The sequence below is a fragment of the Medicago truncatula genome, chromosome 8 (assembly GCF_003473485.1).
Source record: "Medicago truncatula cultivar Jemalong A17 chromosome 8, MtrunA17r5.0-ANR, whole genome shotgun sequence".
Classification (NCBI taxonomy): Eukaryota; Viridiplantae; Streptophyta; class Magnoliopsida; order Fabales; family Fabaceae; genus Medicago; species Medicago truncatula.
In genome coordinates, this window is record NC_053049.1 from 17,743,537 (window position 1) to 17,815,000 (window position 71,464).

General features: G+C 33.3%; 7 protein-coding genes and 1 long non-coding RNA gene across 8 annotated transcripts; 6 read left to right on the top strand and 2 right to left on the bottom strand.

Moving 5' to 3' along the window:
• Positions 1-3,037: 3,037 nt before the first annotated feature.
• Positions 3,038-4,254, bottom strand: LOC120577315 (uncharacterized). The gene is made up of 2 exons (XM_039828480.1): positions 4,015-4,254; positions 3,038-3,888 (listed from the first exon to the last, which is right to left on the bottom strand). Exons 1-2 carry the CDS (start codon positions 4,063-4,065, stop codon positions 3,136-3,138), a joined length of 804 nt encoding a protein of 267 aa, XP_039684414.1. The 5' UTR covers positions 4,066-4,254; the 3' UTR covers positions 3,038-3,135.
• A 15,891-nt stretch (positions 4,255-20,145) lies between these two features.
• On the top strand, positions 20,146-21,386 carry LOC25502420 (uncharacterized). Its single transcript, XR_003007561.2, has 2 exons — positions 20,146-20,637; positions 20,818-21,386. It is a non-coding gene; the product is annotated as an uncharacterized lncRNA (long non-coding RNA).
• A 476-nt stretch (positions 21,387-21,862) lies between these two features.
• On the top strand, positions 21,863-23,243 carry LOC25502421 (F-box/LRR-repeat protein 20). Its single transcript, XM_024772935.1, has 3 exons — positions 21,863-21,979; positions 22,507-23,085; positions 23,145-23,243. Exons 1-3 carry the CDS (start codon positions 21,863-21,865, stop codon positions 23,241-23,243), a joined length of 795 nt encoding a protein of 264 aa, XP_024628703.1.
• A 3,632-nt stretch (positions 23,244-26,875) lies between these two features.
• Positions 26,876-27,575, bottom strand: LOC25502423 (uncharacterized). Its single transcript, XM_013589830.3, has one exon. It carries the CDS (start codon positions 27,474-27,476, stop codon positions 27,051-27,053), a length of 426 nt encoding a protein of 141 aa, XP_013445284.1. The 5' UTR covers positions 27,477-27,575; the 3' UTR covers positions 26,876-27,050.
• Positions 27,576-31,045: 3,470 nt separating this feature from the next.
• LOC25502425 (non-specific lipid transfer protein GPI-anchored 14) lies at positions 31,046-33,364 on the top strand. The gene is made up of 3 exons (XM_013589832.3): positions 31,046-31,618; positions 32,075-32,176; positions 33,076-33,364. The coding sequence occupies exons 1-3, from the start codon at positions 31,279-31,281 to the stop codon at positions 33,219-33,221; spliced, it is 588 nt and encodes a 195-aa protein (XP_013445286.1). The 5' UTR covers positions 31,046-31,278; the 3' UTR covers positions 33,222-33,364.
• Positions 33,365-36,512: 3,148 nt separating this feature from the next.
• On the top strand, positions 36,513-43,895 carry LOC25502427 (UDP-N-acetylglucosamine--dolichyl-phosphate N-acetylglucosaminephosphotransferase). Its single transcript, XM_024771725.2, has 12 exons — positions 36,513-36,818; positions 38,503-39,005; positions 40,427-40,514; positions 40,799-40,890; positions 40,987-41,105; positions 41,197-41,312; positions 41,388-41,515; positions 41,610-41,696; positions 43,104-43,164; positions 43,252-43,292; positions 43,375-43,495; positions 43,593-43,895. The coding sequence occupies exons 2-12, from the start codon at positions 38,650-38,652 to the stop codon at positions 43,650-43,652; spliced, it is 1,269 nt and encodes a 422-aa protein (XP_024627493.1). The 5' UTR covers positions 36,513-36,818; positions 38,503-38,649; the 3' UTR covers positions 43,653-43,895.
• Positions 43,896-46,271: 2,376 nt separating this feature from the next.
• On the top strand, positions 46,272-60,321 carry LOC25502429 (auxin response factor 23). The gene is made up of 12 exons (XM_013589836.2): positions 46,272-46,433; positions 46,557-46,657; positions 56,492-56,590; positions 56,680-56,736; positions 57,058-57,207; positions 57,730-57,814; positions 58,523-58,613; positions 58,795-58,965; positions 59,098-59,214; positions 59,522-59,594; positions 59,707-59,872; positions 59,992-60,321. Exons 1-12 carry the CDS (start codon positions 46,391-46,393, stop codon positions 60,159-60,161), a joined length of 1,323 nt encoding a protein of 440 aa, XP_013445290.2. The 5' UTR covers positions 46,272-46,390; the 3' UTR covers positions 60,162-60,321.
• A 2,569-nt stretch (positions 60,322-62,890) lies between these two features.
• LOC25502430 (CTP synthase) lies at positions 62,891-70,961 on the top strand. The gene is made up of 22 exons (XM_013589837.3): positions 62,891-63,121; positions 64,202-64,366; positions 65,128-65,207; positions 65,493-65,579; positions 65,692-65,742; positions 65,839-65,956; positions 66,321-66,377; positions 66,489-66,553; positions 66,644-66,727; positions 66,816-66,866; positions 66,964-67,026; positions 67,168-67,214; positions 67,383-67,452; positions 67,564-67,626; positions 68,227-68,316; positions 68,407-68,445; positions 68,589-68,816; positions 68,939-69,024; positions 69,267-69,315; positions 69,399-69,479; positions 69,594-69,687; positions 70,523-70,961. Exons 2-22 carry the CDS (start codon positions 64,249-64,251, stop codon positions 70,696-70,698), a joined length of 1,797 nt encoding a protein of 598 aa, XP_013445291.1. The 5' UTR covers positions 62,891-63,121; positions 64,202-64,248; the 3' UTR covers positions 70,699-70,961.
• The last annotated feature ends 503 nt before the right edge of the window (positions 70,962-71,464 follow it).

Consider the following 71,464-nt stretch of genomic DNA (forward strand, 5'->3'; position numbering starts at 1 on the left):
AAAAAGGTGACGAGAAGATATAGGCTTAGCCCTCTAAAACATTCCCCTCCAAAATCAATAATAGACCGTTAGTATCAAGAAAATGGCAGGTATTTCGGTTAGTTAGTTTTCCTTTAGCCCTATAGCAAATGTGCAAATTTTTCTTTCGCTTTCGATCCTTCTCCAGACACAAGATTTTCAATACATCCACCCTGCTCTTAGGGATGTAACAATATTCAAACAGGACTGGAAGTCTGGAACTATAGTGTAGTAGGGTTCAGTGAAACTCATTCTTTTCAATGCATCTTCTGAATCAGTTCAATCAACAACCACAACATAAAAACAGAAATTAGTAGTTGATTGTTCTGAAGGCCAGAAAGTATATTTCTTATGGTTTCTAAAGACACGGGGAAAGTAATTGCTGAATTATCTGAATGCGGGGGGATTTGAGCGTGATAGTTCTAACTTTTACGTGGGGTATGTTAGAAGATTTTCACATTCAAGAGTTGTTTATCTGAATGTGTGTTCAAAGTTGTGTTCCAAACGTGTAACGGTGAATGAACGAAAAATTATTTTTAAGTTCAAAGCCCCGAGGCGTGAATCACCCATCGCGAGCTGGGGTTCTTCCGGACAGTGATGTCGCAGTTGCGAGCTGGTAGGGTCCTTACCAGTTGGCAGTGAGTTTCCCTTCTTCAGAGTCTTTCTGATTCCTTCATAGGACGAGGTCACCAACCTCAAATTCTCGTCGGATGACTTTTTTGTTGTGTTGGGTGGCTATTTTTTGTTTTAGCGTGGATGGTGACGGTTACTGTGGTTACCGAGTTGTAGCTGAAAATCTTGGCCTTGGTTCTGATAGTTACAGACTAGTCTGCCTTGCTCTCATTAAGGAACTGACAGGTAAGAGGAATGATTATCTGGGAATATTTGGGGGTAAAGATCGACTACAAGTTCTTATTGACTCGTTGTACCCTTCAAAGGTAAAGACTTCAATTTTGCCGGAAGAAAAATGGTTGACAGTGCCAGATATGGGACACATCATTGCAACATTATATGGTAAAGTTGTAGTTGTTTTGAAATATGGAAACGGTTTTTCAGAAACATGTTTTCCTCTTCGTGGTTGTCCTCCAGCTAATCCATCTTCGCGAATTATGTGCCTAGGATTGATTCCTAACCACTTTGTTCATGTGTTTCTGAGACCTGGATGCCCAATACCTCCAACAACACCGCAGTGGAAAAGTTACAGAAGACCAGAGACTCAAGTTTGGGAGGATCACTTTGTTGCGAGGCAGTGTATGTTTAATGAATTAAAGAATATTGAAAAAGGCGACCAACGACCGAAAGAAACAAATAAAAATGATCCAATTGTGTGTGATGACGATGGAGATGATATGTTGAAGACAAACTAATTTTGATTGTATTCTTTTGGTTATGTGTTTTGCTTTTTGTTGTTTGTTTTAATGGATTTTGTATTGGTTATAACAACGTTGAGTTACTTATTTTAAATATTTAATGACATACACTATTTAGGAGCTTAAAGTTGTGATTCATATTGTTTATGACGTTGTCGACCTAGTTGGTGCTGCAATTGCAAGTCTGGTGTTAGAAAATAGTGATCAGAATGGTGAAGAGAAGGTTAAACCTGTTCTACATGCAGTGTTGACTCATCTTATGTCAACTAGTAAAGAGATAGTAATCAATGCTGTGAAGTGTGATCATATTGATCAATTGACTGCATGAGGAAAGTGAGAATGGGATTAGTTAATTACTTAATCTGTTTGGTATTAAGAGTTTGGCTTAGAAGCCGAATCTGTTCTTGTAAATGTATTCCCTCTTGTCTGTAAAATTAGTTTGATGTTTCACACTCTATCTGAAATGGCTTAGAATCCGAATCTGTTCTTGTAAATATATTCACAACAGATTCTTTTCATTAATCAAACAATTTCTATTTTAAATATTTAATGGATTTTGTATTGGTTATAACAACGTTGAATTTTTAGACTTCAAAATAATTCATGTTACAATTTCTAATCATACAACTTAACAATGTACCATTGGTACGACAATCATCACATTCCAGACTCTATAAAAATCTACTCAAACATAATGGAATAATACTCTAAACTTAATTTGGAAAGCGGGTAATGACCATATGTTCAATGATGTGATTAAAGGGTTGGAGGAGTTAGTTGAAGAGATACAGGTTTTATCTTGGCGGTGGATGATGGGAACGAGGGATACTCCGGTGTGTTTGTTCTATGAGTGGAAGTGGTGCCTGGAGGAGTGTTTGCAGAGGTAGAGGGGGAGGGCAGGGACTGGTGGTCTGTGGTGTGATATTTTCTGGTGCTGATGCGTGTTTTTCTGCTAAACTGTGCAGCTGTTCCTGCTGTTTTTCTGCTGCTAATTGGCCGCTGTTGTGTGCAGAGAGCAGCACTGCCTGCTGCGTTCTTGCTTCTCTTGGGTATGGCAGTGTTTGGGTTTGTTATATCCCCCTTTGCTGTTTTGTGTTGGCTTTCGGGGAGGAGTTATGGAATTGAATTCCAGTGTATTTAGCTAGATTTCAATGTCGTATCTTTGCTTTTGGTGGGGTTTTCTCGTTTTTGTATTTGGTGTTTTCTTGGTGTTTTGGTGGATGTTACACCTATATGCGGCATCTTTGTATTTTTTCTCCGCCTCTAAGCGTCTTGCTAACCTGTTATAGTTGGCAACTTTAAATCAAAAGAATAACAAAGCTGCAGCAACCAATTCATCCACCAATTTGAATAAACTAGCACGGCAGTGTTGGATTAATTAGCCACGCAACGTTCACAATGGTTCAAGGCACCAACAGTAGCACAATAATGAATCAGAATTGGAATTAACTTAAAACAGGAACAAGTAGCACGCATAGCAACAGAGTAATTAATTGAGATCTTTTTTTGAATTAATTGAATGGCAGTAAATAGGAGAATAGCAGCACTCGGAATTTATATGGAATAGTAGTAGTAGTAATATTGATTTAAATCAGCAACAAAAGTATGAAAGCTGAGAATTGAAATTACAAAATTTCATAAATCCATTCAAATGTCATAACGACCAAGTACATAGGTTCATAAGGACCAACTACATAGGTTCATATCCAACTTCTTCAAACATAAAACTCAAAACAATATACAGACATCACTCAGGCTGTGAACTATATTGCCTGACCTTTCTCCGCTTACGCCTCAATGACTTGTACTGAGTCGCAGGCGTGGCCTGAGCTACAATCTGTTTCATAGCCATGTATAAAGGAGTGTCTGCGTACTCCTGATTCTGTTCAATGGAATTAATTGCCAGGGCCCTGATCCTGCAGATGACAGACAATGGCTCAACACCATGTTCCTCCTCCTCTAAGAGAACCTCTAGATTAGCGGGCCTCGGCGGATTATTAGGAACATTAGGTATCAATAAAGGGCACGAGACCTTGTAGAACCACAGAAAGTATCCATTCTCAGAATCCCAATCATTGTCCACAAGTAGTCCACGGTCTTCTTCAGAAATCAGATGCAGATTATAATCCTGGAAAGCCTCTGCCTTCTGATGAATGCTCAATGAGTGCGGTGCGGCAATAGCAGGATTTCTAGGAATAGTTTGAACATATCCAAATTGCCTCAGCACACGCTCTGGCAAGTGTGTTCGAAAACATGACATGCCGCACATTATCCACCCTGAAAACCAAATGATGTCCTCCAACGGATGACTCTCTCGATGACAATCATATGGATAGAAAATGATGTCATCAACCAAAATACGATCCAATGCCGCCCTGTAAGAATACTCCACAGCAATGCCCTTTTTATGCATGAACCGACAAGCGCGTGGACGATCCTCTCTATAACTCATATCAATATCCCTCGGACAAATTCTTGGAAAGTGTTCATATATCCATGCCTAAAAAAATAAAAAAAATTATATCATTAAACATGATGTGTGAAAATCAAAATTATATCATTAAACATGATGTGCGAAAATCTGATAAATATTATAAATTTAACAATTTAAGATATAAAATTTTACCTGCGTCAAACAAGTGTAGCCAGACAAGGACGCACATTTGGGTTTAGTCATCTTACATAGATAATCGTATAGGAAAGCAAGAGCAGAGGCACCCCATGACCATTGATTAACTGTAGTCAGATCGTCAAAGTATTTCAAGTAAACAACACAACAACCACTACCAGTCTTATCACTAAACAATGTGCAGCCAACTAGATAGAGCAAGAAAGCTCTAATGCACCGAGTCTGGTACCATTCCAATGTTACTTCCTCCTCAGGCTGATTCGATACGTATTTGCTTTGTTCAAATATTTCGTGTAAATATTCAGAAGCCAGCCATAGGTGATACGAGCTGAATTCATACTTTTGGTCTCCGCGACACTCCGCTCGATCCAATCCTAAGTAGTCAACCAAGTACGCTGTCCCCTGACTAGTAGTCAAGGTCTTATGGAATAGCGGATTACCTCCAATAGGTATATGCAGCAAGCAAGAGACGTCATCCAAGGTGATAGTCATTTCACCTACAGGAAGGTGAAAACTGCTCGTCTCTGAGTGCCACCTCTCTGAGAAAGCAATCAAGAGGCCATGGTCCACCTGGCCATAGTTTGTCTTCAAGAGCGGGTAAAGACTAGATGCCCTGATTACATTCCAAAACCACCCCATATCATCAACCTCCGGAGGTAGTGATTCTTTCAAGTCTATTATTCGCTTGGCATTGTTAAGCACCCTAGGGGTTTTACCACAGTCCTGTGAAAAAAAAATGGACAGAAGAAAAAAAATCAATTTCCAAAAATGAACACACAAATCCAGTCAATACATACAATTTACGTAAAATATGAAAGCTATCAATATAAATGCGCTAAACTAATATGCTACCAAAACAAATAATTATAATAATGATGCAGGAGTGCTTAATTAGCAAATTGGAATTGTTCTATATGAAGGTATAGTTTTGGAGCTGAATCAGTAAAGAATCACCATGACAAGAGAAATCACAAAACAAGCACCATAGTATTAAATGTATTATAGCACACCAAGAGTACCCGTTACACTACTTGAAATAATAGCAGATCAGTGTGTATTTTCTTCCATTAAAGATCAATTTAGAAATACCAAAATAATTTTGTTCACAAAAAATCGTATAAGACCAAAAATTATTCAAATACCATAAAATTTTGTTCTTGTATTGTTTTATCTTATATAGTGTTGTTCAGTCTAGTACTTAGCAGATCAAACGTACCCTAAGTATTCGTTTATGAGTGTGGGATTGGATTACGTAGTATAATTCACCTCACTAGTTCGGTTGACGAGTTAAGGAAAATCGATGTAATTTTAAACATAATGTCGAAGCTTGGAACCTTCAAAAGTTTTGTATATGGATTATAAAGATACATACATGCTTTTAAACTGCATTATTGTTATATCGTAAATATTTATATTGTGGCTGCAATTACGGTTAATTGCAATTTAAACCACCTGCATCTTAATATCAACTTCTAGGTGTGTTTGTTTCAAGTTTATCAAATTTATTTCTAGGAATAACATTCCTTGGAATATAAAGATGGGAATTTTATTCCAAGGAATTTAGGAAAAATATGTTTGGTTAGCTTTATAATATTTCTAGGAACCATAAAAATAGGGATTATAATAGGTAAACTATTTATGAATTTATTCTCATTTCCATGGGAACTTTATTCCCACCCTTTTCCTTGGGAAATTTTTTCTATTCCCAGGAACATTTTATACCCGGGAATAAAATTTAGTAAACTTGTAACAAACATAGGTATATACATTCCTATCATTTTATTCCCGAGAATCAAAAATTATAACTTGAAACAAACAAACCCCTAGAAATAGCAAATTATTAGAACATGATTTCAATCAAAAAGAGTTCATTACAATTCAATCAAAAAAAGTTCATTACAACCTAGTAGAATGTGCTTCTGATTTTAGTTGTTTTTGTGGTCCCTTTGTTTTGGGTTATTTTCTTTGTCCTTTGTTGTCCTCTCTAATCTTTATCTGTAGGTCCCACCTTTCATTGCTGCTACTTTTATTTATAAATGGGTCAGAGACCTCCTATTTCACACATACATATGAATCATAACAGTTACTAATAATATTTGTCACTATTTAATCATAATACCTATGATTAAAATGATACTAATAAATAAAGTTAGAGGACTCACATAACACAAACTCTAACGTTTATTTGAATAAAACTAACAGAAATGACTAAATGTAGTAATTGTGAGAAACTTAGAGGACCAAAATAAATAGGACCAATCCAATATCAATTAAATAGTTAGAGGATCAAAAGGTAATTTAGCCTATATTTTTTCAGTAAACAAATTTTGTTATGAATTGGAGTAAAAGGGATGCTTCTCTTTTTATGAAAAAAAAAAAAAGAGGTACACTAGCAATAAGTACATATTAGACACAAATCACACGGTTGAAAACAAAATAATTATTCAAGAAATTTATGAAATAAATATCATTTGGTGATTTACTAGAGTTAGGGACCAGTTTAAATTATTGATAATAAAAAGACCTATTTGAAGGTGTTATACGTTAGGGGTTAAAAATTTATTTGAATTTGAAATAATAACATTCACCACATGTTAATTTTTCCATACAATCTTATAGCATTTCACTTTATCAATTATTTAATTTAATCAATCAATCATATAATCACATGTCTAATAGATTTAATAAAAAAAATGTCAAACAAATTCCTAAAAATGTCAACTTAAATTCTTCATATTTAAATACAAATATACTAAGAATCAAAAGATAAATTTTATCATAAAGTTAGCTATATTTGCATTTATCCTCTTGTCAAAAGAAAATATGCATGCAACATTGCTTCTTCACTTTTTCGAACATATCATAACAGAATCAAGTGTGTGCAGTGATTGATTTAGCACTTCAATTAAGATTGTTTTTCATACAAAAGTGTAAAGATTAATATCTACTATATATGTAGTTGAGACTCATTTAAAAGGTTAATGTATTCTAATAAATGTTTTTCATACAAACTCGTTAAAAAACTAACTTTCGATTAATTTTTTAAGCGACATTGATATTTTTTTACGATAGATATACGAAATGACAATAATCAATGTATGTATTTGATAATCCTTTTTAAGGTGGGACGCATTCTCAAATTCTACGTATGCGAGAACTTTAGTACATCGGACTACCATTTTATACGAAATGACAATAGTAAATGAAAATTCACACACAAAAAGATGAATTAGTATTAGAACCTCAATCACAATATCTCTTTCTTAACAATTTAGAATTTTTTTTTTGTTGATTCAATTAATGCTTGTGAACTACTTGTTACCTATTATAATCCAATTAATTGATTTGACTTTTTGTTTTTTTGATAGTTTTGTTGGCATCAAGCAAGTAGTGTTTGGTGGAGAAGAATTTGAGAATTGGAAAGAGGATTTAACATCAGAGGATTCAGGTTATGGTGTTCATAAGATCTAGCCAATTTTCTAGGGATATGGACAAATGAAGAGTAAATCATGGTTACAATTGTTATCAAACTTTATACAAGTTTTTTACTAACAACAAAAATAAATGAGAAAAATATGTATTGGAATTTGGATGTATGTTTTGCGCAAGAGAGGGAGATTTGGTCGTGGACAATTAAGATAAAATAATAATGTGATAAAAAAGTTAACAATCGACGTTATTCAATTTTACTAATCATAATTATAATTATATTGTCAAAAACTAAATATTTGACATAACTTATAGCGTTGATAATAAGTTAAAATCTTTAAATTCAAAGATTTTTTTTTAATCTTAGTGAAATTTATAATTGCTTTTGTTCCTTTAGTTTTATCTACGCAATTTGAAAGTATAGAAATCAAAGGACTTTCAAGGAAAAAAACAAAATAACAGTGATTGTGATTTGATAAACAGAGATTCAATTCTGCATAACACTGTTCAGTGACTTGATTCAGTGACTTAGAGTCTCCTAATTACAATTATTACCCATAACCCTTTTCAATTCCGCTAATTCTTCATAAAAGCTTGAATATTCCTTCTGAACCTCATTCTTGAGAAGTGCCTCACACTTCTCCATCATATCCACCATATTAGCCCTTTTAAGATCTCCCAAAACCATATGCACTTGATTTATTGGTGGTTTGGAATGGATAAAGGCAGTAAAGAATATGAAATAATGACCTGATTTGAGTAGTTGTTCTCTCATTATCACAAGAAGCCAGTTAAACTCATGAATTTTTAACCCCAATACGGTTGATAAACCGTATATTTGAAGGAGTTGTTTTTCTAGACCTCTTACACCAAAAGAGTTTACAACGGGAAATAAAAGTTTTTCATTTGGCATAATATCAACTTTTAACATAGTGCTCAATAAAAAATTTATCTTTGTAAAATCAAAATATTTATCTTCGCATTGATAAGAGATGGCAAAGCTGAAGTTAGATAAATAGTCTTGGGTTTTTCTGTTTTAGTGTGAAAGAAATAGCCAAAGAAGGTAGTGATTCACGATATAAGCAAGTAACCAGAAAATCAAGTGCAGCGTTGTGCCAACAAACCATTAATCCGCGGTATCGGATGAGGAAGGAAAACATCTTCAGAACGTGCGATGCATCTCCCATATGCATAAAAATCCGAATATATGAACCATTTACCTTAGGTTGAAGACGCGATTTGGTTCTGGAGAAGCTGATTCCAAAGCCCCAGCTACCTTTTCAGCATCTTCGAGGATCGTTTTGAGCTTTACCCATAAACTCGACCATGTCAAAGTAGCATTCATCAGTATTTGAAACATCGCTGAGGCGTTGCTTGGCCTTGGAAGCATATCTAGTTACGTTTCGTTCCGTCCGCCGCCGCAGTGGAAAAAAAATTGTTTCCGGCGGCCACGGAAACCCAAGTAGTGATTGGGTGTGCCGGAATGTGGTGGTTGATGGTGTTGCGGATGATCAGAAAACTGAGGCGGCTCTTGAGGTTGTTTTTTCTGGTGGTGAGAGGAACGGTGAAGGAACTAGCGTGTTCAATCAGGCGGCTCATAAAGTTGTTTTTTCTGGTGATGGGATTGAGAAAGAGTGAAGAAAGTAGGTTACCCTATCTATCCTGTAGGGTATATATATAGAGTGGTGATACACAAACCATCCCATGTGGCATACCACTTTGTACACCCTTCATGTGGCATTTTTTTAATAGTTAAATTGAGGGCAATTTTGTCCAACAACAAAAAGTAAGGGGCAATTTTGTAATACAGAAAGCCCTCACTTTTCTTTCCCATTCTCCTTCCCTTCTCCCTCTCACCGCCTTCTCTCTGTCCCGACCCTTTCCGGATGAAGACAACCACCGCGACGACGAAGGTTCCACGAGGACAGGACAGTCCAATAACCAGTTCCAAAGTTCGTCCTCCCATCCCAACACCACCACCCACTGCCGGCGCCAAAAAATCTGCGAGAAGATTGTCTATAACCATCGATGTCCTTAAATCAATCTCTCCACTTCCTCTCAATCAGTATTGCTTCACCATTGAAGGTGAGTTATTTCTTGTTTTTGTCTCTTCAACATCTGGTGTGGTTGTTTGCATTTAAGGTTATTTGCCACATGATTGTTTACATCAAGTTTTTCTTGAGAAGTTCCTCACACTTCTCCATCATATCCAGCATATTAGCCCTTTTAAGATCTTCCAAAACCATATGCTCTTGATTTATTGGTGGTTTGGAATGGACAAAGGCAGTAAAGAATATGAAATAATGACCTGATTTGAGTAGCAGTTTTCTCATTACCACAAGAAGCCAGTTAAACTCATGAATTTTTAACCACAATACGGTTGATAAACCGTATATTTGAAGGAGCTGTTTTTCTAGACCTCTTACACCAAAAGAGTTTCCAATGGGGAATAAAAGTTTTTCATTTGGCATAATACCAACTTTTAACATAGTGCTCAATAAAAAATTTATCTTTGTAAAATCAAAATATCTATCTTCGCATTGATAAGAGATGGCAAAGCTGAAGTTAGATAGATAGTCTTGGGTTTTTCTGTTTTAGTATGAAAGAAATACCTAAAGAAGGTAATGATTCACGATATAAGCAAGTAAACAGAAATCTCTCATATGCATCAAAATTCGAATAATATGAACCATTTCCCTTAGGTTGAAGACGCGATTTGGTTCAGGAGAAGCTGATTTCAAAGCCCCAACTACCTTTTCAGCATCTTCGAGGATCGTTTTGAGCTTACCCATAAACTCGACCATGTCAAAGTAGTATTCATCCGTATTTGAAACATCTCTGAGGCGTTGCTTGGCCTTGGAAGCATATCTAGTTATGTTTCGTTTCGTTCCGTCTAGTTAAGATATTTATATAATGTGTTGAAAATGTATGATATATAAATTATTATTGTTTATATCATTCAAGTTGTTATTGTTTATTCATTAACGTTGCTATGTTGTGAGCTGTTTATGTGTTGTCTCTGTTGTTGTTGAATATTAATCAAGTTGCAAGTGTTGGTCTAAGTTACAAAGTTGTAAGATGTTGTTCCAAAGTATTGGAGTCATATAAGTTGTTGATGTTGTCCAAGTTGTAGGTTGCTGAGTCCATGCATACTCATTATGTTGAGGGCTCGATGCCCTGGTTGGTACCACATGCATGATTAAGAAGTTGAAGTTGCATATGTTGAGTTTAAGTTGTAGAAGTCGCATTGTCGTCGTCGTTAAGTTGTCATTTATCAATGAGTGATAAAAAAGAACTATTGTGAAGTATTAATGTTTATCAATCGTTGTTGTTTATGTTATTATATGATGATGTTTATGATGTGAAGTATATGATGTTTATCAATCGTTGTTGTTTATGTGGTTATATGGTGATGTTTATAATGTGTAGTATATGATATTATAAGATGATGTTTATGATTTGATTATTATGTGTTGTATGATGTTGTATATAATGTGATGAATATGAAGTTAATGATGATTAGAAGTTGATTGAATTATTAATGAAGTCTTATATGAAGAGTTAATGTTATTAATTGATGAAGTCTAAGTTGTTAAATGCATTTGATGAATTATATGCTTATTATTATTGAATGTGAAATCTCACCCATTCTGCTTGGAAATGTTGTCTTTACAATTGGGTAACTTGCAGGTAATCAAAGTTAGTTGTTGAAGTGAGTTGACTCTCTCACGTGTCTTCGTCTTAGGGTCGCTCTGATACGTAACGGGATGAGAATTTTGTTGTTGCTTTCTGTTCCTTACGTATTATTTTATGAAGTTTTATGAACATGTTGTTTGAATAATTGTATGAGATTTTTACATTGAGGCCTTTGTGCCAAGGTTGTTTTAAACGTTGAAATAATTTCCGCTGCGAAGTAATAAATAGTGAATCTATTCCGTTTATGATTTTATGAAAAGAAGTGTGACATTCCGTTTATGTTGAATTACTCTGATTTTTATGTGAAATTTTCAAGTTCGAAAACGGGGTGTTACAACTTACACCAAAAGAATTTACAACGGGGAATTAAAGTTTTTCTTTTGGCATAATACCAACTTTTAACATAGTGCTCAATAAAAAATTTATCTTTGTAAAATCAAAATATCTATCTTTGAATTGATAAGAGATGGCAAAGCTGAAGTTAGATAGTCTTGGGTTTTTCTGTTTTAGTATGAAAGAAATAGCCAAAGAAGGTAATGATTCACGGTATAAGCAAGTAACGGAAAATCAAGTGTAGAGTTGTGCCAACAAACCATTAATCCGCGGTACCGGATGAGGAAGGAAAACATCTTCAGAATGTACGATGCATCTCCCATATGCATCAAAATCCGAATAATATGAACCACTTCCCTTAGGTTGAAGACGCGATTTGGTTCAGGAGAAGCTGATTCCAAAGCCCCAACTACCTTTTCAGCATCTTCGAGGATCGTTTTGAGCTTACCCATAAACTCGACCATGTCAAAGTAGTATTCATCCGTATTTGAAACATCGCCGAGGCGTTGCTTGGCCTTGGAAGCATATCTAGTTACGTCGTCTTTCTCTTGTCTTGAAAGAGATTTTTGGATTTTTGTTCCGTCAGCCGCCGCAGTGGAAAAAAAAATTGGTTTTCCGGCGGCGACGGAAACCCAAGTAGTGATTGGGTGTGCCGGAATGTGGTGGCTGATGCTGTTGCGGCTGATCAGAAAACTGAGGCGGCTCATGAGGTTGAAAGAGCGAAGAAAGTAGGTTACCTTATCTATCCTGTAGACTATATATATATATATATTCAAGGATTAAAACTAGGTTACCCTATCCTTACAAAAAAAAACTATTTCTAATATTAGTCCCTCTTACAACAAAGTTTGATTAATTATCCTTAAACTCTTAAATTTTTGAATGATTTTTTTTTAAGACATGTTTAGAACACTATGAAAGGTTCATTTTCCAAAATTTAGATTTTTGTAACTTCAAACGAATTAAATATGAATTTTTTAAAACGACAAAATTTAAAGATAAAATCAACAAAATTTGGACGTAGAAATCAAATTTTGCGACAATTTTTTGCAGAGGAACTTTTAGTAATGTTCTTAAACAAATTTAAATTGAAGAGAGACTAATACTGAGTGCATAATTTTTTTTAAGGATTAAAAAACTATTAAATTTAAGTAAGGATTAAACTTAAAAGATCCCAATTTTATTTAAGAACAAAGTCACATGAGTGGGGATGTCGTTGTGATGGTGGTGCTGCTCATAGGCATGTGAAATTAAAGGGGGGTGTATTGGATTAGGATTTTAAAAGACAATTTTAATAAAAAAAGTCTTTAAGATTTTAAAAGACTGTGTGAGATTGTATTGATTCTGTGAGATTTTAAAAGACTTTTTATGTAAAAGACTTTATACACTCAAGATTTTAAAGGATTTATCACACTAACTTTTAAGGATTTCAAAGGATTTTATGTGATTTTAAAATTTCAAAGGATTCAATGAATTTTAGGAAAAAAAGAACAAACTTACAAGCGTGAATGATAAAAATAATGAACAAATAAATTCTAGCGTTTGAATAAAGAAAAATAAAACCAATAAAAAATTCTTTTACTATTGATTTTCAAATTTTAAGAATTTTATGGATTTTATAAGATTTTAAGGTTCTAAAAAACACTCTAACACATTATTCTCAATACACATTTTTTATTTGTTAAAAATGTTATTCCCACAAAATTCAATTGTACATATTTAAAATTATGTCAGCACTTACAAATCTTTCAAAAAAAGAAAAAATATTGTGTCAGCCATTACAAATCGGTCGAGTTACACGAGTTTACCGAGTGTTAACTCAGTCAAACTCTTTAAACCTTCCAATTTTACCAGAAACCGATTTTACCTCAGAGTTAACACGATTTTTGTACCTAAAAACGTAAGCTCGGTAATCTCGGAGAGTTAACACTCGATTTGCGAAACATTGATTACGACATACTCTCTATCATAATATTCTCAGTACAATTTTTTATTTTTTTATGAGATAGAGAGAGGGAGCGAGGGGGGATGAGAGAGAGAGAGAGAGAGAGAGAGAGAGAGAATGGAGAGATAGAGAAACGAAGAGAGAAAGGAGGGAATAGGGAGCGGGAGGGATGAGAAGAAAGAGATAGTAACTTTTAAAAGAATAACAATCTCAAGAAATCTCATCTTTTCATGAAAGACTTTTTCTTGTTAAAATTACACTACAAAATCCCACAAAATCCAATTTATTAAACAATCTTTCGAAATTTGAATGATTTTGAATACCACAAGACTTTTTTTAAATGATGAAAAGTCTTGATTGAATACCTCAAGACTTTTTTAAAATAACAAAGAGTCTTGATTGAATACCACAAGACTTTTTTTAAGTTGCAAAAAGTCTTGATTGAATACCACAAGACTTTTTCATAATTAAAAAATCTTCTAAAATTCCATAGAATCCTAATTCAATACATCCCCTAATTTGATAATAAAATTCATCGTATGAGAAAGATTTTTGGGAAACAATTTAACTTCATTAAATTCCTTCGCCCGCAAGTCATAACATTGTTTTTTTTTATGATTAGTACTTGATTTTTATAATTTACTGGTACAACATATTTCAAGCCACTTCTCCAAATCAACATATTTTTATAATTTACACCAACAATCCATACTTAGTGGAGTTAAAGAGTTTTCTTTAATTTTCTTTTCATCGTGTGTCAATTGTGTTGCACCATATAACAAAATAACCTCGTGCTTGGAATTAATAGAAGGAGCCAAATGTTTGGTGTATTCAATTAGGATTTTAAAGGACAATATTTGTTTAAAAATGTCTTCAAGAATTTTACTAAAAGTGACAAAATGAATTCTTACTCATAAACTTCTCAAAATACACTTGCTTCACTCAAATTAGTCTCCTACTAAAATATAGTTTTAAAAGTATCTACTACTCAATTTGATCCCAATCATAAGAAGAAGAAGAAAAAAAACATTAAAATCAAGTAGTAACATAGCAATGAGTCCTCTTCACTATACGATGTGTGAGTCTTTTCTTTACATTCATTTCAAGCAAAAGAGGTTGAACTTCAAGGATTAAGGGTAATTAATTAATCTTCTCTTACACTATTTAGCTTTAAAACATTCTTGCCTCAGCTTCTCGATTTCATCTTTTGCTTCTCCAACATGGCAGCCTCCTTTACCAAACCCATTTCCAACATCCAACAAACAACAAAACAAATTGAAACCCTCGACCATTTGACAATAAATAATTAATGACACGTATAGCAAACAAAAGGGCTCCACCCATACTACAAAGTTTCAAGTTTCATTGTTAATTTCAAGTAGTGTATTTACCCGGCGTTGCCCGGGTTAGACATATTCAAGAAGATCAAAAAATTCTATGTATTATATCCGCAAATAAAATTTATTACGGATTGGTATGTCACAAATATCTTAATAAATACACACGAATATAATAAAGTAAACCTTATTACAAATACTCGTAAATTTATAGATGCACATACAGATAAAATTAATGGAATTTAGTAAAAATATTAACACATATAGAATAAAATTAACTTTTTTTAAGTTTTTCAGACTCACATAAATCCGTATTCGTTATTAAATTAATAAAATTATACAATTGTTGTGTTACATGAAATAATATATAACTGGATCTCCTAATTAAAGATTTTTATTTGATTAGTAATTTGTGAATACCTGATTTGGAGTTACTAAACTTCAGGAACAACATCGTTAATTATTAGTTTTGAATTATTATAGAGTGTGTTTGATACCCCCATTTTTTTCTAAAAGTCCAAAATATAAAAATAAAAAATAAACATTTGCAAACAATTTTTAATATACAAAGTAAACTTTAATTTGAACCACGTAAGAATTTCTTAAGAAAAATAGCTCTGTACAATTTAAACTTAGCCAATTGCAATATCAACATAATGGGTACATCGGGATTTTCAGACATAAAGTCAATAAGTTGATTTGCATATTCTTCTGATAGTGTGCACGTGAGTTTCTCCCCTCCTCTGCGTATAATTGGTTGGTTGGACACCATTTTTGTATTCTGTAAGTTCTCCCTTTGCAACTAATACTCCAATAATATCTTTAAAAAATAAAAAAAAATATTGCGAATAAACGTGGAAGTGACACGTGGCATAAAAAACCTTACTTTATATATATACTATTGATTGATTGATTGATGATTTATAATGGAAGGGTATCGTATGTAATTTGTTGAGATATTTCTGTTACGTAAAATATTAGGAATTCAATAAAAAAGTTAAGTAAAATATTTAATAGATAAGATCAAAAGTTTGTTGAGATATTTATGCCAAATTAAATATTGGTTTTAAAAAATAGAAAAATAATAAAAATATTGCGAATAAACGTGGAAGTGTGACGTGGCATAAAAAACCTTACTTTATATATATACTATTGATTTGTTAGGTTAAATAATTGCGAACCTAATAAAGCAAATGAGTGGGAAAAAATTAGGTTAAGTTATTGCAGATGTAACAAAATTACATATATAGATGATGCATATAGTGATATGATCATTGAAGTGACTCAACTGAGAATTTCTAATGGTCAATATTATCACAAAAATGTCAATAGAAAAATTCTCAGTTAATTTTAATATCTCAGTTAATTTTGTTTTCGTATATAGTTTGTTTTTTTTTTCTTGAAAGAAATGTATGTAGTTTGTTGAAATATATTATCGCCGATTTTGTTTTTAAAAACAGAAAATTAAAACAAATTCTCTTAAAAAATTATTGGATATGACGAGTATTTATTTATAGACGTGGTACTTTGAGAAATTTACGATACATATAAAAAAAAGTTTTTTTTGAGTAAAGTTTTTTAAAAAAGTTGTTATTGTATTATTAGTAGATATGCATAATAAACAACCTCAAAGAAGACCTCTCAAAATAATATAAACAAAAAAATTAAAAAAATAAATAAAATTAAAAAATATACTGAGAGAGTGAAGTGTTAGTTTATTAAACTACTACCGACACACGCACACTTTTTAATGATTCTCTCTCTTGTTTGTTACCATCTTGAATTAATCAACAACAACTCTTTGGAATTTTAGCCTTGGTGTATGATATGAGATTAATATGTGGTTTAGGTTGTAAGATCATAGAGGATTTCTCATATCATGATTATTAAATCATGATAGGAATATTCATTTTACAATTGTGATAGGAATGAAATTTGATTATTAAATCAATGGGGTTGATTTAGCGGAAGATTTTAGATTTATATATTGTGGTAAACTAAGATTTTCATTGTAGTCATTTGTTTCTCTCGTGTCCTTGCTTTGGGGAGCTGTGGTCTCTGGTGCGGTTTTAGATTGGTTTTGATGGTGTTGATAGTCAACAAATCTCTGATCATTTTTTTCAGTTTATTCACTATACAGGTGGTGTGAGATCAAGACGGTCTTTTCTTCAGCTTATTTGGCTTTTGACAGTTTGGACTATATGGAATGAAAGAAACGCTAGATTGTTTAAGCAAAAGGAATCATCTTTAGATCAGTTATTAGATAAAGTAAAGTTTTATTCCTTGTGGTGGTTGAAAGCCAAAAAGGCTTGTTTTGTTTTTGGTGACCATATGTGGTGGTCTAGTCCTATGTCGTGTTTAGGCATTGGATAGATCCTTTGTATTTATTGTAAACTGGTGTGTGCGGTGGTATCTTGGCACACCTTGTGCTTTTGATATCATCTTGCATTGTTATTATAATCATTTTTGATTGTTCAAAAAAAAAGATTTTCATTGCACAAAATTTTTAGCAAATGGACAAAAAACTTCATCACAAAAATTGCATTCATAATTAACAAGTATGAAGTATCATTCATTCTTTTTTTTTTAATTGAAAATAAGTGAGTGTAATTAATGAATGTGACGAAAAAATGAATGAAGTATAATTTTCTTAACAAATCAATGAACCAAAGAAATAATTTCACATTTGTGCAACTCTGAAAAGAAAGAAAGAAAAAAACACAAACTGCACAAGCATTAAATGCTCTGAAAAAAATAAAATCAATGATGAAAATGAAGATGAAAATTGAGAATTGCTTTCACACTTTCACTAACCGATTGTATAGTTCTTCACATAAATTATATGACAATGCTGGTATAAATATAATATTAGGAATTCGGAATAATTTTTCATATCATCTTGTTTCTCCCCAAAAAATTTGATTATTAGCAATACCGTTGAGGGAAGAAAAAAAAAATGGTGTTTAAATTTACCTGAGAAAATGAAAAAAGATGTGTGAAAAAATTGATGTACGATTACGACTATTTTCTTCTCTCTCGTGTTTCAAAGTTGGTCGTAGAAACATGCAAACTTCATCAAATTGCCTCACTCACAAGTCACAGCAACATACATAAATAACTAATAAAATTGTGACACGTAGAATGAACTTTTAAATGCACCATTGTTACATGACAAGGTTACTTCTTTTACATATATATATATCTAAGATGTAAAACTTTTGTACATCTTAATATATTAAACTCGAAAAAAAAAAGAAAAAAAAAAGAAAGTAATAAATTAAACTCATAAATCATTGATATTATGAATATTTTAGAAAAGATTATAACTCTAATAAATTGTTAAATTATATTGAGTCTTGCTAACTAATGCCATAAGGACACAAAATAAGAAATTAAATGTAAAAATTTAATCTTAGAAATTGTACATTCATAACTTTAAAAGATTAAAAACTTATCTTTTCAATACAATATTATTTATTGTCTAATTCTATTTTAAGATCTTTATCTTGTTCCTTAAGAGAACAAGTTAACATTTCCCTTCTATATTTAACAACATACCGTCAATTCTGAATTTATATGTCAACCATTTACGATCAATTTAATCCAAAAACATATATTTAAAAATCTATTATTATCAATTTAATCCTTAACAACATCTTCAACTAAGAACTCTTAAAGATGAGTTTTTCATTGAGTTTTATGTATATACATGTCCATCTATTTCTAATTTTTAAATATCAATTCATAATAAGTTTTTTTTTTTTTTTGACAAAGTTCATAAGAATTGAACTCTCCAATGCAACACATCTGCAAATTTGTTAATTGGATCTCATCAATAACTAAACATCATTACTTTCAACAATAATCAATATTTTTTCTTCCAATAATTGTAACTTGTTTTAACAAAAATTTATTTGAGGGAGTCACACATTGAAGGAGATAGAGTATATATGCCTATGTAAGCATTTTCTCTCACTTAATTCCAATTAAGTATGCTTTGTAATTAGAGGTGGGAGTAGGCCAAACCGTCCGTCAGGGGCCTATGATTTGGCCTACTAAAAGTCTGTCTCAGCCTAACTCGTTTAATAAATGACTCATGCTTGAACTTTTTAAAAAGTTTATTAATTTAGGTCGGACTTAGACTTATAAAAAAGCCTATCAAACATATCGGTCCGGCCCGTATATAAATATATTACATTTTTCCATATATATATATAAATTATTGATCCTTCAAACCACAATTATTTTTATTTCAGGTTTTTTATTGAGGTAGCTACTATATTAAGCAACACTTGCTAATTAATAGGAAAAGAAGCTCTCATTGGAGATGTTCCAACATTACTATCAGATTTCGTCCTTTGCTATGAGAAGAATTAATATGATAAACCTTTTACAAAATCAGTAACCCTTTTTAAAGTAATTATTTATAATCTTATAGACCTATTAATCTACACTGAATGGGGTTCACATTTACAAATATACAATATGACGTGATTTTAGGAAAAATGTACTAGAAAGTAATAGTAATAGTGGCTTTGGAGTCAAAATGAGTCAAAAACATATCAATAAGTGAAATTAGACTTTATTTTGACATTTATGGATTAGTTTAAATAATACATGGATTAGTTTTTATATAATTAAATAATACAACTAATAATTTATTGAAAAAGTTGAGGTACCAAAATTATTATTAGTGAACAAAATAAAAATAGAAAATTGAAGTGTTAAATAATATCTTTTACGTGAAACGGTGGAGATTAATCTCTTCAATATAGCTGAGACTCATTTAAAAGGTTAACATTACAATAAATGTTTTTTTCATACGCACTAACTAGAAAACGAACTTTCAATCAAACAATTAAGTGACATAAGTATCTAACCTTGTGTCAAACTATGTTTTTTTTTTTACAAACATGTGTCAAATAATGTTGATTTCTTCCTTTCTTGTATTTGGTTATCTTTTTTATATGGTAGATATACAAAATGATAATAATTGATGTATATATTTGATTATTTTTTTATGATAAATATACAAAATTAATTTGATTATAATTCATCTTAAGAGAATGGTTCTGGAAAACAAATTAACTTTGGTGTTATAGGCAATGCGTAATTATATTAGTTTGCACTATTTATACACTCTTGGTGCTTAGCACGTAAGCCACTTCAATTCTCAATGCAGAACGAAAATCTCAAAATCAAACTTTGGTACCAAATTATGATGTCATAATTATTTTATTTTCAACGTATTTCCTTTATAGGAGTTAATCATATTCGAGATATTTTGGGACATTAAATATAGATATATTTTTCGGTTGAAATATGAGCTTTAATTCATTTGTAAAAGACTACCAACAATTATACTCATACCCCTATGGCTATAAATAATTGAGGCCCCATAAATTGAAGGCCCGACTCCGTAGAGCACTTTGCACTTGCCCAAGAACGGGCCTGGTCATATACTAAATATCTTAATGTTTTGGATAGAGATGTAATATCCCCGATTTTGCCAGATCGTGCTCCGATTTTGCCAGATCGTACTCCGATTTTTTAATCTTGCTGCATCTTGTTTTATATGACTGCTTGATTTGAGAAAAACTTAAATCCTAACACAATTTGTGTTTTCTCAATGGCAAACAGAATTATTATAGTAGATCATACATAAACTTGCGGTTCTAAATTAGATCTTAGTTAATGTGATTCACCAATTATGAAAGTCTAAAATGGCATAAGACACACTATGGTTTTCTGTTACTTACAAGAGTTTGTTTTATATGATTTATCATGTATATTAAAAGTAGCTCATTTGATTGCAGTTGTCTCTGCTACCGATTTGGGAAGAACATGAAGCGAACTGGTCTTGGTTCTTGCTATATTCAGGTATATTTACATTGTTTGAAATTTCTTAGAGCTTCTTTGCTGTTTTAAAATGATCTAATCCTAACTTAAAACTTTAATAAAAGGAATCCTATTTTGAATTGACAATTTCCATGTTCAACTTCTCTGATTTTTCGTAATATAACTCTTTGAAGCTTGAATATCCTTGTTTTTATATTGCAGGCATTTGTATATTTTCTTCTAGCCATCTGTGAGATGATTCCTCCTCCTATCGAGTCGATCAAGCTTACAGAAAATTACACCTTATAGAAGAAATAGAGCATAGTATCATCAATGAATCTTGAATCAAGGTTGCGAGGAAGTTTTAAAACAATGGTTTTTCATCTGAATTGTATCCCTGGTGTTTGCCCTGCATATTTTATTTAAAAAGAGAATGTAATGAAGGCTCTAACAACATCAATTGTACTGGAAAATAAGTCTACATTTGCTTGGAGCAAAGAGAATCAAAGTGTTTATAAGTTGAGAATGTTTTAGTTCAAAATGTGTAGACAATTTAAGACTCAAGCATTCCAAAATTACACACTTTTAAAATTTTACCTCATGATGTTAGTTTGCAAAAGGTGCACATAGAGCATGTCATTCTAAACTAATGGGGTATTATTTTTACCAGCCCCTGTAGTATATATTTTGATTAGTGTCATAGTATTGAAAGAATCCCTTAATTATTGTTCAAAACTTACAAGTGTTGTATTAATCCTTGTATTCTCAAGTAGGCCTACAAGAGAGTTAAGCTAAATTAAGCTTGGCTCTATTATAGGAAATATAACCTATTTTTATTGGGAAAAATCCAAGTCCCACATCGGATAGATAAGACTCTTGTTAAAAGTTTATATAGAGGAGGCAATCCTCACCTTTCAAGTAGGTTTTGTAAGGATGAGTTAGGTTCCAAATTTTAACATGGTATACACCTTTAGAACCTTGTTTGAGTGAATGAATTGAGGAACGAATTGCTGCAATTGAGCTTCGGTTTAAATCAAGCAGATCCGAAACTGGTAAAGATCCATCAATGAAGGGAAGTTTGTTCTTCGCACCCAAAGCACGCCTCATAGAGCGACTCCATGCAAGATAATTGGTGTCGTTGAGCGGTGGAGTGACGAGAACCGAATTTGGACCTTCACTTGGATGAACAAAGTACCCTGAATCCTGATTAGCTTGTTGAATCTGGACAACCGGAGCAACATGAGGAGGCATTGTGATGTAGAAAAAGATGAAAGATCACGCAAAGAAGAAGAAGACATATGAAGAGCTGAAAGAATCAGAGAAAAGCGCGAAGAAAAGGATGAAAAATGAAGAAAAATCGAAGCTTGAAACTCAAGCATCAATGGCGGATAGAAATTATGATTCTCATTGATTGAATTAGCTTGTACAACTGTTATTTATAGGTTGTTATAACCTCATGCTTACTAACATGTACCTAGAAGCATAGGATAATAACTCTGTAACTAACTAAACTATTCTAAGCTAGTTACTTGTCAGACAAGCTATTACACTTTAGGATTTTCATCTTTCTGTTTTTCTTCGTGATGCAATACCTCACGTGCTATGAAATGACCTCAACACGATCCTCTGTCAAATCTCTCTTTTCCCATTGAAACTCAAATGACTCGATCTCTCCTGTCAACCCACCATTCCCGCAAATGGCTTACGAGTTTTCTCTCAAAATATTACAACTTTGACCTCACTCTCATGTTCTTACATTCAATCTCTCCATGGCACTGATCTCTTCCTCATTGCTGATTGTTTCCCTTTGCTCGAAGAACTCGACCTTAGTTACCCCAAAGAGTTAAAAAATCATGAAAGCTTACTCAATGGAATAGAGGTTCTTTCATCACACTTTTCAAACTCCGAAAGGTTAATTTCGCTGATCATTACTACATCAACGATCAATCGCTTTTCCACTTGTTCAAGAACTGTAAGCTTCTCGAAGAGACAATCATATTTTACTGTCATCAAATAACCAACGCGGGTATTGCTTTTGCTCTCCGTGAGAGACCAACTTTGAGGTCTTTATCCATTTCCAGTTACTTTGAACAGGAAGACCGTGCAACGTTGTTTGCTGCAAGCCCTCAATTAAAGTCTCTCCGTTTTACTTGCAATTCATGGTTAAGAGAGGAAAGCATCAAAATATTTTCTTCCATTTTCCCCAATTTGCAGTTGCTTGATTTGAGCTACTGCGATAACATACCTGAAGAAGGTATTTGTCAAGTTTTACGAAGTTGTTCTGAGATTAGACAGTTGAACTTAGCTCGTGATTCAAGAATGAAGCTACGTGGAATGAACTTTAAAGTTCCCAAACTGGAGGTGTTGAACTTGTCACATACAAAAGTTGATGATGAAGCACTCTATGTGATCTCAAAGAGTTGTCGTAGGCTTTTGCAACTGTTATTGGAACGCTGTTGTGATGTCACAGAGAAAGGAGAAAAGTATGTGGTAGAAAACTGCACACAACTGATAGAGCTCAATATAATGGGTTGTGATAATTGCTCCAGCTCGTTATTGTTTCAGTGACAGAGAAAGGGAACTCTTCTCGCGTCAAAGATGCCTTGTTTGCTAGCATTCTCAAACTACTCTGCTGTGCTGAAGTTTAAACTCTTAAATGTAAGATATTTTTTTCTTTAGATTTACTTGTTTGAGAAATTACCTTTTTTTATAAATAGTTGCCTTAGTAATTCTGTAAGATTTTTATACAATGATAACAGTTGGGTGTTATAAGTTTTTGAAATCAAGAACATAATTGGCTAAACTGAATTAATTAATTAATTGACCACTGGATTATGTAGATATTTATGGATATGATTTTCTTTGTTGGTTGGAATTGGAAAGATAACAATTTAGCAGTCAAACTTTGAAGGACATTTGAAGGACCTAAAGGGAATTAAAGATGTTAATGCAACTTTGATTTGGTTTTGCTGAATTAAGAATCATGCTACATTAGGGGAATCTTGCAGATGTGAATGTCAAAGAATTTAGCAGGTGGCTAAATCATTGTTAGTTTTTACAATATTAATTATTCAAGTTGAAATCATATCTCATTAATAAAAAGAAAGTTTTTGAATAGAGCCACCAGGATCAAAGACATTATGAATTCATAAAATATGGTCAAGACAACTCTAGGTAAAATACTTGCATTGATATCCACTGCAAAATAAATTTCGATATATCAAACTTGAACCAGTAATGCATTTACATGAAGAAAGGCATGCGAATAAAAATCCGACCTTTAGACTATGTTTGGGCGTTGGGTTGGAGAGGAAGACTTATTTTTCACTTCTAAATTAAAGAAATTATAAAATGATTCTAAACTCGATTAAAAAGGTGATAGAAATACTAACGAGAAGATATAGGCTTAGCCCTCTAAAACATTCCCCTCCAAAATCAATAATAGACGGTTAGTATCAAGTAAATGGCAGGTATTTCGGTTAGTTAGTTTGCCTTTAGCCCTATAGCCAATGTGCAAACTTTTCTTTCGCTTTCGATCCTTCTACAGACACAAGATTTTCAATGCATCCACCCTGCTATTAGGGATGTAACAATATTCAAACAGGACTGGAAGTCTGGAACTATTGTAGTAGGGTTCAATGAAACTCATTCTTTTCAATTCATCTTCTGAATCAGTTCATCAACAACCACGACATAAAAACATAAATTAGTAGTTGATTGTTCTGAATGCCAGAAAGTAGTGGTGGATTTGTTATTTGTTCACATCATGGCTTTAATAACTGACCAAGAGAGAGCCAAAACTATTATCCGTCAACTATGTAACCTGCGAAATTTTGCAGAATTTACACAGCTAAAGACCAAAATCAACACAGGCCATCCTACTCAACATAACCACTATGCAAACATCCTAGGCAACGTTATATTTTGTATTCGCACTAGGTTTGTTGATGCCAAGCGTCTTTTACTTGGTACCGGAAACTGTTGTTAATTGTCGCCTTATAAGCATTTAGCTAAGTTACCATTCTGACAGTTGTTTTATGAATTTTACATACAAATGAAAAAAAAAACACTAAATTTGTTGCTATGAGAATTGTACACATGCACAGTGAGTTATGAATGGCTATGAGTCCCTTATACTCTTGGATTCAGAAGTAAAAATAGCAATGAGTTCCTTATACCTTGGATTCACAAAATATGGCCATTTTAGTCTATAGGACTGCTAGAGCAAGAGTTTTCTCATCTCTCAGATAGTGTCTTGTATTGTAGCAAATATATTGCAGATTCAGATCCTTGAGTTCAGGAACACGTATTGATCCATCAATGAACGCAAGCTTGTTCTTTGCTTCCAAAGCACAACGCATAGAATGATTCCAAGCCAAGTAATTGGAGCCATTTAGTAGATTACTTGCTGTGTAAGTATCTGGCTTCTAACTGTTTCTAAGATAGTGTGTTCAGTTCATGGTGCAATAAGGAATGTGAATGTGTAATTGTAATGGTGATGATAACTGTATCCACCATAGTTGTTGTTGGTGTCATCATCGAGGGTCGCTTGGAGACACAATCAGAACATCAAAGCCTTCCCGTCAAATTGCCATGAACTCACACAAAATGCAGATCAGAAACCAATCAAATCACGAATCTCATGACAATTGAAGTTCAACCAAAATCACAAATACAAATTTCACAAGTTAATTAAAAAAACAGCTAGCAGTGACGGTGACCTAATCGATGCACTATAAGATCAGGTAAGTTGAATTGAGCTACGAAATTTATAAATATTTTGAAGATGAATGAAGCAGTATTCCTGGTTATTTATGTATGTGTCAATTAACTGGAACTGGATCATATATTAGAGAGAAAAAAATTGTTTGATCAATGATAAAAAAATAACAACACTTTTGTTTATAAAACCACTATTATATTATTCAAGTCTCCCATACTACATTCCTTCCGAAAATAGATCTGTTGCAGTTAATGTGTCGAGCAATTATACGGTCAAGATTGTTTAGAACATCTGTTGCAGTAAATATGTCAAGCAATTATACGGTCAAGATTGTTTAAAACTAATTGTGCAAATGTGTGTTTTGAACCGTTCGATCCTAAACTAACGACCTAGGTCGCCTATTGCGTGTAACTGCGTGATCCTATTATTATACTGAACTCAACCAAACCCTCTCAACTTAACTCAAATCAAATTTGTGGCTACCTTACCTTCTTCACAAATCGCAGGACGACTCATCATCCATCAACGGCAAATAAACAAATACACTATCAAACAATTTCTAACTTCTTCCACAAAACAGGAATGGGTGCAACTCTAGAAGCTGAAATTTATCTACCCAATGAATGTTGGAAATCTATCTTCAAATTCCTCCTCAATGACTACGACGGGGAAGACGAGTACTACTACAACCGTAATTGCTTGAAATCTCTATCCGTTGTCTCTAAACAGTTTCTCACCGTCACCAACAGTCTCCGATTCTCACTCAAAGTCAGCAAAGTTGCATGGTTCCATTAAATAAATATCCGTTTCGTTCCTTCTCTATCAAGCCTCTTAGATAGATTCTCCAACCTCCACTCTCTTCACCTCACATACCACTTCAAAGTTAACCTAAATATGCTTCTCTGCCAAATCTCTACTCTCCCGTTGAAGAATCTCACATCGCTCCATTTTTTCTGTTACTATAACCTCTTTCCCGCGGATGGGCTGCGAGTTTTCTGCAAAAATATTACAACTTTGACCTCACTCACATGTTCTGGCCTTCAATGTCTCAATAGCACTTATCTCTTCCTCATTGCAGATTGTTTCCCTTTCCTTGAAGAACTCAACATTCCTTCCCCCATATTCTTAATAGATAATGAAAGCTTACTCGATGGAGTAGAGGTTCTTTCTTTAGCACTTTCCAAACTCCGAAAGGTTGATCTCACTGGTCATCACTATATCACCGATCAATCGCTTATCCACTTGTTCAAGAACTGGAAGCTTCTCGAAGAGGCCATCATACTTGACTGTGATCAAATAACCAATGATGGTATTGCTTCTTCCCTCCATGAGAGACCACCGACTTTGAAGTCTTAATACTATTCTGAACCGGAATACTCAACGTTGTTTCCCGTAAGTCCTCGATTAAAGTCTCTTGGTTTTACCTGCAATTCATGGTTAAAGCACGGACACTGACACCGCCACGATACTGGCCCATTTAATCACTGCACTACGTGATTTTCTCAAATCATTAACGGTGTTAGTGTCCGTGCTTCATAGCTCATTATCAAGGTGATCTTTCAATGCTAAAAAAATGTTTATTTAAGATACTACTTGTGATTATTTAACATTTCATCTTCTATGTAATTATTCTCATCATATAACCAAATACACGCTAAGTTAAAAAAACATTGAAAATGACAATGATCACAGCACATAAAAAAAAACCCATGAAAACGGTATTAAATGATGATCAAACGGCAGCGTTTTTAGAAGCTTCAAGATCAGCAGCTTTCTTCAAAAGATTCATCTCATCATCATCTTCAAGAACCATCTGAATAGGCGAAGAACCTAATCCATCAGCAATAGCAAGCATAATCTTCTTCATCTCATTCTTAAACTCTTCACGATCAACACTCCCGCTTCCATCGCCGTCGAAAGTATCGAAAACGGAGTCATAGAGGCGCGTGAGTTGCTCCGGCGGGGTTGTTACGTCGATGCCGAAATGAGATTCGATTAGTCTCATGGATTCGAATGCTTTGCGAAGCTCGGCGCGTGATAGAACGCCGTCGTTGTTCAGATCGAGGGAGGTGAATTGTTCGTTGATGCTGTTTGTGAAATGTGTATCGTCGGCGATGAAGTCTCGCACGGTGGTGCCGTCGATTATCACCACGCCCATATTTTTCTGTGTGTTTGTGAATTCGTGAATGAGATTAATTTGAGGCAATTTGATAATGGTAGTTGATATTGTTATTGTTATTTATTTGGTTTCAAAATTGACGCGCGTCGCAATTTGTTTGATTCTATGTATACCTGTCGTCTTTTCCTCAAATCTATGGACCTCTAGACTCTAGTTTGTTTTTTTTTTTTTTTTTTTTTTTAAAGTACAGGCAAGAATGGATGTGTGGCATTAAGGCTAGATATGTCAAATATGGAGGGAATTTTTTGATTGAGGTGTTTTTAAAGAAATATAATATTTGCATTCACCCTCCTAAATTACCCAAGATTATTGAAGTAATATGACAACCTCCTCTCTTTCATTGGGTCAAATGTAACACATATTGCTCAGCAAATACCAATACATTATCTTGTGGAGGAATTTTCAGAGATAAAGACTCAAATCTCCTTCTTTTCTTTGCAGAAAATACAAGTGCTAGAAATTCTTTCTATGCAGAGCTATCTAGAGCAATGAGAGCCATAGAGCTAGCTAAGCAACATCAATGAAGCAATCTTTGGTTAGAATCTGATTCAGTTTTATTGGTAAATGCTTTAAGAATTCATCTCTGATTCCTTGGCCTTTAAGGAACAGATGGAACAACTGCCTGCTTATCACTAGGGGAATGAATTTTATTGTAACATATGTGTATAGAGAATGGAATAGTTCTGCAGATGATTTATCCAACACAAGTTTATCTCTTGATCACCTCACCATTTGGTTAGAGATCCCTACTTGTTTTCGATTTGTACCCACGAAGTATCTGAATTAAATATTTTAATTCTTAAAAAACATTTTATCAGATAGTTATAAAATACTTCATAGATATATCAGGATACTTATAAGATACTTCACATATACGTATCCTAGAAAAAAGTGAGACAATGTTGTGAAATTTAGTGGAGATGTATATGATTCAATTTTAGATATGCATAAGTAGAAATGTTTCTTGATGAATCGCTCAAAATTATACTTCTTGCGGATGAATGTTTTGGAACAAAATGTGTTTAACATTACTCTTTGAGAGTTTTGATGATAACAATGTATTAAAAATTGTCAATTGGATATGCTAATCTTTGTTCAAGTGTACAGGACCATAGACAAAAATTTGATATCTTTATTACGTTCTGGAAGAACAAAAGATAGCTATGGAATCAACAAAAAAGAAGCTTGAAGCATCTGAAGAGAAGTGCTCCTGAAGTGATGACGTCATCAGAAGCATCTCATCAGAAGTAGAAGATCACCAGAAGCTGAAGTTCATCAGGAGATGCAAGACTTAAAGCTTCAAAGGTTGTTCAATGGATTTAATCTCGTCTAAGCATTGCATGAGACCAAAAGAGTGAAGCAACAGCTATTTTCAAAGGATTTGAGGGCATTGGATGCTTGTTCTTTGAAGGGCGTTGACAAAGTACAATTGTACGAAGTGTACAACCATTATCTCCACTACTCAGTTTGTGTCTCTACTACAAGACAAGAATAACAGCTCTGCCTGCAACAAAGTTCCTTCATACTTGGAATGGATTTGAAATTGATCCTCCATAGGACAAGAACCATATCAGGCAAAAGATTATTGGTGATTGATCAAAGCTTCAAACGACTCTATTTTAATGTGCTGGCAATTCACAACGTCTCTTTCACACCTCTATATAAAGGAGTGAAGACTTAAAGAATGGCAAGACTCTACAACAATTTGAAAGCGCCAAAACTCTGCTGAAATTGTTCTGCATCAAAAGTTCACTTAGAATTTCTTATCAAAGTTCATATCTTAGAAATTCTAGAGTCTTAAGAGTCTGTATCTGATTTGTATTGTGAACACCACTGATTGTATATCAAGTGTTCAACCTCAAACAATTTTCTGTGTAATTATGTTTGAATAGAAGTCTCTTGCAGTTGTGCTTGAGCATTAGAAGTCTCTTAATTGTGTTCAGGAGCATAGGAAATCTCTTGCAGTGTGCTTGAGTAATTTGAAGTCTCTTGCTAAGTTTAGCAGTGAGCAGTTGTATTCAGATATTACTTTTTAGTAAACTTTCCTTGGAAGTGCAAGGGGGACATAACTACTTCCGGTTTGTGAAAGGAACATGTATAATTACTTTGTGTCTTTCTTCTTTCTCTCTCTGTTTTATCCGCTGCATTTAGTCCTGAACATCACCTCAGAAGTAGAACTCAGAAATAGAACTCTTCTGCTTCTGATCAGAAGTAGAACTCTAACAAACAAGAGTAATCAATGCTTATTTCTTCAAGTATTTTACATGCATATAAGTTTTAATATAAAAAATCCTGCTAACATATCTTAGCCATATTGTATCCTAAATTTTAAAAAATTTATATATCCGTTTATCCGTATCGCATCGTACTCGTACGAGTATCAGCATCCGGGCTTCTTAGTTAGAAGGTAATATGATGTGATGTCACGTTTTATAGCCACTTGCATCATGGTTGTCACGGGAAGCTACAATTATCATTTTCCCCATAATTTGTTTGTTATGTCCTCAGCTTCTGTTAGTGGGTTTGGTGAAGTGACCCACTGAGTTAGTGCACTTTTCCATTTTTATTCACACCATTACCTTCTTTGCTTTTTCCATTTTCAATTTCAATTGAAAAAAGAAACTCCCTTAATTCATAGCCAGATTGCTTTTTTAGTTAGATAACACCGCATAAGTAATGATGACAAATATTTGATATTGAATTCGACATTTTATAAGTAGATACGTACCGACATCGAATGTAATCACATGCCAAACTTGCTTACAAGGTGCTTACAAAGGTTGAAACGATTGAAAAGTTGATTAATATCTCACAAAAGGTGTGATCTTAATTCTTGATAAAATAAAACATTAACGATGACAAACATCGAAAATTGTTAGACAGATACGTCTTTAGTATGAATTTAATTTGTATATATTGAGTGTGTGCAATTTTTTTTTACACATAATTCAAATCAAATCATGACATGTAGAATTTATAAAGATATTGATCTGTCCGGTAAGGATTAATAAGTGGCAACGGTGGTGAAAAGTGATCCGGTATGGTGGTGATGGTTTTCGGTACGGCGGTGACGAGTCTTCGCGGTGGAACAAAAGGTGCATGCAGACATGTTAACACTCCAACGCTCAAGTCAGTAATAGAACTGAGAAAGATTGTGTAGAAAATGTTGTGAAAAGTGAATCATACATTGAGGATGAAGCAAGGTCACCCTTATATAGGCAAGAGTTGAGAATAACTGCCTCCGGGTTTCGCGGCGTGTGATTAGGGATGGTTAGAGGACACACGTAGCATGATCCTCGTGCGGGGGTGCACTCGTGTGCGGTGCACTTAAACTGGCGTGTTCCGTCAGCCACAGAGCCTTATGACGGTGTAAGTTAGGCCACGTATCGTCGTGCAATTGATCTTCTGACTGATACAGAACATATATTTTACTAATTTATAAAAGTGGTACTATGATGTTATTTGATTAAATACATACGTAAAAAAAAATAGCAATTAATCTCTCTGTGATACATAGAACACACATTTACATAACTTTTGTTTGTCTAGAAACTAAATAATTGTACAAGGGCCAATTCTATAATGCAAAAATAACATTCTTTACCAACAAACATATACTGCTCCACAATGCACATTACACAAAAGCTTATACAAGATATGATAAATAACATTCTTCACCAACAACATATACTTCTCCACAAATATTTATTTAAGTACTTCCAATCTCACATTACTTTCAACAACTTAACTTTCCCACTTTCTCAACCCAACACACACAAAAATGCTTTACCACAACACAAAAGCCATGGCTTATTTTCTACTACTAGCATCAATGATAGTTGGGATTGGAATGTCAGATTCATCCAAAGAGAAACAAGAATGCACAGCTCAATTAACAGGGCTAGCATCGTGCCTTCCCTATGTTGAAGGTGAAGGAAAAACTCCAGCACCAGATTGTTGTGATGGTCTCAAAACACTTCTCAAGACAAACAAGAAGTGTTTGTGTGTAATTATCAAAGATCGTAATGATCCTGATTTGGGTGGTATAGTTATTAATGTTACTCTCGCTTTGAATCTTCCAACAGTTTGTAATGCCCCTGCCAATATCTCTAAATGTCCTGGTAAATAAAGTTTTTCTATGTTACTTTATCAGAAGATTAGTCACTTTAGTCGCTGAACAGGAAATGTCGTCATTTTAGTTCATGAATGCAGATAAATTGTAAAATAGTCCCTGAATGTAGACTTTATTAGTCAATTTAGTTCCTGAATGCAAACTCCGTTAGTCAATTTAGTCCTTAAATGTAGACTCCGTTAGTCACTTTAGTTCATGAAATTGACCAGCAGAGTCGACATTCATGGACTGTTTTGCAATTTCTCTGCATTCAGGGACTAAAATGACTACGTCTTTCTCATTCAGGGATTAAAATGATTAATTCCCCTTATTTATTTTTTATTTTTTTTGGTCAAGTATTCCCCTTACTTTATTTCATACTTTTATGATATAGAAATGAGTCAAATTGATTATGGGATATAACATAACATAAAAGAGATTTTTTTCTTGTTAATCTTTGAATTAGAGCTGCTGCACATGGATCCCAATTCAGCTGAGGCTCAAGTTTTTTATACATTAAACAATGGCTCCAGCAATATTAGTCCAAGTGCTGCACCTAGTCCATCAGGTAATGATTGATATGAAACTTTGCTTATTATCATTATAAAGAAAATTAAGATTACAAAATTAATTATTATACACTAAATAATTGAAAATACATCAACGCATGATCTCAAGATGTCTTCCTAATATAAATTTGTTTTATATTTTTTTTCTTTTTCAACACTGTTAAAAATATAGTTCTCTATTTTTTTTTTTAAATAAAAAAATCTATTTAATTTATCAATTATTATAAGTTAATATTATATTATAAATTATGGTCTATTGTGTTAAGCACTAATTAGTTGATGAATAAGTGCGATTGAACTATTCTTTCTAAATGGACCGTGATGGGTTGAATCATTTAGCTATTTAAATGTCATTCCATCAGACGTTTAGCTAATCCCGTATAGAATATCATCACTTTTAATGAATATGTGTCCCTGCCCTCAGTCGTTTAACTATTTAAACGTCATCCCATCAGACGGTTAAACATTCTGAACAGTACTCTGAAAACCTAACGCTAAACGGAATGAGAGTAGTTATTCCTCTCATAACTTGATAGTTATGGCGGTAACCTAAACATACAAGGTACATAATTTCTTCTTCTTTATTTGTTACTGATGATATGCTATAACTTGTATCTAATAATCCATGGCTAAATCCTAAATCTTTTATCAATTTTATCATATGTATGTGACTAAACAAATATGCAATATTTTATTTCTCAATAATTGTACATTTAATTCTTCAAAAATAAAATTATTCAATAATATTTAGTGAAAACCACTTAATTGTTATCGGGAAAAAATTAAGATTATTCAATGAATAATAATAAAATTGTGGGGGCAGCAGTCTCTAATTGTATTATTTAATTAATAATAAGAAATCATGAGTGTCATTCATGTGTATATTATGTGTCTGTAGATGGAGCAAGCAGCCAAGCAAGAAGTACAACACAGAAGAATGATGCATTCAGAAAAGAGAAGAGATTGATTGGTTTAGAGTTTTTGGCTATTGGGGTTTTAGTTTGGTTTTTATTTGGCTCTGCTGCTGGAAACTTTTTCATTTGAATACCAATGTGAATATTGTTGATTATCATTTCCAAACACTTTCTCCCTTGAGGAAGTGTTCTCTTTTCTTGGTACATACGTACCATTGAAGTTTTCACTTTGTAAAAGTTATCACAACTAGTAAGCTGTAATTTTGTGTTTTTTTGTTTTTTTTTTAAATTAGATTAAAATATGTTTTTGGTTTATGCAAATATGGTCGGTTTGAGTTTTGATCCTTACAAAAAAATTTGTGATATGTCCTAGTAAATTTTTTTGTTTTTAAAAAGGAAAATGATAAATGAACAACCTTTTAGGTTGTCCACACCGTATTTTACTACGGTTAAGGCTACAAATCAAATTTTTTAATCATTCTTTATAATTTTGGGATGCGTGTCAGCCTTACTTGGTCAATGAAAAGGATACGGTGTGGAGAAAGTTTTTGGTTTTTGGTTGTTAAAATAACAGCACTCTTTTTAAAATGGTTCATGTGAGCTTGTATAGTGAGGATTTGACACATTTCTCCAAAGGTGGTCCTTGATTAATATGCTACCATACCAACATTAAATATTAAACCAAGCCATCAATGACCTATAATCTATAAACACTCATAATTCATTTAAACTAGATCGCCGACCTGTGCGATGCACGGGTCTTATCGATTAAAACATGCACAAATAAGTTATACCATAATAAAAAATAAATAGTGAAATAAGTCATATGATAAAAAATGTATTACAATAGTCATATCATCTTGACATTAATATATTTTGAAAATCATACATTACAAAATACTTCTCTATAAACGACATTAAATTTAGCGTTTTAACCATCTTTATCAGTTATCAGTATTTTTAACTCATTTTATTTTTTACTTTTTGACATATTTAACCAATCTCTTGAAATAACTCTTGTTATTAGTCATTGTAAGTATAAAACAACTATAATAAAAAATGTCTCCTTTGAGACTTGATCCAAACCTTATTAATGTTTTGCTAAAATGAATTTGGGTTTTGGTCCCTGGTAAAACAAATTTTTGAAAAACGTCCTTGCAAAAAAATTTGTTTTTTAAAATAGTCCCTGAGCCCACTTTCTTGTTGATTTGTCCCATTTCTGCCTATGTGGCAGATGTTGATTGTGTAATGTTGGCCACGTGTCATCCAGTTGGCAATTATTTATTTTAAAAAAACAGAATATATTTTATATTTTTGAAATCAAAAAAACAAATTAATCATATTCATCTTCCATTGTTCATTCATCTTCTTCTTCTCCTGAAAAAACGATTGCAACATGTATAGATTTACAGACTAACTTGAAACCCCTCCTATCAAATATCATCAAGGGCAGACGAATTGCGTTACCAGAGAAGACATAGCAACTATGAAATCTAAAACACAGCAACAACAATCTGTTACCAGTCAAGATACCCAGGGCCGGCCCTAGGGCATAGGTCGCGAACCCATGCCAGTAGGGGGCCCAAATTTTTTTTTTAGGTGGGGGGTGTATATAGAAATAGTTGGATTTTGGGGTGTCTATATAGCAAAATTCTCTGACAAGGACCAAACTTTGACATGATTAAGGAATGGGCGAAATCTGTTAATGTTTTTGCCCCTTTTAGTGAGATTTACTATATATATATATATATATATATATATATATATATATATATATATATATATATATCCCATGTAGCAGAAACATTTCTATATACACCCTCCTATAAAAAAAATTAGTTGTTCTTAATAATATGCTCAAAAATTTATTATCGAAGAAATTGATGATATTTTTTTGGACCTTTTGTTCCTAATAATGTTCTTCACTAATATTTCCTTCAAAAAAAAAATGTTCTTCACTAATATTATAAATAACGAAGATATTTATTATCCAACAGACCAACCAACATCTCTAGAAACAAGTAAAGTTACCCTCTTTTTCAGAGGAAAGAAAAGCAAAAGCAACATAATGTGTCTTGTAGGTAGAGGTAACACCAACTATCTCAAATAATGGCATTATGTACAAGTTGGTTTTATAAGTGGAATCCATGACCAAAACGGTCGGATAAGTGTTAAGCAAATTAATAGACTTTGGATAAGCAAAAAATTTGTCTTAAAGAATGATTTTTTTCACAATTTATTCTTGTGAAATAGACATATTTATGTTTCTCCAACTTCGCAATCAATTATTGCATCTCCATCTTGTCACTTCTTATAGACTTTCTATATCTACACCGTGCATTGCACACTTGTTTTATATTCGTTAAACTTTCTTTATTTTTTCCTTCAAATCCATCAAAATATTCAGAGGCAACGCCAAGTTCTTTGTCATGTCAACAAATTTTTTCTTCTCCTCCTCTTTAAGTCTACCCGCAAGAAGGTGACCGTCTAATCTTGACTCCAAATCATGGTTGTGAACTCCATTAAGAATGGCCAACCACCATTCACGTCTTATTCTCAAAGTAACCACGCATCCTAATCGGAAAATCACATTTGCTTGAGCTCGTGCCTTCATGTTTCAATTTCTTCATCGTCTTTGGTGGCTTGTATACACCACTCTTTTCACATTGCAATGTCAATATTGGATTTATCTATAGATATAGTAATTCCGCCTTTGCCGCTTGTTGACGAACCCAATCAAGAAAATCATCTCGCACTCGCCATCTATCCTTAGTGAAAAAAACGACACAATGTTTACTTCATTATAACGAAGCTTGGAAACACCGATAGGTTTTGCTTCAACAGAAGTTTCTATGGAAGATTTGAATCAACGAAGCTTCAATGAAGGTTTGACATCAACGGAAGCTTCAATGATTGTCGGTTTCAACTCAACATCATCATCCACCACATTTTCAACCATCACTATATCCATCGAATAAAAAATAACAAAGGAAAAAATTATAAATAAAAAAACAAAATTGGGGCCAAAATTCAAACGCTGACCCCCCCCCCCCCCACGCAAGTTAACACACATCATATACTCATCGTGAGTTAACTCATGTAGGCACCTCAGCAGGAGTTAACTCACACTACGTGTACGGCTTCAAAAATGACGAACCACACAGAAAAATCAGCAAAAATTAAAGGTTTAAGATGATGTATTACCTTATTTTTTACGTTTAATGAACGTATAAACTTGCTTCGTGACGATTTCTAATGATTTGAGCTCAAACTTTTTCACCAAAAATTCGCACTTTTGGATATTTTGGAGGTGAAGAGGGAAAGAAGTGTTAGCCTAAAAACAGAAAAGGATCGCAACATAAGTTAACTCACATTAAAAGTTAAGTCAAATCATGTTGAGTACCAAGCGTGAGTTGAGTTAACTCCGGCCGGATTTATTTATGGAAAATTGAGGCGATAATGAGCAAAATGAAAAGTGGAAAGAGCAATATTCATTTTATTTTGTGAACGTATATATTTGATCTGCTCTTTGCTTTGCATTGCATCTTCTCTACGTCTTACTGCAGCAGAGCCAGAGTGTACACGTGTTTCATGGATTCTCAAAATTGCATTCATTCATTCCATTAACATTGCTTACTGCAAGTGGAAGAAATTCATAAACACTCTCAGATCCAAATCTTCGTCACCGATTCGGATCTCACCAATTCAATTCGTCCATGCGTTTCAGGTTAGTAATCAAAATTCACTTGTCAGTGAAATTGTTTAGCACCAATCCAATTGATTTCTAATTTTTCTGGCATTATTAGTATTAGTTATTCATATTTTACAATTGAGTTTATTCAGAACACATTCCCAATTTTATCAAACAAACTTATAAGCTAGTACAATAAGCTATAAGCTATAGCTTATTTGTGACTTATTTTGTGTTGATTTCATGTGTTTTGTGGGATAAAGCCAAGGAGGGGTCAAACTATAAACCATCTTTTTCTCCATTGTGAGGTGACGAGTGCCATTTGGATGGAGGTAATGAAATGACTGGGCTTCACTTTCATTAATCCTCCGAACTTGTTTGTTCATGGGAGTGTTGGACCTTGTAGGAGAGGAATAAGAAAATTCGTTCGGCTTTTTGGTTAATTTGGCAATCTAGAAATGGGATTATTTTTAAAAATGAGTTGAGAAAAGTTGAGGAAATCAAAGTGCTATTTTGGCTTTGGAGTTTGAGTAGACTAAAAATTCCAACGTGTTTGTATTACGAATGGTGCTGGAATCCAAAAGAGAATTTTTAATAAGGTAGTGGTGAGTAATAGGTGGCCTTGATTGTTGTTTAGTGTTGCTGCCTGCTGTTGTTTCATTTTTCTTTTTGGACTGGGAGTGATGCAGTTTAGTCCCTAGAGGCAGTGTTGTTGTGTAGTGTTCTGGTGCTACTGCTGGCCAGGAATTTTTTGCTTCAATGACACCGTTCTTGGTTTTGTTTTGGCAATTTGGGTGTATTCTGGGAGGACTTGTTTTGGTCCGGCCCATCTCTTGCTGTTTCCTCTTTGCACTAGCTTATACTTCTTGTATGGTAGATTGCTTAATAATTTTTGCTGATTAAAAAAAAAAAAAAATTAACATTATGAATCCAATATCAAAATAGTTATCCTTGTAACTAACTATTTACCTACAAGTTTCTTCACTTCCTCTAATCACCACACTTTACACAATTGAACCGAATATTTTATTTTCCGGGTAGGTATTTAAAATCTCAACTTAAAAGAGATTCTTGGTTTGTTCAATTTGTTCTCTGGCATGTTTGTTATTAATTACGTGTTTTATGTTTTCAGGACATTTTAAGTAGTGGAGTAAAATGCGTCAAAAAAACAAAAAAAAAAGTAGTGAAATAAACTTTAACAGTCTAACTGCAGTGGTTAACTTGTCCCACATTGAAAAAATTTAAGTTATAGGGAGGAGGATTGCCTGTAGTAAATCAATTCCAAATGGAAACAATAGTGCCTAATCTTTTGATTGAGCTGGACTATAAACGCGTGCTTATATCTTTAACGGTCTAACTGCAGTCGTTATTCTTTCTAAAAAAATATAACTTGTCCCACATTGAAAAAATTTAAGTTATAGGGAGGAGGATTGCCTGTAGTAAATAAATTCCAAATGGAAACGCAATAGTGCCTAATCTTTTGATTGGGCTAGACTATAGACGTGTGCTTATATCTTTTTTTTTTTGTTTTCCTTCTGCTGTCTAATATTATGATATGATTATGATTTGGCCGAGCTATAAGGCAAAATAATTTTGAGCCCCTTATCTTGTGAGGCCTTGTGCAGTGAGCCTGGTTGCACCTACGCAGGGCCAGCCCTAGGTTTATATTCAATGGTTAGGTACTTGTTTTTTTGCTGATATCTGTTTCTCTATGTTACAGGCATATATTCAACCGAATTAACTGAGTTAACTAATTTCAACCGGTTCCACGAACCAGTTTTTAAAACACCGGTAACAGTATATGCAAATCTCCAATTAAGGTTACACAGGACACAACAACCTCCGAAGAAAACAAAAAAATAAAATAATGGGAACACGAAAGAGACTCATCTCTCCAACAGAACCTTCTCCTGATCCAAAACAAACCACCACACAGGACAAACCTCTACAACAACAAACCACCGACCCACCAATTGCGCCTCCCAAATGGGGTTTTCTTTTCAAGCTCTCTCTCTTTTCCATCCCTTACTTCTACCTCATCTTTTTCCATTTCACCATCGATTCCCACCTTCGAAGATCCATCATCATCAATGCTGGATTGAGTCTTGCCGGGTTCTTTGTTACTGTAAGAATGATCCCTGTTGCTTCTAGATACGTTCTTAAACGGAGTCTCTTTGGCTATGATATTAATAAGAAGGGCACTCCTCAGGGTAATATTAAAGTGTGAGTCTTTCTACAATTCTTTACATTGATTTTGTGTTATTGTATTGATTAATGAAGTGGGTATGTCTAAGATTTTAATAATCATGTGTTAGCTGTGTTTTGTTTATCATTGCTGTTTTCAATGTATTGAAAATTCAGCATTTTTGTTGGCTTTAGGTTCAGTTTAGGATCAAAATTTCAGTTTTATATTTATGCATATTTTCTCTTTTATAATCAAGTGTGCATCTATTTATTTGTTTTGACCCTGTTTGGATAAACAACTTTATTTTATTTTTTTACAAAAGCAAAATGAACAACTAAAATATGCTACAAGCGTGTATCTAGTAAATGTTTATGTATGAGCTATTATTATAAATATAACAAAACATAGAATGAAATCATAATGTTTTCATAAGTTATTTGGGAGATCTTATGCAAATAAGCTCAAAAAAAACACATGGAAATGTCATAAATTAGTTCCATAAACTCTCACAAGTGCTTATGTTAGTAGATAAGATCAAATAAGTCAATCCAAACAAGCCTAAGTATAGGTGTTCCTTCACTTTAGAGATTGTTGTACTAAAATATGAGGTTTATGAAAACTCCATGTGGAGGTTTAAGCTCCTCTTTTGATCATATGCATGTTTTCACCAATTGTTCATCATATCCTTTTGGATTTTTTTATGTTGAGTATTAGTCTGGGTTTCTCTCAGTGGCAAGAGCTTAGCATTGTAACCTCAAGGTACTGAGTTTAAATACCCTCTGGGACAGTTAAAGCATGACCATTAGTGTCACTTTAATAAAACTTTCCCATTTTCCCAATTTTAAAAAAAAAAAATTATGGGCTTCTCTCTCTTTGAACTTTGAATTCTGATACATGTATTGTAAAACATTTTTGATGTTACTATTTACCCAACCAATTATGCTATTTGATAATTCTGTAAGTATGGGTATGTAAATTATAGTCATACAGATTGTTCACTTAGAAGTTAGAATACTTTTTTTACTGAGTCGTTGAATTGATATGATTATATTTTCCCTTTATCATTGGAATTCTTGAAAGTGGCATCTTCATTTTAGATTTAAATTTCTTACATATAATAATAAGAGTGTGCTTGTCACAATGACTAGTGGTTTAATTTAATCATCAACTAATATGCTTGAAACTCATGGCACATAGAGATTGAAACGCTCCAGTGTACTGTGGAAGAAAGAGTATCTCCTTTGGTTAAAATATTAAATTGAAGAGTAGGATAAATATTATTATTTTTCTTCAGTAAAAGTTATGAAATTGAAGCTAAGAAGTTCAATTAGAGAACAAAACTTAACCTAGGGTGCATATGGTTTATGTATGCCATGCATGCATAGCAAGAAATAGAATTCTATTCAACTAAATAAATTTTTGGTACTAAGTTTTGACTGTACTACATGTTTTAATGCAGGCCTGAGTCATTGGGTATAGTTGTTGGTATTGTCTTCTTGGTTGTGGCAATCTTATTTCAGTATTTCAATTTCACAGCAGATTCCAACGTAAGTATATTTTGTAAGTTACAAACAACAAGTATGGCAATCAAACTACTTAGTAACATGGTTTTAAATTGCGGTTGTGGTTATTCTGCAAACTTTTATATGGCAACAAAATTCAACCAATCCAGTCGAAATTGCGGTTTCAGAGACCTCAAAATCCTTTATATTGCGCCTGCAATTTCAGTTATGTACCACAATTTAAAACCATGATCAATACAATATATCTTGAGAATGATATCAATAGAATAATGGAGCATTTAAATATGTCAGCAATTATGATTTTGCAGTGGCTTGTTGAGTACAATGCTGCTTTAGCATGCGTATGTTTCATGACATTGCTTGGATTTGTTGATGATGTCCTTGATGTCCCTTGGAGAGTGTGAGTATACAAGTTTTCGTTATTTTCTTCCAGGATTTGTTCATGTCAACTAATAGAATAGTTTCGTTTTTTATTTAATGTCGATGTAAAGAACAGAAAATTACTACTTCCATCAATTGCTGCACTCCCTTTGTTAATGGCATATGCGGGACACACAACCATAGTTATACCAAAACCACTTGTCCCACACATTGGCATAGAGATTTTGGATCTTGGTAAGCTTTCGATACCTCTATGCAAATGACGCTTGAAGAGATGCTAATTACAATAAAATCTCACTACCTTGACTTTTTTTTAACGACGCAGGATGGATATATAAACTATATATGGGACTATTGGCTGTTTTCTGCACAAATTCAATCAATATACATGCTGGACTAAACGGACTTGAAGTTGGACAGACAGTGGTTATTACATATGCTGTAAGTTGAAAAGCTTGTAAAAGTGAATATGATAGATTTTGATCTTAGAAAATGATTCATACTGTGGATCTGCAGATTCTGATACACAATATTATGCAAATTGGAGCGTCAACTGATCCAGAATATAAGCTAGCACATGCATTCTCCATTTACTTGGTGCAGCCATTGCTAGCTACCTCTTTGGCTTTACTTTCTTACAATTGGTATTTAATAGTGTATCTTTATCATTTTATTTGAGACCTTATATTCACATATGACTGAGAGTAGTTCGCTGACAGTCTGTTGTTCTCGTTCTAGGTATCCATCTTCAGTTTTTGTTGGTGATACATATACATACTTTGCAGGGATGACTATGGCTGTGGTTGGTATTTTAGGCCACTTTAGGTATGTCCTTGCTTTATCTGACAAAATATTAATCTGGCTATCCGCTTTTATGTGTGTTTTCAGTGCTTTTCGAGTTCAAACTTGTGAATCAATTTTCTAATTTCTGGACTTGTATGAATCTTTTCATTCCTCTTTGTTAAGGAATTTTGCAGCATTTTATGCAAAGTTCTACCATTTTCTCTCTCCTTATGATGGATAAGATACCTTACTGTTTAGAAAATGGACAGTTGGATTTTTTATCTCAACCATGAACTTGTAATAATGATCTCCAAAGTCTATAATGTACAACTATCTCTATTTCTCATCTCAAATTCTTCCTTCTTCCTTAAAATATTTATAAATGTGATTATTGGATAATATATAAAAAGTAGAACGCTTCTTTGGAGTAATATGACTTTGTGAGCTATGTTTAAAACACTAGCAAGGGTGTGCAAAATACCCAATTTGGATGGATTATCCGTTTATGCGGCTGAAGAACTGGATGTCCGTATCCAATTTCTCTTCTCTTAGGCTCAATTTTCTTCCTGTTCGTCTTCTACTGTGCCATTTATGATTATCTAATGGATCTTGATCAGATTTACATCAGCTGCATAATCTCGCTGAATCAGATCTCGTCGCCATCATCACTGAATCTGATTCAGATCTTCAGCAGCTTTGTTGACTCTCCGCCTAATGAGATTCTTTCTGCTGTCGACTCGCCGTCATATGAGATTCTTTCGGCTGTCGATAGATATGAAATCTTGTTGGCATCCTCTTTCTATGTCGATTTGGATTCTCTGATTGTAATAGACTATTTGGCACCACCGCGAATCTTCTGTCCGATAATCAGATCTGAACTTTCTCACCTTTACGCAAATGGAAGTCTGTAGAGGAATACTAGTACATTCTAAATTTTCCGAAATTGTATTTTTTCTTTTGAAAGTCCAAAAAAACATTTGATTCTGCTTTTTGTTTGTTTGATCTGTTTTTATAATGTGTTTCCTTACTGCAAAATTTTGAAGTTGCAATCATTATTTTAATTTTTAGAACAGTTCTCACCTTGTTCTAATTTGTTTAATTATGTGTAATATTGTTGTGGATTGTTGTAATTCATATCTTCTAATTGTTATTACCGAGAACATAACGGATAGAAAATGAGATCAAGCTAATATGAACTGATATTTTGAATTCTAAAGTGTGTTGCATTCTGGTTTGGTTATTAAATCCAATCCATTTAAGTGGTTTTTATTTGGATATGGATAGATCCAAACCATGAACAAGCATGTCTACTAGGTTCTGGACAATAGATAAACAGTAGTGATATAAATCTTAAAATTGGTGCACCATTCCTCTGGGATTTATGACCTTGTGTTATAATGATTATTATTAGTTGCCTTGTAATAATCTCTTAAATTTTTTTTGCTTCAGTGAAACACTCTTGATTTTCTTCCTACCTCAAGTTTTGAACTTTCTCCTGTCGCTCCCCCAGGTTTGACACTAACAGAATCTCCATTTTCGATACATTAAATCTCTTCTGAACATGTTTTCTAACATAGAATATACATTTTTCCTCCAGCTTTCTGGCTACATTCCATGTCCACGTCATCGTCTGCCAAGGTAGGCTTAACATGGATGTAACTTATTGTTTATTTCATGCATCTTGCTTGGTTGAAACCTCATGTGTAATCTACTCATTCAGGTTTGACCCTCAAACTGGGCTGCTGACCGGAACAAATGATGGAACCCTCGTTAACTTCTTTCTAAGAAATTTAGGCAAGAAATCTGAGAAATCACTTTGTATATATCTTCTTATTTTTCAGGTGATGATTCCCCGTTCTCCTGTTTATTTTTACCTTTTTGGTTTTCAATTCGACTAATATCTAAGTTGAACTTGTATCAATTTTTTTTTTGGAACAGGGTATTGCATGTTGTTTCTGTTTCTTGCTGAGGTATTTCCTTGCTGGTTGGTACAAATGAAACACTAATCTGATAAAGTAAGATATGGATCATGAGAACCACTCGAGAAGACTGAATTGTTGTATAATCATTTTTGTAGAAAAATCGTTTTTAGTGTAATTGGATATAGGAATTTCTTGTTACTTGAATGTTGCATGCTAATTATCGCAACTTCAAAAACAAGTTGACATTGAAAACATCAAGTTATTTAATCTCTTCACAGTGGCAATTGTTTAAAATGAATACACTTGATTAGGAGTACAACATGCTCATGTATTTGGTTTGGTAATAAATATATCAATTTATTTTGACTATGATATTTCCAAGTTGGGGTATTAGGCTCAATCACAAGAGAAATGCATTTTCATTTTCAGCAATTAGACAAGAATAAGATACAGCTTTCAATAGTCTGTCTGATTCACATTCAAAACTGTCACATGGACCATGGTTACACTTATTTAGCGGGATTGAAAGTGGAACAGCATCATCTGAATGCGCGCGTAGTCATCATATTTGAGGCGGTGTGAAACATTAAATGTGAGTACATGTATTAGCTGCGATCCAGCACACTGATTAGTCATATTGCGCTAGATACAACCCTCATTTGGTACAGTTGTTATTACTTTATAGAAAAGACAATGAATTTACGCACTAAACAAACGAACGAATGACCATTGCTTCATTCATCAAAATAATGCCGAATAAAGGACTAAAAAAATTAAAAGAAACCACAAAAAAGTACCATTATGACCCTGACGAGTCAAGGATTCTGCACAACAACTAACTTCGCAGAAACAATAGAAATTGAGGAGTGCCTATCAAATACGTAGAGAAGGTTGAGAACCTTTTCAAACAGAGTTTTGAGAAACAGAGGTTGATCTTCTATATGCAGAAGTATTTGATTAATTTTCCTTGACACTCACAAATAAGTCATCCACAAGCCAAACTACTAGTGATATGATCATGTGAACGATTCAACGTAAACTTTATAGACTCCTTCGAGAGGAGTTCCCAGTGAACCTGACATCAATTAATGACACCGTCTATGTGATGAATATCACGGGTAATATAGCACGGTATATATGCACGTAGGATTCGGAGGATTTGTTGCTCTCTGCTTTTAAACGTTGGCAAACAATGGCGATAAAAAATAATGAGAATTTCAAACCTGGTCACAGAAAGAGGCAGGCAATTCAGACATTGCAATACTAGCAATAACTGTTCATTGTTTTGTCAACCTGATTTTAGACGTAGCAGTAGAAAAAAATAAGGAGGATTGCAAGGGAAGGAAGAATACATGAAGGACCAATACTACAATTTTCAACATTAAAATTAAATTGAAAAAAAATTTGTCTCATTCTAGCCAAATTGGAGGCAAAATGATAATGAAAGTGCACTGCAGGGCAAACTTGGGTAACAATGAAACCCAAATAGAAAGATAAATTTTGATTGATCGGTTAAATATCACACTGCAGGTCAAACCTGGGTAACAATGGATCCCTAGTAGAAAGGAAAATCTTAGGTGTTCATTTAAAAATAACACTACAAAGCAAACCTAGGTAACATTGAAACCCTAATGGAAAGACAAATCTTGAGCGTTCAATTAAAGAAAGAATACCTTGTTAGAATTCAATATTATGGATCTGTATGTCTTCAAACTAATGTTAAGATGGTTATATGTTTAATAGGAATAAGAGTTCTTAATCGGTACCACTTGATGAGAGGAAATTCTCAATGTCCAAGATACCATATACGGCTAGGAACATCGGTAATTTTTACTTAGTTTATGTTACTGAGTCTTTATGCTCACTATGTTTAGATGATGTTTCCAAGTTTATCTTGACATTAGAAAGTTGAAAAGTATGACCGGATTACTCGTCAGCAGTTCAATGTAGAACTTCTTCGTCACCCGATCATAGTTAGAGTAGTAGACTAGAATGTTATTTCTTGTTCCAAAATTTGGCATTAGTGTTCTTGATTAAGTCCGAATTAAAATTTGTGGTCCAAGAAGGTAATTGCATCAAACCCAGTTTGAGACTCGATGTGCCAATGTTTCAGTAGTGAAACCATACACAATTTGCCAATAGCCATCCAAAGCTTTTATAGCTTCTCACAAATAATAGGCAGCGTGATAGGTTGTTTTTGCAACATGCAATACCATATTGATGTTTTTCTTATGGTATGGTGATGGGAAATACATAGCTTTTAGACAAAGTTGTCTCAATTTAAATAGAGAAAAAATAAAATATGTTGCTAATTCTCTCATTGCTAAATTTAGCAAGAGAATTAAAGAGAAATTTTATATTTTTTCTTCGTAAATTTTTTTTATTAATTTAATTTTTTTGTCGTAGTATCTAGAACCACTCCAACACTCGCCTCATTAATTCATTTAATTTCCACTTTAGTATCATCCATAACATTTAAAATAAATTTTCAACATTTACTCCAAGTTAGCGTAATAATGGAGGGTAAATGAGACTTTCTCTTCGTTGTCAGGGAAAGGTGGGTCCACATAAACTTGATCCCATTTTGCGAAACATTTTTCTTGTTTACTTCTGCTTAGGAAACACGCGGCTTTTATTATCATTTATCATCTTTTTTCTCTCTTATTTCTGTGTATCGGTTCTTTTTGTTTTTTATTATATTTTTGTTCCTATATATCGTAGGCTTCGTTTGTTCTCTCTATATATTATATCGTTTTGGTTTCTCCACCTTCATTTAGAACCATTGAATGAGAAAGGAGTGTGAGAGAGAGAGAGATGGATTCTGTAGGTAGCGATGGTGCGTCTCGTTTAGTCTCTGGTAATCGACGTAAATTTATTTTCATCATTTTTGTTTTTTATTTTTATCACTTTTGTTCGTCCAATTATTTTTTTCACCATCATGTTCGTCTTTTAATTTATTTTTTTTATTTTGTTGTGAAAGATAATCTATGTGCTCAACTCTGGCATGCATGTTCCGGATCTGTATACATCCCTAAGGTTGGGGAAAAGGTTTTCTATTTTCCTCAAGGACATGCAGAGCAGGTTCCGTCTTCTCTCCAATTTTTTTTTTTTATATTTTGAACTTTATCTTCATTGTAAAACAAATATGTTAACTTTTTCATCATTGTCATGTCATTTTTATTGAAAAGATAAGGGCTTGAAATACATAAGATTTTTTTATAAGTAATTTATTGGTTAGAAATAGATCCATTGAGGTGAATAAGTGGAAAATCCGTGAGGTTTGAACTCCGACTGTTGCATACTTCATTGTCCATGCTAACCGAGATGTGCTCACAAAAAACGCCATAAAATATTTTCTTTATCATCATAAATAATCCAATTTGTGTTTTTATAATTTTAATATTTGTTAAAATTTTAGCAAAAAAAAAAAATTGGAAAATAGTTCAATATTTGTTGAAGGATTTTAATACATACAGATTTCCTTTATTTCAATTTCGAGGGTTAGATTGAAAAGATTCACCAATTTCTTACAAAATTTTAATATTTGTTCACCGTAAATTAGCCACACCGAAACAAAATGTTCGTAAATTTTTTATTTTTGATATTTTTATATTACTAATCTTTTTTATTTTGTTGGTAAAAGTTTTACTAGTCTTTTTATCAATTATACAGAGAACTATTAGAATACTAATAATAATATATTAACGTGCTTGACTCTCCTTTTTTTCCCTTTCAAAAAGACTCATTCCGTCCTATATGATTTTTTATATTTTGCTCATATTACAATTATTTTTCTTGGTCAAAAGAAACTGTTTTTTTCATAAATGAATTTTCCCAACACTACAAAGGAATACATATTCAATTTTAATATTAAATCTATAACATTATGGGAACTAAAAATTTCAACATATTTTTCAAAAATATTTTTTCATTTAATTAATATTTTTTATACAAATTATTAAAATAGTATTAGTGGGTCAACAAAAGGAAGTAGTATTGTATTCCATGAATAGTTAGGCTGTTTAATATAATTCTATTTTCACCTCTTAAAAAAGTTGTATTTATCCTGAAAAAAATTAGTATTACAGCGTCACTCAAGTCATTTATTTTATTTTATAAAATCAATGTATTTGTGTAGTGGACATGTATCAATGACATCCGGTGAATAGATATCTTTTTTAAGGATGAAAGAATTTTTTTATTTTTTTTTACAAATGAAAGGAAAATTAAAGGCTTGTTGGTGCGATATTGTATTTTTCTTTTTTGAAATATTGTCGGTGCGATATGTTAATTGATGAAAAACAACGAATTAATATTAGCCTTTGGATGTTTTTGAGATTGTAACTTTTTTTTTTTGACAAGGTGGATTGTAACTTTTCAAAATAAGAAAAGATGTTGGCTTTTTTTTTTTGGGATGTTCATAGCATTTCATTTTTGAGATTATAACTTTATTTTTTTTACAGAGTGAGATTGTGACTTTTTTATTAATAAAAGGAGCAATTCTTACCTAGTCACAAACCTAAATTAAAAATATTTGAACACACATACATAAATGGAGAGAATTAAAAGAAAAATAAATTAATCACATCATATTTTTACTTTATCTTTAAATTTTTCTTATCAATGTGTGCGCGCCTAAGTCATTTTTATTTGTGTTTGTCACCAACTTAGACATTCTCTAATAAACGATGTTCATAGCATTTCATTGATAATAAGAGAAGTAATATAATGGGGTACTTCTAAATAAATAGTGGGCCTAGCAGCTAAAATGGCTTCACTTACAAGCGCATGCGCTACCATGTTAGCTTGTCGCCAATTAAATTCCACCCTAGAGTTAACAAAATGATATGAGAACATAGACTAACATGCTGCAATAATCTGACCAAATTGCGTAACATTGGACCATTATGAGTTGAAAGCATCATATGTCGTCTTCGAAGTAACCACAAAATCAACATTATCCATCTTTATATGTTGCAATCATTAGAACGCATGAAACAGCCCAAGAGCTTCGCCAACATCAACCGGTGTCATAGGTGAGATGCTCAAGGTTTTAGCTATCACATAAGCTCCATTGTCATCATGCACATAGATACCAATACCAGTCATATTCCAAGATGATGAAAATGTGGAATCAATGTTGTATTTTATTCTCTTCGGTTGCAGTTTTTGCCAACATATATTATCGATAGTAACAACCGAGGAACCCCATACATGTGTGTCTGTCTGTTGCGGTGCGTGAATTGTTTAAAATGCTCCGCCTTGATGTCTAGTTGTATTAGTAACGACATTTGCAGCCAACCAATCATCAAATAATTTACGTGCAGGATCAACCACTTGTGCACACACCTCGTTTTCATTTTGCCAGAGTTTGAGATTGCGATGCTTCTAGATAATCCACAGAATAGTCATCATCTTATGCCGCAACTCAGTGGCAAGACTCTGAAGCAAGGAAAAAATAGTATCTTCTGCTGAAGCATTTGTAGGAACAGCTTGAGAACTAACCTCCCAAAGAAAGTCAATCGCCAAACCTTCACAGTAAAAGGACAAGATAAAAAGAAACATGTGAAAGATCCTCCATTGGGTGATCATAACTAACACAATGGAGAGGGCATTGAACTCAGTTATCTAGCGATCTTACTGGTATTGGGAGCAACCACGACACATTCACCAAATTAAGTTGATAATTTTTGGTGGCTCTTGCAATTTTTGAATACTCAACCAAAAACTGGTTTACGCATATGTGAAGTATCGACAAGTTCCTCCACACAAAGGCGGTAAGCACTCTTTACCAAATAAAGCCCATTATTCTCGACCTTCCAAACCAACCGGTCATGATGCACTTGATCAGCCAAAGAACTACTAAGGATTTCCGAAGCAATATCGACGCTACAAATTTGTTGAATCAATGCTGAATTCCAACTCTTTGTGTCATCCTCAATCACACTTGCGACCTTGAAGCCCTAAAAAATGTGCCCCTTGGATACTACCATTAATACACCGACCTTCCTTAAGCCAAGGTTTGTCCAAGATAGAGATGGACAACCTTGTACCAATACTCCACCGAGTGCCACCTCTCACAATGAACCGAGCGCGTAAAATGCTTCTCCGTACATAACTAGGATTGTGACCTAAGCTCGCCGTAAGGTAGCTACAAGATGGGAAATACCTTGATTTAAATATGCGTGATACCAAAGATTGCGGTTGTGTTTGGAACTTCCACCCTTGCTTATCAGGCATTGCAAGCTTAAAAGCTGAGAGATCTTTGAAACTCATCCCACCATGTACTTTATGCATCGACCAATACTCACACGACAACCAATGAATTCCTCTATCACTAGTTGTTCCTCCATGACCCTACCAAAAAGAGTTTATCATCCTCTTAATGGGTGTAATAAGTGAAGAAGGTAACTGGAAAAATAATCATGACATGGGACGGAATGGTCTGGCAGACATATTTAATCATTACCTCGCGACCAACTTTAGATAGACATTTACTACGTCGGGAATTGATTCTCTGCCAAACATTATCCTTAATATATGCAAACATTGCAGTCCTGTCACTACGCACCATCGATGAGAGGCCTAAATATTTACTTGTACCAAGTACCGCTTGCACTCCCAAGATACTTGTGATAGTATTTTTCATATATGTGGTCATATTACAACTATAAAAATCTCTAACTTTGGTAGGTTAATGGCTTGACCAAAGGCGGCCTAATAAGTCACAAGGATGCTCTTCATCAGTTGAGTTTGACTTTCATCCGCTTTAATGAATAAAAAACAATCATCCGCAAAAAGCATATGGGAAACTAGGGGTGCTTCTCTACAGATTGATGTACCGGTAATAACCCGTCCCTCCTCATCATCACAGATCAAGGAAGGTAAACCTTCAGCACAAATTATAAACATATAAGGTGACATAGGGTCTCCTTGATGAAGTTCCCTCTCTGGTATAATTGATACACCCGCTTTGTCATTCACTAAGACAAAGTAATCTATGGATTCCTATTGAAAAACATATAAGAAATCATATGAGAGATTAGAGGAATGATTCTTTCTTATTTTATTTCTGCAGTCCAAGACTGTTTATATATAAAAAGGAATTACAATAAACATAATGATAAATAATGTCTTATCATAACTAATAATGGCATAATATATTCTAATAATGACCAATAATATCATTTGACTTTTCTACACCCTCCCTCAAGTTGGTGCATAAATATTTGTCATGCCCAACTTGACTATAAGTCGCTCAAAATTAGGCCTTGCCAAGCTCTTTGTCAAGATATCAGCAGTTTGCTCATTTGAAGTCACATACGGTAGGCAAATAGTTCCAGAAACAATTTTCTCTTTTATGAAGTGGCGATCAATCTCAATGTGCTTGGTTCTGTCATGTTGCATCGGGTTGTGAGATATACTTATTGCTGCTTTACTGTCACAGAATAATTTTAAGGGTAAGTCAACTTTAAACTTTAGTTCTTCCAACAGTTTCTGAATCCACAAGAGCTCGCAGATGCCTTGAGCCATGGCTCTAAATTCAGCTTCCGCACTACTCCGAGCAACAACACCTTGTTTCTTACTTCTCCAAGTAACTAGATTTCCCCAGACATAGGCGCAATATCCGGTAGTGGATTTCCTGTCAATAACTGATCCTGCCCAATCTGCATCTGTAAATATAGAGACATCTCTGTCATTGGTTTTCTTGAAGTACAAGCCTTTTCCGGGGTTGGATTTCAGGTACCTTAAGATTCGGTAAACTGGCACCAGATGTTGTTCATAGGGAGAATGCATGAATCGACTGACAACACTCACGGAGAAAGCAATATCAGGTCTCGTGTGAGATAAATAAATAAGCTTACCAATTAATCTCTGGTATCGTCCAATGTCAACAGAAACATTACCTTTCTCCCAGAGTTTTGCATTTATTTCCATAGGAGTATATGCTGGTCTACACCCGCTCATCCCAGTTTCCTCCAAGAGGTCTAGGATGCATTTTCTCTGAGAAACTACAATTCCCTTGCTTGAACGCGCAACCTCCATACCGAGAAAGTATTTAAGTGCACCTAAGTCCTTTATCTCAAACTCTTTTGCCAAATTTTTCTTCAATCTATCCATCTCAACTATGTCATCTCCTGTGAGAATGATATCATCCACATAAACAATTAGAATGGCAATCTTACCATCATTGGAAAATCGCATGAATAAGGTATGATCTGATTGAGCCTGCATATATCCTTGTTTTTTGACAGACCAAGTGAATTTTTCGAACCAAGCCCTTAGAGATTGCTTGAGACCATATAATGACATTTGCAATTTACACACATTTAACTCAAACTTGTCCTCAAAGCCTGGAGGACTATCCATGTAAACTTCTTCCTACAAATCGCCATTGAGAAAAGCATTTTTTACATCAAGTTGGTTAAGAGGCCAATCTAAATTCACTGCCAAGGACAAGAGAACTCTGACAGTGTTTAATTTGGCAACAGGAGCAAAAGTGTCTGAGTAGTCTATGCCATATGCCTGAGTAAATCCTTTAGCAACCAAGCGTGCCTTGTATCTTTAAACTGTGTTGTCAGAGTTATAATTTACCGTAAAGACCCACTTACAGCCGACGGTATTTTCCCTGCAGGTAAAGTCATGATTTTCCAAGTTTTATTCTTTTCAAGAGCTCTCATCTCCTCTAGAACAGCTTCCTTCCACTTTGGAATTTTTAGAGCCTCCTGTACATTTTTGGGAATTTCTACAGTAGACAACTGAGAGGTAAATGCACCAAATGAAGAAGACAAATTTGAGTATGACAGAAATTTAGCCATCGGATGTTTGGTACACGATCTAACCGGTTTCCTAATTGTTATAGGTATATGTAAATCAGGATCATCACTTGTAGTAATAGAAGAAGACTTACCACGACACTTAGGAATAGAAGACTTACCAGGATTTGGATGATGATTAGGATCATTTCTTGGTTCAGATTCTTGGCAGGGCTAGAGAATGGGTCCTTCATCTCCCCTTTTATGGTCCCTTCTTTCATAGACATTTCCCTTCCAAATAGGATCACTGCTATTGAACCTGTTTTGTGTTTCTTTATTTGAGTCATTTTGTTGTGGCATTTCAGGCTCTTCCTCATTACTATCGATACCAAGAATTTGTTCATTATGGTTTTGATTTGAAAATGTTGGCCCAGAATTTGTAGGTACCTCATTCACATGCGGATTGAGTTCCATTATCGATTCTTGGGCATTTTCTTTTGGTGCACCAATGTTAGTCTCAGAATTTTGTGACAACACTACATCACTTAAAGTAATAACTATTTGTTGAGGTTGATCCTTGAAGTCGGATCCATTGTCAAGGTAGTAGAGTCCTCCACTCTTTTTAGCACTGCCAATCATCTTCCCCGTGTTCAAATCCTTAAATATACAATGAGAATGAGAAAAGTTAGCTTGACAGTTTGTGTCCTCTGTTAACTTGGTAATTGATAATAGATTATATGACAATTTAGGAACATGTAAGACATTTTTCAAGGTTAACAAAGGTGACAGAATGACAGAACCTTTCCTCGCAATGGCTGAAGAGAGTCATCTGCAATTTTAATTTTGTGGTTACCTGCACATGGACTATAAGACGCAAACAGACTCGACTCCCCAGTCATATGATCCGTAGCACCCGAATCAATAATCCAAGTAGGACTGGGTTTGACACTAACAAGAGCAGTATTGGGGAAATTACCTCTCTGAGCTATAGAGCAAGAAGGAGTTTGAGACCCAAACATCTTGTACAGTTGGTCTAATTGTTCCTTGGTGAAAGGAAATGAACTTGAAGAAGATTGATGCTCCTGATCAGAAGTAGTTGCCTGGAGAGCACGACCTTCCTTTCCTCCCTTTTTCTTCTAGTTTGGAGGTTTACCATGAAGCTTCCAGCATGTATCACGGGTGTGCCATTGATGGTTACAATGGTCACAGAATGGTTTCTTTCCATCTCTTTTTCCTTCTTCATTACCCTTGGTAACCAAAGCTGAGCTTTCGGTAATAGAAGCCGACTTACCCATCATAACACTTTGTCGAGCTTCTTCTCTTCTAACTTCTGAGAAAGTTTCCTAAAGTGTTGGTAATGGGATTCTTCCAAGTATTCTGCCTCGGACTTCATCAAGACAATTATTAAGACCAGCCAATAACACAAATACTCGGTCATTCTCTTGTCTCTTGAGAAACAAAACACTATCTTCAGTGCACCTCCAATTATCATCATAGCATAAATCTAATTCCTGCCATAACGCCATTAACTCGTTATAATAAGTGGTCACATCCATGTCACTCTGTTTGGCTTGCCACAATCGTGATTTGAGATCAAAAATTCGAGAAGAATTTTGAATATCAGAATATGTGGCTTTGACAGCATCCCAAACATTCTTTGCGGTTGGCAAGAACATATAGGGCTTCTTAACTGTTGACTCCATAGTGCTCAGCAGCCAAGCAATAATTGTTGAATTCTCAGACTTCCGAAATCTGTAATTTGGATCTGTTGTTGAAGGCATTTGGATTTCCCCTGTGATGAAGCTAAGTTTTCCCTTACCGTCTAGTATTAGTCTTACGGTTTGGGACCACTCCATGTAATTTTTTCCATCAAGGCGCTGAACTTCAAACTTGAGGGTATTAGAATAACCATCATTGCTGCCATAAGGACCGCTACTGCCAAAACTGCCACCGCCAGGGCCACCTCCACCAGAACCTCCACCGCCAGGGCCGCCACCACCAGAACCACCGCTGCCAGTAGTGGTGTTGCCGTTGTTATTGGTGACAATCGGTATGGGGCCGCTACCATTGTTTACCGTTTCTGGTTCTTGAGTTGGACCGCCGCTACTTGTGGTGGTCATAAAAGATGTTTTCAACGTCAGGTCAGGAATGGTTGTTGTCGTCTTCCATGGATTGTGATGAGCTATTAGAGAGACGAAAAAAAATTGCGATTTTGAGGGATCGCAAAAGATTAAGACTTGCAGTTAACTATTTGCAAGCTGCTAACCCTAATCGAACCATAAGGCTCTGATACCATATTGAAAAACATATAAGAAATCATATGAGAGATTAGAGGAATGATTCTTTCTTATTTTATTTCTGCAGTCCAAGACTGTTTATATATAAAAAGGAATTACAATAAACATAATGACAAATAATGTCTTATCATGACTAATGATGGCATAATATATTCTAATAATGACCAATAATATCATTTGACTTTTCTACAATTCCACACACATAGACATCCATTTAATTCATTGATCATTAAAACCCATTTTACCCATTACTGATGTCAAGTAGTCCAATCTATACGATTGTAAGCCTTGTTAATATCAAGTTTTAACGCAACACAACCATTAGAACCTCTGATCTTCGTCTTTATGTAGTGGATAAATTGTATAGCAATCATTGCATTGTCATGGATGGAACGACCCAAAATGAAATCTGACTGATTATCTAAAATATATTGAGGAATAACTACTTTCAAACGATTAGCAAGCACTTTAAAGATCAGCTTGTACAAAACATTTCACAAAGAAATCGGGCACCAATCTTTCATAATTTTTTTGAATTGAACCTTTAGGAATGAGGGAAATATTAATCATATTTAAGTAGGTTGGAAACAGACCAATATTCAACGAACCACAACATTCATTGAAAATATCATCACTGCAAAATTTCAAAAAATGCTGATGAAATCCCATATTATAACCATCAGGTCCTGGGCATTTATCAGGGTGCATAGAGAACATATCTAGACGGAATTCCTCTTTGGTGAAGGATTTTGTAAGCAATTGATATCCTTCAGAGTCACCGTACATTGCACGACATCAATAACAGGAGCTATAATATTATCCCGAGGCTGAAATAGATAAAAACAATAGTTTTTTTGCAATGGAGCACATACCTTAAGTGCCAGAAGTTTTGTAACCTTGATAATCCTCAAGGTACATAATTTAATTAACCTTTTCCCAAGGCGTTGCACCCGCGTGAAAAACAATTGTGTTTCGATCGTCGTCGTTTTACCAATGTGCTTTTGCTCGTTGTCTCCATTACGCATCATATTGCCACATCAACATGTTCATCCTCTTTCATAGAACCCACATTTGAACCCGATCCTCCCATGTACTAATGCTACGAGTATGATCCAACTGGCGACAACAATCCTCACTTTCGAGTTTCATCTTATTACAATGTTTCCTGCTCCAAGCAAACATGGCTTATGCGCACATATGTAGTCTATGAAGCACATATTGATCCATGTACCCTTGCCAACTCGCCTTAACCATATATCAAAATCAGTTTCAAGCTTATAAGCATTTTCAAATCTAAAGGTACGTTTAGACAAATGAGGTCGCTGCACAGGGTTACAGTTTAACAAATTAAGGTAGTAATCTAACACTAGGGCTATCAAATTTGCAAGCTTTGCTTCCAGAAATATATTGAACCAACCTGAATTAGCCAAGGCACAATCTAACCTCTCCTCAAAATCATGGGGGTGCTCAAACTTTTAAACCAAGTGTACGGATATCCCTCCACCTGCACATCAGACAAACCAAAGTTGAGAACCGCTTGCCTAAATCTGTTAATCAACCAATTCAAACGACTAGTTCTACCCCGCTTTTTATTAGCATCCATAATGTCATTAAAGTCCCTAAAAATACACCACAAACCAGTAACCTGACTAACTAATTGATGCATAAACTCTCGCTCATCATCCATAGATTGGTGATGTGATATGATGACTAGTATAGTGAAAATGAAGTGTTGAATAAGTGTACAAAAATAAAGAGTGTATAAATATAAGTTCTCTATTATTATATAAAATGTTACCAATTACTATTTTATGTCTAATATATTTGTCATTTATGTGTCTAATGATGAAAATCTGGAATAGGTCGCAATACTTCAATATCAACAAGATCACAACATGGAAATTCCTAACTATCATTTGCCTTCTAAAATTTTATGCATAGTTGTGGGTGTTCAATTAATGGTATTGTCATCTTTCTATAAGTTTATTGTTTTTTCTAACTTAAAATGTTTAATGCATGTTGTAAATAATATACTTATTTGGGAATGTAGGTAAAAGTCGACACAGATGAGATTTTTACTCTAGTTACATTATTTCCATTGCTCGAGGTTAGTTATTTCAAATATGTGGTAAATATGTTTGTAGTGTCTATAAATATTCTTTTTTCTCTATCTTAAATAAAACATGAGATTTTAGTCCATACTTTTTTTTTTTTTTTTATAAAAACGACTAATTTTAATATCTCTTAGTGGGGACTCAAAGCACATGTTTTTATATATCTCAAATTTTATATAAAGACTCAATTTGAAAGATCCATAATTTTAGTTAAATTAAAAATATACTTAACTCTTCTAATATCGTGTGTGTGTGTGTGAAGATAAAAAAAAAATTATGAATATAATTCGGGTTATTATTGTCGATGATTGCAGCAACAAGAATATGTATTAGAGGACAATCATGCACTTCATAGTCCTGATGAAATCTACTCTTTTAGTAAGTTGCTCACTTCAATGGAAACAAGTACACAGGGTGGACTTTATATTCCAAAGCAACATGCAGATAGATGCTTCCCTCAGCTGGTTTGTTTTAGTTGATGCTTGTGATTTTTTATTGTCTTTGATAATGTTATTGTATATTTTTATTGATTGACTTGAAATTATTTTCAACTGTTATTCTACCCTTCATCATATATGTGTGTATATATACAGGGTTAAATATATTTTAGTCCCTATAGAATTAAAATTCTTTTGTTAATACTAATAAAAGTTTTATTCAAAATTTTGTCCTCACATATTTTTATCAATTTATAAAATAAATAATTAGTAATTGAAATTATTTTCTTAAACAACAAATGTTAGTATTTTGTTAGTATTTAGTCTTTATAAAAGAAAATAAGGATAAAAGTTGTACAAATTTTATATCGAGATCAAACATCAAAAATCATAAATTTTATAAGGACATATTTAATTCATACGTATGGACATGTTGAAACCATGAATGTATGTATCTACCTACACTTGTGTTAAGTTTTTACCAAATATTTGTTGTTTATTTTTGTAAGAATTATGTTTTAGTTTCATGTTTTTGTTATTTTGTTATAGGATATGACCCTTCAGCCACCAATGCAAGATCTAGTGGTGAAGGACTTGCAAGGAATTGAATGGAATTTTCGACATATTTATTGTGGTAAGTTTAAGTTGTTTTATTTAAACATTAGCATTACCTTCATTGTTAACCAAAAAGAGTTTATGATTGACCTATATGTATATATATAACTACTCGTCATGCACAAAATCATTTTTGTTTCATATAAATAGAAAGGGGGTGTTTTGGGGTTGATGGTATGATTTGGTGATAATTGAGTCTCTCTAATGTTGTCCAATGTGTACAAGAGTTTAAAATTTTCATGGTTCCTGCAAAGTAAGAAAAAACTTACTGACGACTTTTTTAAATACAGTCTTAAGATAATGATAGTGAGAGAAAATATTTTATAGATTAAAATTATTGAAAAAATAATAATTTGTTTGACAATATTATTTTAGGAGAATTTTTTTGTCCATTTAAATTTGTTCAAAAAAATTTGTTTGTGAGAAAAATTAATTAGTTCAACAATTTTTTTTTGTCCTTTTAATTTTGAAGCGTCTCAAGAACCATTGTGAATACAACTATTTTTGTTATCTATTAGATTAAATTTGTAACCTCAATAATTATAATTTAAATATCTTCCGAGAAAATTGTAAAATGATTGTAGTGTCACTTTAATAATGATTGCTCACTCTCCCAATTTTCGGTTTTTTTTCTTTTCAAAAATAGAACTATTTTTCTTGCAAGAATGAAGTCATCATTTATTTATTTTTCTTTCTAATTTATATCTTCTTATAACATGAAATGCAGATCATGAGAGAGCACACTTGCTTACTAATGGTTGGAACACATTTGTAAACTCTAAAAATCTTCGTCCTGGAGATTCATGTATTTTTGTCAGGTTATCTTTTTTTTCTTCATTTTTATTTCACTGTATTCTATGAGATTTAGAAATGCATTTCAATCTATAAATTCTCTTGTAATTGGCAATTTATGTATCTACCAATAACATTGTTACTCGTTTTGTACACATTAATTTTATGTCATAGAAATTTACCTGGACAATACTTGTGTTATTGTAGTGGAGAGAATGGTGAAATTGGTATTGGGATTCGTCGAGCAATGAAACAACATAGCCACATATGCACTAAATTGTGTCAACAATCAAGTCAAAACATTCAACTTGGAGCATTGGCAGCTGTAGTCCATGCTGTTTCTATTGGAAGTCTGTTCCATCTCCAATACCACCCTTGGTGAGATACCAATGATTTTAAAATTTAAAATATAAATGAACATATTTTTTCCAACATTGAAAATTTGTATAAATATGCCCTTTGAGAATACACTTTTTAAAAAATGTTAGCACTAATACACATCTTTTGTAGGATTGCTCCCTTTGAATTTATGATTCCTCTGAAAACTTATGTTGAGTCCATTGAAAAAGACTACTCAATTGGAACGAGGGTACACATGTTGTCTGAAGTTGGAGGATGTCCAAGAAGGTGATTATGATGTCAAATTAATATGGTTGATTCATGATTTTTTTTTTTATCACTTTTATGATAAGTGTGAACAATATACATTTTAATATATACTTTTCAATACCAGTCTTGCTGATAGTCAAAATTTAAATTGGAGCCACTAAATAATATGGATTTAACATTAATTTAGTCAGACCCGTATGAATTTTAGTAAATACAAAGACATGTAATTAAAATAGTGTATTGCTAGCATTTTTCTTATTTTAATTTGAAATATATGCATCTATTTGTAATAATTATGTCTTTTTACATTTTTGTTTCTTTATAGGTATGGTACAATAGTTGGTAATGAAGATATTGATCCCATTAGGTGGCCAGGTTCAGAATGGAGATGTATCAAGGTAAAATCAAATATCTTACTATGATTTATAATTAGTACCCATGATGTTTTAGTTAATACATTTTTCTTTTAACTTGATTGATTTAAATAAATTTAATTACATCTCCTCTTAGGTGCAATGGGATTCCATGCTAAATATTGAGAGGGTTTGTCCATGGTGGATTGAGCCCTTGGGATCTCCCAAGATTATGTTGAAGGGCATTCCAATTTTCCCTTTACCAAATAAAACAGATGTACCTAACCCATCATTGCTTGGATTAAATAACTTCGCTAATGAGAGTAAGTTATTATTTGTTGATTTCTTAGATTTTAGATTTTTTATATTAATTTTATGTTTTTGCTAATATGTTGTGTTTACTATAATCATTGTGCCGATTGAATTCTCTTATTGTTATCAGATATAACTGGGAGTTCCTCTAAACCTGAATATCACAAAGTGGATATGGACTTGGAAGGTCAACAATACAATACTGGAAATGATAAAAAGTCAATCTTTTCCATTTTTGCTTTCTTTATATGTCTTTGCTTTTTTACATTTGTAATTTTTGTCTTTCGTCCTCTTCTATAATTATTTATTTTCGATAAGAAAATAATCTAAGTAACAAAGACATATCATATTGAATGATCAAACTTGAACTAAGTCTATATTGCATAAGTGAAGCAGATGTTGTATCGCTCCATAAGTTTGTTTGTGCTAATAGATTAATAAAGTTCATCATTAGATGAAAGGTGCAAGAAAACACAAAAATAAAAGGAGTTTAACTTGTGTTTAGTTAGACTCGACTATTTTTATATTCTATTTTAAATCTCTTTATTTTATCTAAGTACCTTTCTATGTTGGGATAAATAGTTGAAGATGGAATGAAAATGGAGGGTGGGGGGGGGGGGGGTGGACAACTCAAACTAGGTGCTACATCTAATCCTCCCTGACAAAAGATATTTGTCTCATTCAACGATGACTTGATCCATTAGTTAATCCCAAACTAATTGCATGTTATTGATGCTCCTTCAAACAATTTATTTAGTATAACTTCGTTGCTACTATTGAGCCATTTACAAAGTTTTGAGTTTATGTTTGTTGTAAAAGAAATTCATTATAGTTTATTGTAGCTTATGTGCTTCCTTTATTACCATACAAATCTATAATGTTCGACCAAATTAATTATATTTAGGCTTTTAGAAATAAGTTTATAAAATTTATAAAATTATTAACTCGATTGAACTGAATCAAACCTACATATTTTTCATTGGTTTTGAATTTGTTTTTTTTTCTTTCTGCAAAGGTTTTAGAATTTGGTTCGTATGTCATAAAAATTTATTATAAAATCCAATTCAAATTAATTATTTTTATTGGTTCAAATTTATTTTCTTTTAACTCCTTAATAGAGAACGTTTTGTTGGCCAATTTATCTATGACAAATGTTAAATGTAGAAATATTTGTCTTTGTGAGCATAACTCAAATGATAGAGACATTGTTGGGCAATTCACTTGTATAATTGTCCTTTTAAGCTTCCTAATCTTTGGACGCTCTGGGAGATGAGTTGGAGTTCATTGTTATTTTTGTAGTTTCCGAATGTTTTTTTTACCGTTTTGGGTTGCCTAACTATTGGTTTCCGTAATTTTTATTTTCTGCTTTTGTTTTTCTTCTTTTGACCTTTTTTCAGAGGGTTTTGGTTTGGTCCTCTGGCAAAAGAAATTTGTCTCATTCAACAATGACTTGATCCATTATCACCAAACTAGTTAACCAAAAACTAATTGCATTTTATAAGTAACATCATAGTTTTTTGAACACTTTCAAAATTTATTATAATATTTTTTTTAGGGGAAAATTTATTATAATAATGATAAATTTAAATATATTTGATTTCAGATGCGTTTTTTTTAAAGTTGATTTAAGATGCGGTTGTTTTCATGTAATTATTTAAATAATTATTTTAATTTAGATAAATTTATCCATAAGGTGTTACATCAACAGGAAAAATTAGTCTTGTAACTCTAACTCCATAAGCGTAGGTACCTATTAAGTATCAGCATTTAGGGAGAAACAATTTGAGTTCTTAATTAGATGAAGGTAATGATAGATAATTAGTGGGCTCCTTTAAAAACACTAAATGTGTAATTTTATGTGAGGTATATCGAACACTACATATGGATACCGTCCCCATACAATATTCGAATGTTGATGCATCAGATTGTGAGAGTCTAACTCCTTCTATTAGAATCAACCTCGTTTGTGCAAGAACTTTTTAAAAACAAACGTTTGTGTGCATAGTTTGGTTGCACACAATCTGTCTTAATATAATTCCAACAATATAACATCATATTCATAGATATATGAAGAAAAAAGGAATTTAAGATACATATAACATATAAAATCTACAAACTTGCATCATGAACGACAAATCTACAACTTTACATTTAACCACTAACCGAATCCAAGCGTGATAATGTATAAAGAATTTAACTTACATAAACATATTTAAAGCGAAAAAGATTCGGAAGACTAATATGAGGCCTAAAAATTTAGGGGGTCTAAAACTTTTGCTTTAAAAAAAATCAAGGTCTAGGTTTAATATGCAGTTTGTCATCGACTTATTTTTAGGCACGTATGATCTTTTTTAAAGCTTGGTCAGCCCGAGAACCTGCCGAAAGGTCTATTTCATTTGAACTTGTTTAAATAAGTAATTTTGCTTATGTTTACATAAACTAATAGACTAATGAGACTTGCTTATCAAAATTGACTTTAAAAAAACCTAACTTTTATTTAAAAAATCTTACACAAGATTGTTGTAGACTAAATCGTAGGTCTTTATCGGTTGATCTGGTCTATTCGACTAGTCACCATACTAGCAGTAATTAAAATAAGTATTTGTAATTTATATATAAAAATGTGTTTATAACTATAAGATAAATAACCAAAAAACAACTACAATAATGGTGGTTTTAATCCGTTAAAAAACGAAGGACATGACATGACAATTTTAGTTGTATAATATTTAATTTGTAAAACTGTTACATGGACAAAACAAACCGGAGCCAAGAGAGACAACAAAACTGAAATTTTTGTTTTTGCTCAAGTGCAATTTGTCTAAAATACCAAAAGTAACATTATATCCATAAAAAATTGTATAAGACCGGAAACAATTCAATACGATAAAAATTTGTCCTTGGTTGTTTGTGTTGCGCTTCTATTTAGTACTTACTCTTTAACCGCGACATCACAAGATAAATCTTATTTTAGAAGAAAATAAAAAATATTTATATTTTTTGTTTTATTTAATTGTTTGTGGGTTTAGCTTGTTGTATAAGTTGAAAGGTGAAACCTTTGCTTCATTGTTTCCCCGCCGCCTGAAAACAAGCAACAACAAGAAGAGAGTGAGAGAGAGCGCCGAAAAGCGAAACCTGAAAAGCGATTATTCTGAAAAGCGCTTCTTCTTTTGGATTCACACAACAACCCTCTTTTCCATTTCCTTGCATGCACATTGCTTCTCATTCATTCATTCACATAATCCCCCATTACCAACAAGGTTTCTCATTATTCTCATTTCTTTGCTATAACCCATTTTTTCTTTTGTTCTAAAGTTTCGTTTTTTATCTTGCATGTTGTGTTTTCTCATTGCCCTTTTATCTATTTTATTATCTGTTAATGTTTGTTTTATTGTTGTTGTTTTGAAAAATGGATCTCAAAAAATAACCTACTTATAGGGTTTTGTCAGTTTCTTATAGGCTCTTTTCAAAAAGGTTAAAAGTATAATAATTTATTCAAAGTTAATCATGCCCTTTTGGATTAACTATTTAGTGTATGTTCTGTGGTGATAAAAATTGATTTTGAGTGAATTGATTTTGTAAAATTGATTATGATTAAAAGTGGCTTGGAGATAAAAGTGATTTATATTTGGATACATTTGTGTAAAAGGGAGTTGAACTTTAAATTTGTGTAAAAATCAATTTTAGAATCAAAAGACACAAATCCTAGCTTCAATCAGAATCAATTCTACTCGAAAACAATCATACATGTCAAAATCAATTCTACATCTCCATATTCGGTTATGGGTGTATGTTTGGTTCCGTGGGTGAATTGATTATGTAAATTGATTCTAACTAAAAGTGAGTTGAAGGTAAGGGGGTTTATGTTCGGATACATTTATCTAAACGTGAGTTGAATTATAAATTTGTGTAAAAATCAATTCTAGAGCCATAATCAATTTGTGTGTAGCAACCAAACATGCCAGAGTCAATTTTGACCCCCTTTAGAAGAGTAACCAAACATATACTTAAGTAAGCGCTTGTGGTACAAGTACTTATCATATAATTGCTTATGTGTAAGTTGTTTCTATAGCAAAAGATAAAATAAAGTTAAACCTTTTATATATTAGATATAAGTTGTATTCATTAGCTATACCGTAGGGTTTATGGAAGTAAGCTGAAAATAGTTTATAGATATGTCATAACCTGTTTCTTTAAGTTCTCGTAAACAGTCTCACAATGCTTATACTAGTAGATAAGTTCAAATAAGTTGATCCAAAAAGAAATGAGGTGATGAGATGACACTAAATCACTGTTTTTTTGTAGTGATACTGATATATGGTTTTGTGCATATTGCATAGGATAAGCAGCTGAAGAGGAATCGTTTGGAGTAAATACATTGGAGAAAATGAAGTACGTTTTGGTGACTGGTGGAGTTGTTAGTGGACTTGGCAAAGGAGTGACTGCTAGCAGCATTGGAGTACTCCTTCAGGCTTGTGGCTTTCGAGTTACCTCTATCAAAATTGGTATTCTTCCCCCCTTAGAATTGTATTCTCACTCTTTTTTCTTCTTCTTCCTTTTGATAAACATTTGGTTTAACAATTTACTAGGGTTGCAATGCAAATTACTAGGGTTGGTTGCATTTTTATGTATCTTAGTTAGTATGAAGGAAAGGATGTATTTCTCTTTTTGAGCTGATAAAGTCGGTTGGTATGAAGGAGAGGATCTGTTTGCTCCTTTTGAGCCGATAAAGTCGGTAGAAACTTGGCCTGTTTGGTTTAACAATTTATTTATTTTATTTATGTTCTATTGTGTTTTTGCTTTTGATTACGAAATTATTTGTTTACATTTTGTCCCTGTTTTCGAATATTTGTATAGGAAATAGTGAAAACTCACACAATATACATGTTTTTGAATACAATAAACAAGTGTCGTCAAATAACAGCTATAGCACTATTGCATAGCGAAATTTTGACAAAACGCTGTTGTTCCTCCTCCGTACGCAATTTACTGCAAAACATTGTGAAATAACTGCTATAGTACTGTAGTATATCAGTATTTGAAAGGAAAAAAAAAAACCACTATTTTCCGCAATCTGCAATTGACAACATTGCAAGAAACATTGAAAATAAGGTGACAGATTGACAGTTTTATAATTAAAACGAAAATAGAATGTTTTTGAATCAGAAAAGTCTTATTACTTGTGAAACTAATCTTTTGCAAAACAATCCTATTTATTAGTAATTATTTTAGTTGTATTAAAATGTAAACTTTCTGTTATTTGCAGATCCCTACCTGAACACTGATGCAGGGACAATGTCTCCTTTTGAGCATGGGGAGGTGTTTGTGTTAGATGATGGTGGTGAGGTAAATATACTAGTCAACCTTCTATTTTTTTCTGTCATGGGATGAATCTTATTTGTTCCTTTCAGGCATTAAGTTGGTGACTTGAGATTGTAGAATTCCAATTTTTGATAATGTGGCATCAGCCATTTTAATGTGAAACTCAACTTAATGTGTTTGATTTTGCAGCTCATTTGAACATGTTGCTTTATTTGTTCTAAGGTCACAATAGTAGTTTGTTTAGTTATAATGGTAATAGCATTCCCTTTTTACTCATGTTCTATTTTCAAATTTTTTTCTTGGTTGAAGGTTGACCTTGATCTTGGAAACTATGAACGTTTCTTGGACATCAAATTAACCCGCGACAATAATATCACAACTGGAAAAATTTATCAGGTGGACAGAACATTTGTTTCTTCTAATTAACTGTTTTATTTTTATTTTGTCTTCCTTTACTAAGAGCGCCTTCGGTTTCTTAATTTTGGTTATTGTTTTGAATGCGTAATAGTCTGTTGTTGAGAAGGAAAGAAGAGGAGATTATCTTGGCAAAACTGTCCAGGTATGTTTAGTGGTTCTGATTTTTCCTTCCGAATCTATTTGTTATGGTTGTTTGTCCCTTGGTTTTGAATTTTGATTACCTTCGCTGTATTTGTAGGTTGTTCCACACATCACAGATGCTATCCAAGAGTGGATAGAACGTGTAGCACAAGTACCGGTTGATGGAAAAGAAGGCCCTGCTGATGTTTGTGTCATTGAATTGGGTGGAACTATAGGTAAATTATTATTTTTCCAACAAATTCTAATACTTAGTAGAGTTTAGTGATGATGCATTGTTAGTGTAAATTAGTTTAACAGCACCAACCGATGAGAACTCACTATATCGCCACATAAATCCACTTTGTAACCACATTTTAAAATTAACTGCAACATACTTGATTCTCATTGGACGTCAGTGTAAAATTAGTTTACACTGACGACACATGTCCTCTTTTTTCTAAATGCCGAGGTTGAATTTGATTTTCAGTACTTTCCGAATAAGAAAATCAGGCTTGTTCTACTTGACAAACATTAAACATGAAGTCTTTATTTTAGTAGTAATCTAGAGTGCTAATATAAAATGATTTTACTTTGATGTAGGGGACATCGAGTCGATGCCCTTTATTGAAGCACTTGGCCAATTTTCGTACCGCGTAGGTAATGTTTGTCATACCTGAGACCTTATAGTATACTGAATTATATCAACATATTTTGGTTGGCTGTTCTTTTGCTAAGGAATCTTATCTAATTGTTTATTTATTTTTCTAGGCCCTAGCAACTTCTGTTTGGTTCATGTTAGCCTCGTGCCTGTTCTTAATGTTGTTGGTGAACAGGTACACTGCAAACTGTATTCTATCAATGGACATTGTAATTTAATAGTATATTTTTGGTTTTTCTTACTAATTCAGAATCTTTATCTACAGAAAACAAAACCAACCCAGCACAGTGTCCGTCAACTTAGAGGGTTAGGGTTGATCCCAAATCTTCTTGCTTGTCGCAGTTCAAAGGTCTGTCTCTTTATCTTTGGTTTTTCTTTTCAGCACTGTTGGTTCTCAGTAATAATATGATTGAATATTTGTATTTGTTCCTTACCAGGAACTTGATGATAATGTCAAGGGAAAACTCTCTCAATTTTGTCATGTGCCGGTAACTGATACAAAATAACTTCAAGACTTATTCACTTCACTTATTCTTAAAGCCTTATGTATACATATATTCTCAATGCAAACTTATGCATCTGCAGTTATCAAACATACTCACTCTCTGTGATGTTCCAAATATCTGGCACATTCCTTTGCTGTTAAGAGTAAGTAATTCTATGATACTTTGTGAAACTTCTTTCTAATATCTCTTTTGCCTAGATAGTTGAATTGAATATTTTTTTTATGTCATGTGATTCATATATTAACTAGAAGTTTTTCTTTTGATATTGTTTTGTTATAAATAGGACCAGAAGGCACATGAGGCAATCCTGAAAACATTAAACCTCCAAGGGTTTGTTTGACAAACTCATTCTTGTTTTGGTGTAATCTTCATTTATCCCTACCCCCATAAAGAAATCCTTATCTCGTTGTGTTGATTTTCAGAGATTTTATTGTTAGTTATGACACTAGTTACCTTAAAAAATGATTGGCTTCGAACTGATTTGATTATTATTTGCAGTGTTGCCACAGAGCCTGATTTTAAGGCGTGGATCACTACTACAAAAGTTTATCACAAATTTCATGAATCTGTAGGTTTTTAAATTTCTGATATATCATTTAAAAATTATAATACGGTACTAGATATTCACCTTGCCGAACAGTGCTATCTATTGACCTCGTACCTATTATGTTCTTCACAGGTTAGAATTGCAATGGTGGGAAAATATACTGGCCTTTCAGATGCATATCTTTCTGTATTGAAGGTGCATTACTCATCAATAATTCTTTTTTTTTTCTTTCATTCTCAGCAACTTGCAGTTTTAGTAGTTGATTTTGTTAAGAAAAGGCAGCGTGAGATTTCTCATCTAAAATAGTATGGTGGCCAATACACCATCTTTATTTTGTTTCTCATGTAATAGTTTAATCAGGAGTTTATTGATTTCGGTGCTGCTTCTATTATCTCGAGTTTAGATACACTTAGGATTGTTGATATGTGCCAATATCATTAGTACCGAGTATCTGACTAGTTGCAATTCTTATGCATGAAAACCTGAATTTTATCCAAATTTCAGGGATACTTGTGATGAATTTTTCTTTGCTGTTTAAAGTTGAAACCAAATAGATATTTATAAGTGTACACACACGTTGTTACTGTCATAGTCAAAGGGTAGTCAAGGGAACGGATTAAGTGACTGATTAAGCGACTCTGACCAAGTTTGTTGTGAGGATAGGCCAGTGAGGTTCTATTCTTGAAAATGCATATAATAATTCACAAATGATTTATATGGATGCCTTTGGGCGTGTACTGTGTGTAATATGATATGCTTAATTGAAACATCATATATAATTGGTCTTTTGTGCAGGCACTTCTGCACGCTTCTGTTGCTTGCAACCGCAAGCTAGTTGTGGACTGGGTTCCTGCTGGGGATCTTGAAGATGATACCTTGAAAGAGGTATCTTTCTACTATTGTTTCTGCAAATGTTAGTTAACTGTTTTGTTTTACTTTATTCCAAGCCTCTGATGATTAATTTACTGTTTGCAGAATCCTGATGCATATAAAGCTGCTTGGAGTCTTTTAGAGGTTTTTTATTCTTTTCTACTGTTTGAACTTTTATGCACTAAATGCATTTCCTCACTTTTCTTCTGTTAATACTACACCGACATAATTGTATTTGAATGTGATATTGTATCCTCAGATGTTACCTAATAGGGTTTTCATTGCAGGGTGCTAATGGAATTCTAGTTCCAGGAGGTTTTGGTGACAGAGGAGTGCAAGGGAAAACTCTTGCTGCTAAGTATGCTCGAGAAAACAATGTTCCGTTTCTGGGCATTTGCTTGGGGATGCAAATTGCTGTCGTTGAATTTGCAAGATCTGTTCTGGGTCTTCACGGTGCTAATAGCACTGAATTTGATCCCGAAACCAAAAACCCGTGTGTGATATTTATGCCTGAAGTATGTTTGCTGATTCTCCCATATATATATATGTGTGTGTGTGTGTGTGTGTGTGTAGTTACGGCTTGATAATGTTATTCATTATAGTTTAGAATTTAATTAAACTGGTTTTCCATTGATAGGGTTCAAAGACACATATGGGTGGAACCATGCGTCTTGGTTCAAGGAGAACTTACTTTCAGGTTGCTGACTGCAAATCAGCCAAGTTGTAAGAATCAAAAACTAAACTCCAGTTTATTGGTACATATACAAACATGTTGCATATGTTATCATCTATTGAGGTGCACTTGCATTTAAATTTATGTGAAAATATCTCTTAATCATTAATTTAATGCAACAAGATGATTCATTTTTCACATGTATAATAAAAAATCAATTTAAAATGTGTTATGGATCTTCACGAGACATCTATATCTCATTTGTGATGCTATACTTTTTAATTTTGGGCAGGTATGGGAATGCAAGTTTTATCGATGAGCGACATCGCCATAGATACGAGGTAAGTAGTGTTTTCATGCAAAAAGCTTTGTTTATGCGAAAAAATCAACATTGTTCATGTACAATGGCGGTTGAACTGTTCAGGTTAATCCTGACATGATATCACAACTTGAGACTGCTGGTCTAACTTTTGTTGGCAAAGACGAAACTGGGAGGCGAATGGAGGTCTGTGTATTTGCATGAAGTTGAAATTTGAAAATCTTTTATCGTCGATCTTGAGACCGACCATTTATAACTAATTTTTTTATTGTAATTGTGTCCTCCATGATACAATTGCAGATAGTTGAAATGCGTGGTCATCCTTTCTTTATCGGTGCTCAGTTTCACCCTGAGTTCAAGTCGAGACCAGGGAAACCTTCTCCACTATTCTCAGGTATTTTTCTTTCAAAGCTATTCCGTGTCACGTTTCATTCTCCTAGTTCATGCCTTTGTAATCCCCTCACCTTTTTCGTCAGTTGTTAAATGCGATGCTTCCATTTTTTATGTTTTCTACACATCTATACATGTATCTTATCCTGTCTTTTCTACTTTGATGGAATGATCACTGATTTGTACCACACTTAGCTTAGAGCCCATTTGTGATTCTGGTATTCAATAATTTAGAGATTATGTTTTAGATATTTTTAAGAAAAGCAAAATCTATTTAATTTTTGTTTACTGTAATGAAAATCACGTTTTTTTTTTTTTGTTTAGAAAAGTTATCCATCAAAAATGATTTTCAAGAGATGTTTCATTAAACAACTTCACATCTGAAGCAGTTTTTAGTCTCTTTCAGATTCTCGTTTTTTCTTCAAACTTATTTTTTTAGAAAGTTGTAACAAATGCATGAAAACTGCTTCTTATCATTTATTTATTTTCTTTAAAAAAGTGATTCTTATAAAAAAAAAACTGACAAACTGATAAGGTCATTTAAAAATTGTTTGCATTCACAAATTTTAATGTCTTATATTGAGGTAGAATTTTTCACATGCTTGTGTCACATAAGTATGTAACATGAAGAATCTGTATTCCCTAGATTTGGATGGTTGGTCAATTTTCTTTACTTAATAATGCCAAGTATTAAAATATGGTCATTAAGGTGCAATTGTTAATATTTCTTCGAATACCTTTCATGTACTTCGTTGAATTGTATAATCTTTTTTGTTGTTTTGATATTTTAATTTGGTTCCATCGATACACACTAAATGAATACCTTATTGTAACAACAGGATTAATAGAAGCAGCATGTAAGAGGACAGTTGTGTCAAATAACAAAGGAAATGCAAATTTAACCAATGGAGTACATGAATCAGACTCTACAACTTCGAAAGCACAAAATGCAAATGGGTTCAAATCTTCCAATGGTTCTGCAAATGGTGCAAGTCCTAATGGCAACGGTGTTTAAGTGAAATAGGGAGTTTAGTCATCAACCTTTTTAGCTTACAATTGTGCTTTGGTATTCTCCAAACACATTTTTGTCTTTGGTTAGTTTGTACAGTTTCAGTGGTTGGATAGCTAAGTTTGACTCTATCTACATAGCTTTATGTTTCAGCATGAAGCAAATTTTGGGTGCAACAACTTTTGTTTCTAAGCATATAGGTGAAGCTTATGGATGATATTTTTGTTTTGGTTATTACAGTCGATTAAATAGTGGTTTTTTCCTTGTAATGAATGTGATGAATTTTAAAACCATCTCCTTTATACAGGGAAAAAACCACTTTCATTTGACCCCAGTACAAATGACAAATGAACCAAGTTTCAAATTTCTCACTTGACAATCGTTAGTAAGATATATGAAACCATCATCGTTTCTGGGCTATCATTCATACACAGCTTGAAAAAGGTGCATGGGTGAATGCAATGTCATTTTTTGTGTGAAAGGTAAGCGGCAAAGCATCCTGGAAAACCTAAGCTCTAATGATATCAATAAGTGATTGAACCGCTCTAAAAAGTGTCGAACGGCACTTCAGTTAACCATCGTTCAAGTAAGTTTGGAGAAATTTAAAAAGTGAGGAGAAATTTTCATTTATATTGTGTTATTCGGTCAAAGAAATTATCTATTATCAGCAATATAACAACTGATAAATAAAAAAGCAAGCAAAATTTGACAGCAAACCAAATGCTTCTCAAACAATTTTGGCAAATTCAACTGACAAATAAAAAAGCAAGCA

Bases quoted from the DNA above. Each gene is read 5' to 3' on its own strand.
- LOC120577315 (XM_039828480.1), bottom strand. From the start codon at position 4,065: ATGACTAAACCCAAATGTGCGTCCTTGTCTGGCTACACTTGTTTGACG. The intron at 3,889-4,014 runs GTAAAATTTTAT...TTATTTTTTTAG, and splicing joins GCTACACTTGTTTGACGCAG to GCATGGATATATGAACACTT.
- LOC25502429 (XM_013589836.2), top strand. From the start codon at position 46,391: ATGGATTCTGTAGGTAGCGATGGTGCGTCTCGTTTAGTCTCTG. The intron at 56,737-57,057 runs GTTAGTTATTTC...CGATGATTGCAG, and splicing joins CATTATTTCCATTGCTCGAG to CAACAAGAATATGTATTAGA. The intron at 58,966-59,097 runs GTGAGATACCAA...CATCTTTTGTAG, and splicing joins CATCTCCAATACCACCCTTG to GATTGCTCCCTTTGAATTTA.
- LOC25502423 (XM_013589830.3), bottom strand. From the start codon at position 27,476: ATGGGCGTGGTGATAATCGACGGCACCACCGTGCGAGACTTCATCGCC.
- LOC25502427 (XM_024771725.2), top strand. From the start codon at position 38,650: ATGGGAACACGAAAGAGACTCATCTCTCCAACAGAACCTTCTCCTGAT. The intron at 40,515-40,798 runs GTAAGTATATTT...ATGATTTTGCAG, and splicing joins ATTTCACAGCAGATTCCAAC to TGGCTTGTTGAGTACAATGC. The intron at 41,697-43,103 runs GTATGTCCTTGC...TTTTTGCTTCAG, and splicing joins GGTATTTTAGGCCACTTTAG to TGAAACACTCTTGATTTTCT.
- LOC25502421 (XM_024772935.1), top strand. From the start codon at position 21,863: ATGAAAGATCACGCAAAGAAGAAGAAGACATATGAAGAGCTGAAAGAA. The intron at 21,980-22,506 runs GCGGATAGAAAT...AAACTCCGAAAG, and splicing joins TTGAAACTCAAGCATCAATG to GTTAATTTCGCTGATCATTA. The intron at 23,086-23,144 runs GTAGAAAACTGC...TAATTGCTCCAG, and splicing joins AGAAAGGAGAAAAGTATGTG to CTCGTTATTGTTTCAGTGAC.
- LOC25502425 (XM_013589832.3), top strand. From the start codon at position 31,279: ATGCTTTACCACAACACAAAAGCCATGGCTTATTTTCTACTACTAGCA. The intron at 31,619-32,074 runs GTAAATAAAGTT...TCTTTGAATTAG, and splicing joins CAATATCTCTAAATGTCCTG to AGCTGCTGCACATGGATCCC. The intron at 32,177-33,075 runs GTAATGATTGAT...ATGTGTCTGTAG, and splicing joins TGCTGCACCTAGTCCATCAG to ATGGAGCAAGCAGCCAAGCA.
- LOC25502430 (XM_013589837.3), top strand. From the start codon at position 64,249: ATGAAGTACGTTTTGGTGACTGGTGGAGTTGTTAGTGGACTTGGCAAA. The intron at 64,367-65,127 runs GTATTCTTCCCC...TGTTATTTGCAG, and splicing joins AGTTACCTCTATCAAAATTG to ATCCCTACCTGAACACTGAT. The intron at 67,215-67,382 runs GTTTGTTTGACA...TATTATTTGCAG, and splicing joins AAAACATTAAACCTCCAAGG to TGTTGCCACAGAGCCTGATT.